This window comes from Eschscholzia californica, unplaced genomic scaffold (genome assembly GCF_041429995.1).
Source record: "Eschscholzia californica isolate CP2 unplaced genomic scaffold, dmEscCali1.0.p SCAF_2, whole genome shotgun sequence".
NCBI lineage: Eukaryota > Viridiplantae > Streptophyta > Magnoliopsida > Ranunculales > Papaveraceae > Eschscholzia > Eschscholzia californica.
The window spans coordinates 38,835,404-38,907,492 of NW_028238309.1; the positions used below are offsets into that span (position 1 = coordinate 38,835,404).

At 35.4% G+C, this 72,089-nt stretch overlaps 6 protein-coding genes, 1 long non-coding RNA gene and 1 other non-coding gene across 8 annotated transcripts in view; 3 read left to right on the top strand and 5 right to left on the bottom strand.

Moving 5' to 3' along the window:
* Window positions 1-6,912: 6,912 nt before the first annotated feature.
* On the bottom strand, window positions 6,913-7,362 carry LOC147557773 (uncharacterized). The gene has a single exon (XM_086658934.1). The coding sequence runs from the start codon at window positions 7,360-7,362 to the stop codon at window positions 6,913-6,915; it is 450 nt and encodes a 149-aa protein (XP_086515060.1).
* A 6,392-nt stretch (window positions 7,363-13,754) lies between these two features.
* On the bottom strand, window positions 13,755-16,443 carry LOC147557774 (amino acid transporter AVT6C-like). The gene is made up of 5 exons (XM_086659367.1): window positions 15,868-16,443; window positions 15,612-15,782; window positions 14,754-14,957; window positions 14,046-14,511; window positions 13,755-13,949 (listed from the first exon to the last, which is right to left on the bottom strand). The coding sequence occupies exons 1-5, from the start codon at window positions 16,253-16,255 to the stop codon at window positions 13,835-13,837; spliced, it is 1,344 nt and encodes a 447-aa protein (XP_086515493.1). The 5' UTR covers window positions 16,256-16,443; the 3' UTR covers window positions 13,755-13,834.
* A 2,713-nt stretch (window positions 16,444-19,156) lies between these two features.
* LOC147557775 (uncharacterized) lies at window positions 19,157-19,861 on the bottom strand. The gene has a single exon (XM_086658935.1). It carries the CDS (start codon window positions 19,859-19,861, stop codon window positions 19,157-19,159), a length of 705 nt encoding a protein of 234 aa, XP_086515061.1.
* Window positions 19,862-31,082: 11,221 nt separating this feature from the next.
* On the top strand, window positions 31,083-34,391 carry ALPHA-SNAP2 (alpha-soluble NSF attachment protein 2). The gene is made up of 9 exons (XM_086659368.1): window positions 31,083-31,422; window positions 31,964-32,013; window positions 32,086-32,158; window positions 32,684-32,763; window positions 32,862-33,013; window positions 33,264-33,423; window positions 33,507-33,554; window positions 33,791-33,871; window positions 34,043-34,391. The coding sequence occupies exons 1-9, from the start codon at window positions 31,278-31,280 to the stop codon at window positions 34,121-34,123; spliced, it is 870 nt and encodes a 289-aa protein (XP_086515494.1). The 5' UTR covers window positions 31,083-31,277; the 3' UTR covers window positions 34,124-34,391.
* A 1,621-nt stretch (window positions 34,392-36,012) lies between these two features.
* Window positions 36,013-39,933, top strand: LOC147557777 (uncharacterized). The gene is made up of 3 exons (XM_086658936.1): window positions 36,013-37,367; window positions 38,235-38,591; window positions 39,426-39,933. The coding sequence occupies exons 1-3, from the start codon at window positions 36,013-36,015 to the stop codon at window positions 39,931-39,933; spliced, it is 2,220 nt and encodes a 739-aa protein (XP_086515062.1).
* Window positions 39,934-56,025: 16,092 nt separating this feature from the next.
* TRNAA-AGC (transfer RNA alanine (anticodon AGC)) lies at window positions 56,026-56,098 on the top strand. The gene has a single exon. It is a non-coding gene; the product is annotated as a tRNA-Ala (tRNA).
* A 630-nt stretch (window positions 56,099-56,728) lies between these two features.
* On the bottom strand, window positions 56,729-57,575 carry LOC147557779 (uncharacterized). Its single transcript, XM_086659369.1, has one exon. It carries the CDS (start codon window positions 57,447-57,449, stop codon window positions 56,850-56,852), a length of 600 nt encoding a protein of 199 aa, XP_086515495.1. The 5' UTR covers window positions 57,450-57,575; the 3' UTR covers window positions 56,729-56,849.
* A 13,375-nt stretch (window positions 57,576-70,950) lies between these two features.
* The window catches only part of LOC147557780 (uncharacterized), a 1,516-nt gene continuing 377 nt past the window's right edge, over window positions 70,951-72,089 (bottom strand). Inside the window, exons 1-2 of the long non-coding RNA XR_015235355.1 lie at window positions 71,513-72,089; window positions 70,951-71,432 (exon numbers count right to left, since the gene is read on the bottom strand). The exon at window positions 71,513-72,089 is cut by the window's right edge and continues 377 nt beyond it. This is a non-coding gene — a long non-coding RNA (uncharacterized LOC147557780). The remainder of the gene's footprint in view (window positions 71,433-71,512) is intronic.

The following is a 72,089-nucleotide window of genomic DNA, read 5'->3' on the forward strand; positions in this document are numbered from 1 at the left end:
CAAAGAATCCAACAAGGAAAAATCAACTAGAAAGCTGATGACATAAATCAATTTCAACAGGAATGACAAACAAGCAAATCAAAAACAAAAGAGCAGAGAGAATGAAGAAAACCTACACCAAACAATTTCCATTAGAGATAAAGGAGAGGACAATCACAGATACAAGGTGAATAAGAAACTCCATTAGTATCATCACCCAACCTAAATCCGTTCTTAAACCTCCAATATAAAGCTGACCCAGATACGTAAAGTACTGAAGCAACATCTAATATTATCAAACAACATCTCAAACATGCTCCTGGCCGCCTAGAACCATTTGAAATCAAGAGAGAGAAACATTAAGAGATAGAGAGAAAAACAATGAGAGTTAGAGAGAGATTGAGAGAATGTCAAATTTTTTTTTTGAAAAGTAAAAAAAAATAATAGATTTAAATCGTAAAATCAGAGAAAGAATAACAACTAACTCTTCAAAATAGATACTTTTCAAATCTAGTAGAAACGATACAAAAGATTGCAAATCAAAACTTCAATAAAAAATTTAATTCTTCACTTTAGAAAGATTAACATAGAAAGCGAAAATAAAGTAGATCGATAGAGAAAGAGATACATGTAGAGAGAATGAAATTTACCATACAACAATTGTATTTACAATTAAATATTTCAGTAAACGTATGGAAAATACACAATATTAATAAAAGATCTATATATACTGAATTTTATGTATTAATCATACATTACTAATTACATATTAACAAAATTAAGAAAAGCTAAGGTTGTGTTTGATATCAGGGAAATAATTCCATAAAAATAAAAGAGTTCCATGGAAAGTCTTCCACGGAAATTATTCCATGGAAATGAGAGTTCTTTCGTTTGATAGTCATTTATTATTCCGTGGAATTACGAACTATGTTATTTGGTTGACAACTAACTTCTCTGAATATAATATTCAATGAAGAGTTTTTATTTACTCCTTATGTAGTCAAAATGATTTTTTTTCTTTTATGTTACCAAAATGACATTTTCGTCCTTATGTTGTCTAAATTACATTTTTACCCTTATGTAACTTTGATTTATACAAGGGTAAAAATGTCATTTTGACAACATAAGGGTAAAATATCAATTTGATATTATAAAATGGTAAAAATGTAATTTTAGTTATATAAAGTCAAAATGTCATTAACAACTTTGTAAACATGTCATTTAGTAAGAAGGGTAAAAATGTCATTTGCTCAATGTATAAGTAAAAGTTTATTTTGCTAAATTTTATGGGTAAAATGTCATTTAGAACATATATGGAGATAAATATTAGGTTTCAAGTATTCAAATATATTAAAATATTTTTATTTAGATTTTTGACTTTCCATGGAAACTAATTCCTAGGGTGGAGCAAGGAATTAAAAGTGGTCTATTTCATGGAAATAGATTCCCTAGGGAATTAAAGCCATGGAATTATACTTCGTATCAAACGGTAGAAATACCTAATTCCATGGAAATTCTTTTATTTCCATGGAAATAGGAGATATTAAACACACCCTAATACTAAATCAACTAAGAAAAACTAATGTTGAACCATCGACAAAAATTTCTTCCACTAACAGATGAGAAATTTAGTAAGAAAGAGGGAGATAGAAGTGTAAGAAAGAAAGGTTGTAGAAGGAAAGTATATATCGAGAAAGGATTGGGAGATAAAATTCATTAATCTTCTTCATTTATAACCGAAAGACAATTATTTTTTGGAAAATTATGGAGATAGAGAGGTTATGAGGGAGATATCAAAGGTTAAGATATAAGGAGATTTTAGGGATTAAGATCTAAAGGTTATGTTTTCATAACCTAACACACAATTAAAATGGAAAAAGTTATGAAAATAATAAATTGTGAAAATGGTCATTAGTATAAAATTAATCTGTCATTAATTTTATGATGGTGGTTATAATTTGAGATAAGAATTAAGAGTTGAGATTTAACTGTGGAAATTGAACGGTTAAAATTTATCATGGGTTTGTATAATAGATTTAGCGAGTGGGTGAACGAATTGTGTTTGTTTTAGATAGGTAAGAGATCTAATGGCTAATATCTGAGAAAAAACACAACAAACGGTTCTTGAAAAAGTTATGGAGATAATAAATTGTGAAAATGGTCATTAGTATAAAATTAATCTGTCATTAATTTCATGATGGTGGTTATAATTTGAGATAAGAACTAAGGTTTAAGGTTTAACTGTGAAAATTGAACGGTCAAAATTTATCATGGGTTTGTATAATAGATTTAACGAGTGGGTGAACGAATTGTGTTTCTTTTAGGTAGGTAAGAGATCTAATGGCTAATATCTGAGAAAAAACACAACAGGCGGTTATTGAAAAAGTTATGGAGAATTGTGAAAATGGTCATTAGTATAAAATTAATCTGTCATTAATTTTATGATGGTGGTTATAATTTGAGATAAGAATTAAGGGTTGAGATTTAACTGTGAAAATTGAACGGTCAAAATTTATCATGGGTTTGTATAATATATTTAGCGAGTGGGTAAACGAATTGTGTTTTTTTAGGTAGGTAAGAGATCTAGTGGCTAATATCTGAGGAAAAACACAACAGACGGTTAGATTTATCTTTTGATTTGTCCCAGTCAGCAAAAAACATTGCCTTTTATATAATAGATTTATCATGGATTTGTATAATAGATTTAGCGAGTGGGTGAACGAATTGTGTTTTTTTTAAGTAGGTAAGAGATCTAATGGCTAATATCTGAGAAAAAACACAACAGACGGTTAGATTTATCTTTTGATTTGTCTCAGTCAGCAAAAAACATTGCGTTTTATATAATAGATTATTTTATTATTATATACCTTCCATAAATAATCAAACCCTTCAATCATGTCAATATAGTTTTTCTTTAGTTTTGAAATTTAATAGTCTTCTTCAATGTACAAACTCTTACATGGCCATTACAAGAACATAAAACAACATTATTCGAATTTTAATTCAGTGTATTTGAATTTTGGTGGGACATTAGATTTTTTTTCTCTTTTTTCTAATTTAATGTTCTGCTTAGCATTTAAAGTGGGTTCTTGGACAAAATTGGTTGTGAAAGTTTAACTGATGATTTCGCTTACAAAAATGCAAAGAGAAATTTTTTCAAATTAGTATTATCATTTTGGGAGAATTTGACATACACCCCCACTATTATATGAATATTAGGACTACACCCCCACTTTTTGAAAACTTTTGATATACACCCCCACCTGAACGGAAACCGTCAACTCAGAGTTAGGTTGGGTGTGTGTGAAACACACGCGCCAACCATGATGATTTTACCCTTTTGTAGATGTTGAAATATTTTGAGCGATTTTGACATACACCCCCACTATTATATGAATTTTTGGACTACACCTCCATTTTTTGAAAAAACAAAATTTTTCAATTTGCCCTCCAACGATCATCTTTTACCTTTTTTCTTATAAACTTATTTATCTTAGACAAGCTAAAAGATCAAAGCGAAAGAAGTTATTTATCTTATATGTCAAATAAGATAAATAAGTTCCTCCCATATAAGATAAATAAGTTCTTTCGCTTGATATCCCAAATAGTTCCTCCCATCTTTTCTATAGTTTGATATCTCAAATAGTTCTTTCGCTTTGACCTTTTCGCTTGTCTAAAATAAATAAATTTATAAGACAAAAGGTAAAAGATGATCGTTGGAGGGCAAATTGAAAAATTTTGTTTTTTTCGAAAAATGGGGGTGTAGTCCAAAAATTCATATAATAGTGGGGGTGTATGTCAAAATCGCTCAAAATATTTCAACAACTACAAAAGTGTAAAATCGTCATGGTTGGCGCGTGTGTTTCGCACACACCCAACTTAACTCTGAGTTGACGGTTTCCGTCCAAGTGGGGGTGTATATCAAAAGTTTTGAAAAAGTGGGGGTGTAGTCCTAATATTCATATAATAGTGGGGGTGTATGTCAAATTCTCCCTATCATTTTTAATGATTTTAAAAATAACATTGTTATTTGATTAATAAATGATTTATTATTTTTTTATGGTTAAATTATTTTGAATTTATTTGTTATTTTGTTTTTAAAATACATTTTTTTACGTTGATTACACAAGGAGTCCAACAAAAATTTGGCACCGGACCCCCAAATTTGCAGCCACGACCCTGGGTAGGACGTGAAGAAAGAATACTAGGAGATGAAGATGAGAATGGGGTGTAGTTGTTTCGAATTAAGGTACAAAATGACTCATATTCTGGAGGGAGACCTCGAAGAATACTCACTATTATCTTGCTATTTGTGGTTGGACTTCCAACAGCTGCTAGGAAATCACTAATTTGTTTTATGTTGGCTAGAAATTCTGGAATCGTGGAGGTTCCTTTCTTGCACTCTCTAAGCTTCTCTTTTAGTGGAATAACATGGGTTGTCGATCCTTGCTTTTCTTCAATGATATTCCAAAGTTTATTTAAGAATGTGTTCCAACAACATAAGGAATCACAGTCTGATAAATGATGAGTTGATCCATATTAAGAGTGTTTGGTCTTCTTCAACCCATTCAATGTATGTTAGGTTATAATCCTTGACTGTTGTTTTTCATAATCTAAGTACTTAGGTGGACATGGTCAAGAATTATCAGCAAGATCTGTTCCTCGATATTTTCTAGGCTAGGCAAGGCTGGTCGTGGGCCTAGGCGACCCAGGTAGCCCGCCTAGGGCCCCCAAATTTAAGGGGCACCCGATATATATGAGTAATATTTATATTTAGATAGTATTATTATACGTATTCTTTATGCCCATGTATATTAGGTTTATTTGGTAGTAGAGTTGGTAAAGTAAATCCTTCGAGAACCTAAGTTTTAGGGTTCAACTCCTTTGAAACACATTATTTTTAAAATACTTTTTTCTTTTTAAAAGAGGCACTAAAAGAACAAATGTCTCAAACCGTCACAATATGTGGTTTAGTGAAACCAATTAAAATTAAAGCGATAAACACACCCTAATTAATAAAAAGACAAAGGCTAATATGTGGTATAGGGAGCTCCAATCGATACGTTCGCCTATGACCCCTCAAAATTCAAGGACGGTACTGAACCTAGGTAGTTGTTGCTTTAAAGTTTTGATTGGGAAGACATTCCCCGTGGAGGTGGTTAAAATGGAAGTAATTTTAGGCGTGTTATCCATTTTTTGCTGTTTAAGAGTAATTAGAAGAGGATGCAAGAAAACAAGGAGCGGAGATTGAAGATCTGTTTGAAGAGATTAAGGAGAAGACCACACATTGAGATGGGTTTGAAGAAATTGAGGAAGAAGATGCTTTGGTTATCATGGTTTGGTTATCCTAGAGTTGGTGGCAACTTGGAAACCAAAGCTCTGATACTATACTGGTTTTCATTGATAACAATAAAACCCTAGATTACGCTAGTTATATAGTTGACGTACATCTCAATTAATTACTAAATGAGCTTTATTAAGGGGCGTAACTACTAAGAGACCAGACCGGGCAGCTGCGCGGCCTGGATTTTGTAGAATTCTCACCTACCTAGGGGTAATTTTGTAGTTTTGATACATAATCTAATTTTTTCTAGGGAGATTTTTTAGGAAATTAGGCCATTTGAAGAAGAGACAAGAGGAAAAATCGGAGGAAACCCTAGCTAATAACACAACAACTCGATTTCTTCATGTGTACTTCAGTAATCTAAATCCAACTTAAGTTTAGTAACTTTATCTTACATGAAATCTTATTTTCCTTGATTCAAATCATGAAATCATACTTTGAAGTTAATCTTTGTTTTGGGGTTTTTGGTTTTTTTATTTGAAATTGTCAGCGGGTTAGGGTCCGACCCTTACAAAGAATTAGAATTAACAAATAAAAAAACTATCAACGAAATGGTCCATGAAATGAAAAGCAAATAGACTAGACAGTACGAACTCTAAGTATACCGAATTCTAATTACACCTCGTTTGTCTTCCCTCACAATTTTGAGTAAGTCCTCTGGAAAATCTACCGGTATCATTTCAGATGTACCCATATGTTGTTGCATCTTTGAAAGGTAGTCCGCAGCTTGGTTCGTCTCACGATACACATGCATAATGTTGCAATTTTCGAACTGTGCCCATAAATCTTTAATTTCACGAACCAATCGTAAAGCTTGCCACGGGGGTTGGTTGCCTATAGTAGTCAGAATACCGACTGTAAGAGAGGAGTCGGTTGCTACCATTACACGGCGTCGTCCATACTTAATTGCTAGTTGGAGACCGAGTTTTACTCCTTGTAGCTCATGGGTGAGGACCGACACCCGGTCTACCATGGCTGCTGCTGCGACAATTGGCTCTCCAGATGAGTCTCGAAGAATCGCTCCAAAGCCCCCTTTAGTAGTATCAAATGCGCCGCCAGTGTTAATAAGTACTTGGTCTATGGCTAGGTTTTGCCACTTGCAGGTTTTGGGTACCCTCAATATGAGTGGGATATCCAAGTTCCATCTAGCTAAGATCTGTCGAGCCTCTCCTGACGAGATAGGTTTTTGTTTCCACGTTGTAACTTTTATCTTGATCTCACTAACCACCTCCCGTAAGACTACCTGTGTAGAGCGTTGTTCTCCTCGAAAAACTCGATTATTTCGTTCGGCCCAAACATGATAGATGTATGCTGAGAATACCAACACACCCATTCTGCTAGCAACGTAGATCCATGGAAATTTTGAACACACCAATCAATTTCTTCATGCCAAACTCCAGTGTGATTTCGCTGAATTCCAAACATGTCCAGCAGGTCGGGCCAGACCTTTAAAGAGTAGTTACATTGAAATAGTAGGTGCTCATCAGTTTGCGGAGCCGTTTGACAGAGAGGACATACCTCGTCCACCTCGAGACCCCACGTTCGTAGTTTGACTTTGGTTTTCAACCCTCTTCTGAGTGCAATCCAAACTATGAAAGAGTGCTTTGGATGCCTTCTATACCCCACACTAAACGTGCCCATGTAACTCGATGTCCTTTCCGGTGAATATGGTTATAAGTATCTTTTACCGTGTAAACTCCTGAGGTTGTGATTTTCCATACCACCGAGTCTCTATCTAGTCCACCTACTTCAACCATTTCCAATGTATTGAACACTTCGCCGAGAGCATGGCGTTCATGTCGGTTGACCACCCATCGACCGTTAATTAAGAAATCAGACACCAAAGCTTCCTCCCTCAAATTAGTTGCAACTCGCTCAGGGATTGCAAAATACTCGGCCAATGACCCAAAAGGATGCCACACATCCCGCCAGAAATAAGTATTACACCCATCATGTATAATATATTTAACCATATCCTTAGCCAACCTACAACCCAAAATTCGTCGCCAGCACCAAGAGCCGGAAGTCTGAATCTTCATGGTCCTAATGAGATATTTCTTCACCCATCGGACCCATAATGTGTTCTTATTACTAACAATATCCCAGACATGTCTCAGGTTGAGTGTTAAATTCATCGTCTCGATATCCCTGAGTCCGAGGCCCCCTTCACTCTTCGGTAGACATACATCTTGCGAACAAACTGCTGGCTTATTACTTCCTTCTCCGAGACCCTTCCAGAGAAACCGGTTGATAATCTGATTTATAGTTCTGAAAACACGCTTCGGTAAGACGAGTACCGATGACCAGAAAATAAGCATGCTGCCCAATTATGTTTTCATAAGTACGAGTCTACCTGCATAAGTGAGAGTCCTGACTTTCCATGATTGAACTCTTGCATGAATCAGACTGATAAGCGGAATGCAGTCCTACTTCATTCCGCTTATCAGTCAGATTCAGGCAAGAGTTCAATCAGGGGGTTTTGGTTTTGTTAGTTTGATGAAAATCTTATTCTTTTTTACCAAGAAAGCTAATTTTGTTCATGGGTTTTGTTGTAGAATTGGAAGAAGCATATCTTATGAATTTTACTAATCATTAAAGTACAGAATAGATTATGCTTTAAATTTTATTTACCAATTTCGTGAAAATCATATGTGATGATGCACAAAATGTTCAGACGTTGACTAACTTCTGAAGAGTCAAGATCAGACTTGAAGTCTCTTGGATCGATTCGGCTTAAGACAGCAGGACAACTAGATACCCAACGATCCACCACATTTTCCCCTAATTGGGAGGTCGGTCGGAAGAAACCAGCTCTGCATGAAAAGCCTTTGACATGGATAGATCAGCCCTGGAGTCTCAAAAGGAAAAAGGGGGTCTCCACAGGTTCGGCCCATATCTTACGCCCAGAACTGGGGAGATATCAGCGTTGCGCGACCTAAAGACTTAATCCCGAACTTTCTAGAAAGATCTCAGTCGGCCGCATATCTTGAAGTGTTTAAGCCCGATTGAACTCCACGTATCTAAAGGAGGAAACTTCTCCTTTAGAGTCTATCACTCCGGCAAGATACATACAAAGTATCCTTGAACTTAGGAACTTTCGCTTATCAAAGATCCGGGATAGACTCAAAGAGAAACCCTAGATACGCTAAAGAGGAAACTTCCCTTATTGTTTGACGGCAACCGCCTCACCACCGCCACTAATTATAGTTGGCCTAACTTCGCCTATAAAAGGCCCCCCATATCGTCCTTCACAGGACACGATCTCTTCAACCCGAAAAGATCACCCAATACTCAGAGTTCCGATAACTTGCCCCCCAAAAGGATCGATCAATATTCATTCTTTTACTGCAAAGAGCACCCTGACTGTTTTGAGCGTCGGAGCGGTTTTCGAACCCTTTGCAGGTTTTCCCCCCTCGGGAACAGGCGAACAAGAAGCAAGGAGCAAGGAGCGAGGAACTGGAGCAAAGAGTGAGGAGCTGGACCAGAAAAGCAGAGCAGGAAATCAGGGCTGAACAGAGGAATCTCTCCTCTCACAACAGAATATACCATCATAACGGAGGCTGTCATGCATCAACTCCCTTTTTCATGCTGATTTAACGGGAGGTCAATTTTCGACATCAGCAGTATGAATTTTTATTAGCCTTAATGTGGGTTTGTGTAGCTCAAACTTATCCTACTTCATCTGCTTTACTTTATGATATTGATTTGTTGATGTTATCATGTTTAATCTAATCTTAAGGTGGGGTTCATCTATTCTTAGATTGAAACTTTAGTATAAGAGGATATCTGATGGAGGAAAAAAACTATATTTCATTCTCATCAGGTATTACTTTCTTGATTTTATTTGTGGAACTACTTTAGTACTTCAATATGGCTTTAGATTGTCATTTGGTGAGTAGAAAATAAGTCTTTAAGTAGAAGATAGAATTTGTATAACTTCTTTGCATTTTCTTTTACCAATTTAAGTTATATGTTTGCCCTCCCGGACCTAAAATCCTGGTTCCGCCCCTGTTTATTATCATTGATAAACCACGATTAACTGTTACATGGACTTCTCAAACAAAAAATACTATTAATCCCAAGGGTGAAAACTCATCACGGTTCATCCCACCAAATCTCATTTTTTATTCTTATTTTTAAAATAAAATAAAATTAAACATTACAACAATTAATTTATTAAAATACTAAGGTGTTGTTTGTTTTTTTATATTTTTACATCTGAAATCTGAATTGGGACCCAATTCAAATTTGAGCTATTTGTTTCATCTATTTTTTTTGGATTTCCATGCCAAGGTCAAGAAAGATATTTTGAATGATTTGAATCAGAGACGTTTATCAATGATTTCCCTTGTATTAAGAGTGATCAATTTCTTTATCTTTGTTCCTGAAGTATAAAACGTTCCATCTGCTCCTGAATGGCTTCTTTCAAAAGAACTTCTGCTTCCTTGGTGAATGTCTTGGTAGAAGATATGATTTCTTGCAATTGAGGTTTATTCGTTTTTAAGTAAGTCCTTAATTGAACGAGGAATTTCTTTACCTGCCCAATTCCTAACGAATCGAGATATCCATTCTTTCCGGTATAAATAGTCACTATCTGTTCTTCCACCGTGAGAGGGGCTGATTGGGATTGTTTGAGCAATTCACTTAATCGTTGACCTATCGCCAATTGATTCTGAGTAGCTTTATCCAAATCAGAAGCAAATTGTGCAAAGGCTTCTAACTTTGCGAATTGAGCCAGTTCCAATTTTGATTTGCATATTTGTCTAATTTGGCTGAATGAATGGCCACTCATTTCAGACTTTAAAACAAGTCTGAAATAGAAGCCTAGCATCTGAAAATGTCCTAAAGACAAATATACCCCTGTCAAATCTCAGAAATTACTTCTCCATAATCTTGTCTTTCACTTAACAACTTACCACGACCACCACCAAAACCACCGCCGACCACACCACCACTCACCGACCACCACCAACCACACCACCACTCACCGCCACCACCAACCACAAACTTCTCTCCCTCTCATACTCTATTGATGTCTATCTCTCTAGATCCCTTTAAAGTCCTAGAGTTCAAACCCTAAACCCAAAAATAGTAGAGATCAAGTGAGATCCATTCAAAACCCTAGAATTAAAATCCTAAAACAAACACAGTAGAGATAAGTTAGATCCATCAAACCCTAAAAAGAAAAGCTTGAACAAAAAATGTTCATTCAAAACTCTACACCAAAAGCTGAAAATCCATTCAAAACCCTGAAACCCCAAAAGATCCATTTCTTCTTCTTTCGATTTTTTTTTTTTTTGACTTATGGTTCAAGAGAGCATGAGGGAAGGAGAAAGAGAGCAAGAGAGAGATGAGTTCTTATGGCAACAAGCAAATGGAGAAAGAGAGAGAGAGAGAGAGAGAGAGAGAGAGATGAGTTCCTACGACACTCAGTATTGGGGGAGAAAGAACGCGGGAAGAGAGAGATTTATTTAAAAAGGGTTGTTTTAGGGTTTGTTTTCTATTAAAGAGAGAGGGTATAAATGTCAAATGTTTAATTGAGACATAATTATTCAAATTAGAAAACAAACATCTAACTTTTAAAGTATTGAGATTCAACCAATTTAGATTCAGACATAAAAAAAGCAAAAAAAAAAAAAGAAACAGCACCTAAGTGAAACTACTTCACTTATTTTAATACTACAAACCGGAACTACTATACTTATTAAACTACTTATCGAAACTAATACAATTAAATACTACTAACGCAACCTACTGCATTTATAAAATACTAATGGAAGGGTGCTTCTAAAGGCACCGTGCCAAAAGGCTGTTAGCATCCATCTCTATTAGCACCAGGCCCAACTGCTCCTTTCTCTGTTAGCACCCGATAACTATGTAGGCACCGGTCAAAGCCAACTTAACCCTAACCTCTCCATCCATCTCTCACAAAATCTAAACAAAATTGGGAAATTTCAAACTTTCTGTATACTTAGACCATTCATTCAATCAGAATTCTCTCTCTCTCTCTCTCTCTCCCCGACATCTACAAGCACATGAATCATTCAATCAGAATTCTCTCTCTCCATCCATCCATTCTTAGGTTCCCAATACTCCTGGTTCTGTCCCCATAATTTAACAATGTTCAATTTGGTAAGTATCCCCTGAATAAATCCCTTGTTTTTCTACTAGTAGGCTTTATTTATTTTTATCTCTCACTTGTATTCTTCTCTGACTCCTTCGTCAAGTATTCTAGGCATCTCTACTGGCCAAAAAAACAGACATTACTTCAGTTTCTTGTGAGAAATTTAAGTCTTTGCACTACCTCCTCTCTGCTCATGTCTCCCTCTCTCTTCATATTAGCAGCTGCATAAAGACCACTTGCATAAACATACCATTTTTATCTCTCTCTCTCTCTTCATGGACTACTACCATCTCAGTGAATGGAGAAACCAGAATCATCAGTCCAATCACTCACCATCTTCTACAAAGATACCAAAGCTACATAAACTACCACAACAACAAGAAGCATGTGAATCTTCTCCTCTTCCCTTGTTTGTACCTGAACCCCCCATCAATAGCAGAACCACCACCAACTTTTAGGTGGGTCGGATGAGAGTTTGCATAAAAATTTTGAGGTCTTATAATAAAAATTCTTCATCTTCTAGAGCTATTGGTAGTAGTAGTTCCCAATTTGAACAACAGAAGAAGGAAAAAGAGCTAACGAAGGTGGACATCACCCATATTAAAAATCTGGTGCTTATAGAAAACTCGAGTCAATGACTATCAACCCGAGTCACTAAAATTTCCGGATGCTAACAGCCTTTTGGCCAGGTGCCTTTAGAAGCACCCCTAATGGAAACACAATACAACAACTAATTACAATACTAATGCACAATTTGAACTACATTAATTAGTACACTACATTATGGAAACAAAATACAACAATTAACAAAAGCTACAAATCGAAACTAATACATAAATTTAATTTACACATAGGACTTAAAACTACACTTGTATAAACTTGGAAGGACCTAACTCTAAACTTAATTTACATAAAAGACCAAAACATAATAAAAATGGGTGGGTCTCCGACACATTTCAGTGTTGTGAGTAGTGGAGTGTTGTGAGTTGATCCTAAGAGCATGTGCAGGTCCAACCTGCGTCGGCTGAACCCCAGTTAGTTGGGGCTGACTCACAACCGATCTCTTCACCCGACCCAGGGTTTAGGGTCGGTTGAAGTCCCCAACATGACTGTTGGGACATCACAACGGTTATGTTGGGGGATCACCCTTAGTCGTTGGAGCAAATCCAACGGCTAGAAATGGGTTCCTATAAGTAGGGGTTGAATCCATTCATTCATCTCATCCCACTCTTTATTTTCATCTCTTTAATCTCTTCCAATCTTTTCTATCTTTCCCATTCAATCTCTAATTTCGATTTTCCTATAATGGATTCCCGAGATGTTGGCGAAATGTCCGGCCAAAGTTTTATGGAAATATTGTCTCCTCCTTTCCCGTCGGTTGAATTAAGAGATAATGATGACGACGAAACATCTCCACACGTTCTTTCGATATTAGCTTAAACTTTTGATGATTTATGGACAAGAAGACACAATTTCAACCAAGATTACTAAACGAAACCGTATAAACCAGATGAAGATATTTTACTTACAAATTCTTTTTGAAAATCACATTTGATGCGGTTGTCGGAAATTGTCAGAAATATAAAGTACTTTGGCAAAAAATTGAAGCAGAATATAATGAGCATGCAAAGCATCAACATACGCACATGAGTTTTTGATCAGTTATTAGTTATAATCAATGTTGTTTAATCGAACTTATTAACTAAATTAAGAAATTAAAATTTTAAATTTTAGGCCACAAGAGAGTCTGAGATTGGAGCTGAATTTTTGAGGTTAAGCTAGGACTGAAAATTTTGGGTGAAAAAATAGTTTTTTTGGCCTACAACAGACTGGTTGCTCCAACACCATAAATTTGGTAGGTAGGATGGAGAATGCTTGGAATCGGGGAGGAGGAGGGGGGTAGATCTCTTGCGGGCGCTCTTACTATGTAGCCCTTACTCCCTAAAGAGTAGGTAATTATATAGGCGCCTTCCATTTTGTTTACTGGCAAAACAGGTCTACTGGCATCCCAAAGTTGACTCCCATTTTGTGTATAGCCAATTTTTTTTTATTAGAGTTCAGATCATCAAACTGACGTGGTTTTTGTAATTGATTGATTCTGTCATGATGGATAGAAAATGATGGATCTACATAACTAATGAGTTGGTGGGATTTGATTCTTTTATTATCTTATTAGTTGTTTAATTTGCAGAGAGGAGACCCTTTGGTAATTATTTATGCTACTAATCCGGCGATTATCTCGCTGAGATTCGATTGTGTTGTTTTTATATTCATCTATTCTTTTCTGAGTATGTACACACATGGAAATGCATGATACAAATCAATAGCTTCTTCTGGTTAAAAAAAAACAATTTTACAATAACAAATAGACTATAGTTACATCAATGCTAACTTAACTTTGTTATATTTGATGTAATGGCAATAGAACTTGCTATAACAGCCAAGCCTATCATTACAGTTGCCAAAATCTTGTCTCTTCTAGTTGCTATTCCATGAGCATCCCTGCATTAACAAAAACAAAACCAATTAGGTCATGCTCATTGTAGTATATAATCAACGTTGGGGGATAACGGTATATGTAAAGAGAGGGAAATTTACCGAAGAGCAATGGCACCGGGGAAGATGAAGGCAACACATAGGGCACTTGTGGAACCAATGAACTGAAAGAAGTACCATATATTTGGAATAATAATGGCAGCTATGTAGATGAACACAAGAAGGAAGAAGGTAAGCGGCAAGAAGCGTGCGTTGTGAGAAGCCAAAAGAGGCCACTTGGGGAAGAATAGTCCATCGATATTCACCCTCAATGAGAAATTGAGAAGAGGGAACACCAATATTAGATGAAGCGCATAGCTTAAACGAACTGTGTCATTAAGCAGTGATCCCACTGTTGAACTAAAATTCTGATCGAAATTTGCTAATATATCAGCCATTGTTGATTCTCCAAATAGTAAATACCCAAAGAACCCAACAGCACAGTATATTATAGCGCACAGAACCAGTGATATTCGCACGGCCAGTACCATATCAGAAGGTTTATTCAATTCTGCTCCTATCGGATGAACTGAATTTAACTTGAAAAATTAGAATTCTGGATTTTAATGAGATTAAATAAATTAGAACATATATGCTATTTGTTCCGAAAATGGGGGCCGACCACAGCGCGGAAGCTGATGTGGCCGGATTAGTGCGGGCATGTGGAGAGAAAAACGCCTGAACCAATGGGAGCCCAGGACATCAGCTTTCGGGCTGTGACCGGCCCCCATTTGCGGGCCAAATAGCATTTCTCTTTGTAGAATGGTTTACCGTTGAAATGGAAGGTGAAGGCTGTGACAATGACGGGCACGGCAGTGAAAAGCTCGAAAAATGAGGATTGGTTAGTGACGTGAGGTAGCAGCTTAGGGCTCCTTGTTTTGCCTTGCAAGAGGGCAGAGATAGCCATCCCAGTGCTAACCGCAACAAACAACACAGCCAAGAAAACTGATATTGCGGAAGTGTAGCTCAACGACTCTGCAATTATAATCAAATACTCGTACGAATGAGAATACGTGATGTTGTATTTATGTCTTCCTACTCTCTCTACGTTCCCAATTTACAAATTTTAAGTGATTGTATCATATAAGTTTATGATTATTTTTTAATTTTGGTGTTAGATACTAGATCAGTAAAGATAAGATAAAGTTACAACCTAACGATACATTAGGAAATCTCACAATTGAGAATTGTCATTATCTCAATCGATGGGTCATTAATGTGTGACCTGAGGTGAATTGATGTCACGATCTCTAATTAGGCAAAGCTCGAAGTCTATTGATAGTGGGGGATTTGTGATCACTCATTACCCTTTTCTAATAATAGACTTTCGTGTCACAAGATACTAAGCTAGTTCTATCTCTCTCTACGTATATATAGTTTAGAGTTGTATGTGGGATTTGGGGCCCTCTATTTTACTCTTGAGTCACCCTCTCTTCGCACTTGACTCTTTGGGCAGCCCAAGAGTACTCAGACTGTGTCTGATTAGTGTTGGGCTTGAATAACACAGACTGTGTTTGATTTGTGTTGGACTTGAATATCACGAATTGATGTCGGTAAATTCTCAGACTGTGCGAATCCGTGGTCCTCGGACTACTCAGTTTGAGGATGACAAATATGTAACTTACTTACCAACACGTTTTAGGAGGACAAGTGGGAGCATGACAAATATGACTATCAATAGAATAGCAACAGCTCTTGTATTCCACCAATGACTCCCAAACCATTCTTGTAATATTCCCAAGTGTTCTACCGTACTCCCATCCACTGATTCAGTGCTCCCACTCCCACACAGTACATCACCTACAAACTCATATCCACCCTTAATTAATTAAAGAAAAAATCATACACGATTAGTATTTAGAAGAAGCATAGGATCAGTAGTTACCAATAATAATCAGGTAGATTATGAGACTCCCAAGATTAGTTGACATAACGAAGATCTGTAACAAAACCGACCCGACCCGACCGAATGACTCACCCATTACACCTGCGTACGTAGCTGACTTGCCGGAATTTGTAAACCGAAGAAGGAAGTCGACGGAGATGTCAGACAATACAGCTATAATCACGATAAGAATCATCGCCGGAATTACACCCAATACCTTAAGTGTCGCCGGTATTGACATAATTCCGGCACCAATGATGCTCGTTGACACATTGAACACTGCGCCTGAAACAGATGCGCCGTTTGATGAGGAATTCCTCTCTATGGCCGAACTGTTTATCTCCGGTAGTAAAGGTGCCAATGTTCCGGCATCTTTCGCCGGCTTCATCTTCTTGGTTTGGAGTTGGGAAAGAAAAAACTACAAGAAACAGAATCATCCCTGTTTTTGTTATATAGAAAATGAGGTGGAAATGGGTGTCTGGCTAATTACCACCATATCCATTTTAATGATGAAAGCTTAAGAGGAAATTTAAGGGTAAATTTGGTATTAGATATACAAGAGGAATTGATGGCAACAAAATGATGGATGAATGTAGACGGAATAGTAAGATTAGTACGTTTTCTACAACCAGCTGGGCCATGGAAATGTTGTTCAAAATTATTTTATTCATGATTCATGAATGATGTTCTTTTAATGGTCATAAGAAATTTATTTAATACCAAGGTAAAAACTCTCTCAAATTTCGAACAAAAAAAGTCTCTCTAAAACAGATTTAGACTAGTTCTTTCTTCCCTAGATATAAAGGTTAGTGCAACTCACGAATAAAGCGATTGACATTTATGTAACAAATGACATGATTTTTTGTGTCATTTTATAACTTACATCAATAGATCTCAAATTGTTTAATTCTCATCCGTAAATCTTAATTTCTAATAAAACCACATCCTTCTCCAATTGCTATGCATATTTTTATTTCCATGTTTATATAGTTAGTGTTCTCTCATTTGATTTGTTTGCGCTAGGATTATTGTGATTATTACGAATAAATTAAGAATCTTTCACAAGTTTGTAGGACTTACTCTGTTGTGAAATTATTGTAGGCTGCCGAATTGAGTACAAATTGGGAGAAGTGCCTAAGCATTTTAGCCTATCTACTCCAAATCCGGACTTGGGCCAAGATATCTTGATGATAAGAGAAAAAGGTAGGTCTACGTGTTGATGTGAAAGGGTTCCTATCCGTGAAAGAGATATTTCATTAAAAAAGTAGGGTTAATTTCATTTTGGCTCCCTAAAGATGACCAACTGACCAAAATGGCCCCTTAAAGATGACCAGCTTCCAATATGATCACTTTTTTTGTTTTTCCGTCTCTTCCACTGTCAGGCGTTAGTAAGCTGGCATTTTCTTACCAAATTTACCCCTGTCCGCATATCTTTACAAATCTTTAAAGTCAGACCAAAATATTTATTGTTCACATCTTGGTGGTGGAGCTGCATATTGATATTGAGGTGGTGCCATGACAGGGGGCCCCTGATAATAACCTAGATAGAAAACCCACCATTAATAACCAATTTTTTATCCTCACTAATAAGAGAAGAAAGAAGAAACTTTACACCCTCAAGATGAACACATGAAAAGGGTAACTGAATCATGAAGTAAAATATAAGATTATCACACCTTGAGTTGGGTATGAGTAAGCATACTTTGGCTCACTCATCTTAGAAAACAATTACTCCCAATTGAAGAAACTGAAATCAAATCCAAGCTGGTAGTGAGGAATTTCTTTCTCTTCCTCTTTATAGAAGTGGCAAACTTGTTTCGGTGGTGATGAAGTATTGGGGAAGAAGGTTCAAGAACGAGCCTGACCTCAGATGAGCTTGTTCTTTCTTTAATAGTGTACTTGTTGCCCCAAAAAGAGATACACTCTCTCCCCTTTAAAATATGTATCTAGTGATGAATAATAAATTCACACAATGTTAGAGAAACAACAAGACTTGTGAAGAACATGGAGAAAAATATGTATTGCTCAAGCTTAAAAAAACCAATTCCATTTCACTTATTTGGAAATTTCTAAGATTATTATCCAATAACCATAACATTCTTTCACTTAAACAACAACAACAAGAAGGGTAACAGAAAAGAACAAGCAAATTCAAACTAAAAGACGGAAACATTCTTTCATTTATCTATATTATATGCACAATCTAGTATAGCTAAGGAAACATTTCAAAATCATGTCTAACCTGATTATTATCTGAGATGTTATTATTATTGGCTCTCTGGGTCTTCATTCTCTCGTAATCAGGATCATCTGTCGGTAATTCATATCGACAAACAGGATACGTATTTCGGATCCTCAACCATGGCAAAATACAGCCTCCATGGTAGATATGAGTACACAGAAGCTTCTTTACCGACTCTTTAATGGCTATATCATCTTTACAAACTGCACAAACAGCATTCTCGTAACAGATTTTGCAGCTGGTGGAGAATATATAAGAGAGCTTTCATGCTCTGTGAATTCTCCGAATAGCAATTCGTATTCAGTTGGATAAATATAACCATCTTGATCTGGATCTTGTTCTAATTCAGTTGGATAAATATAACCATATAAGAGATAAAAGATTACCTCAACCCATGGATTCGTTGAGTGTTGAAGGAATTGGCCCCAAACGATGATGACCCAAAGCAGGTTTCATGGAGAAAATAAAGTAGGGTACGAAGGATTTTGTTCCTTGATTTTAATGGATGTGTTTGTGGGTATTTATGGTGAGTAGTTGAAGGGTTATTGATGGTTAGTAAAGTTGATTTGAATTGATTGGACAACCTAGGAATAATAAATATTTTGGTCTGACCTTAAAGATTTGTAAAGATATGCGGGCAGGGGTAAATTTGGTAAGAAAAGGCCAGCTCACTAACGCCTAACGGTGGAAAAGACGGAAAAACGAAAAAGGGGGCCATATTAGAAGTTGGTCATCTTTAGGGGGGCATTTTGGTCAGTTGGTCATCTTTAGGGGGCCAAAATGGAATCTACCCAAAAAAGTACTGTAATTGTATATAGTCATATTTGTAGGTGGTATCAGGTCACGTTTTGTTGTTTAGCTATTAGACTAGGAGCATTTGACTGTAGTATGTAGGGATGTTAGCTTATGTGATAGGATCCCATACGTTTTAGTTTTCCTCATATTGTATGTCTACCCCAGTAACAGTGATCACAAACTCTCGTCATTTCATCTCAGGGCAAGATTTCAAATACTTTTTTTTTTATAGGAAGCTAGAATATCATTGGATTAAAAAGAAGGGTATACAAAAGTATTGTCCTTATAAAAGGAACTCAAAAAACTTGGAACAGACCTCCAAGTAGCATAAAGTTCATTTGCTCGGGCTGTACGAGCTAAAACATCAACCACCCTATTTGAGTTTCCAGCTATCCAGACGAAAGTAACCTGTACAAATAAACTTTTGAACTCCAACATCTCAGAAATAGTAGCTCGCGTCATGCAGTTGCATGAGTTATGATTCGAATTGACTGCGTCAATCACGTCCTTGGAATCGGCTTCAATAATAACCTTTGAGAGCTGGAGCTGAAGTGCCCATTCTAGGGCAAGCAAAAGTGCTCGGCATTCTCCTTCTTCACTTGATCTGCAGAGGATTGATTCTGTTTTGGCAAGAAAAAACGTAGCAGATTGATCATGAATCACTAATCCTATAGCAGCAGGCTGTCCCACTTTGATAAAGGAAATATCCACATTTATTTTAACATAATCTGAAGGTGGTGGTTGCCATAGGTTGCGTGAAGGTTCGGAGTGTCTTGGTGGGAGTTCTTTAGTAGGGAAAAGATAGAGACCTGTCAAGTAAATGGTTTGTTGTATATTTGTAATTGTGGTTTGAGGCGAGGCAAGGATTCCCTCAAACACGTAAGTACACCTGTGCTTCCATATATGCCATAATATTGTAGAGAAAAGAGTAGTATTTACTTGGACTGAAGAATGCATGCTAGAGAACCAAGATGCAGTCCATTGTTTCGTATTAACAACATGAATTCGATCAGTTATGATGCCGAAGTAAAACCAAATGCTTCTAGCATATTCACAGTGCAGAAAAAGATGTAAATATGTTTCAATATCTTTATGACATAAAGGGCAAAGATTGGAGCATTTAATAAGATAACACATACGATCATTAAGAGGTAACGCTTGAACACAACATTTCCAAATAAAAAGAATGACACGCGGCAAAGCCTCAATGTGCCAAAGATGGTTCCAAAAGATAGAATCTACTTGAGGGAGTGGGTGAGGTACGCTAAGAGCTTTGTATAAAGAAGAAACCGTGAATTCCCCATTTTTCGTTAAGCTCCATCTTCTAGTATCTTTTAGTTTGTGGTTTAATTTAATAGAAGTAATGTGGTTGACTAAATGAGGCTCAAAAGTATTTTGAAGCGTGGGTATATGGCAAGTATTATTGCTAATTAGTTGAGAAACTGTAGATAAAGTCGAACCATAAGTATTTGGTACGGGAAAAACGGTGTCAGGAATCTAATTTTTCATCCAAATATCTATATCTATACCCGTATGGACCTCTCAGATAGTATAAGTGTTAATAATCTTAAACATATTATGAAGAGACTTCCAGAACCAAGAGTGAGAAGACTTTGTAATACCAGGAAAAGCTTGTGTCGAAAAATATTTGTTTTTGAGGAAATGACACCAAGGTTTAGTAGGATGAGCCGATAAAGTCCAAGCTAGTTTAGCTAACATCGCTATATTGTCATTTTCTATTTTATGAATACCTAAACCTCCCATTTCAACAAAAAAAAAAAGAATACCTAAACCTCCCTGAGATTTTGGTTTAATAATATTATGCCAAGGAATAGTGTATGATTTTTTTCCCCACCAAAATGCTCGTTGGGCTTGTTCTATTTTAGTACAAATTGTTTTAGGTAGCTTAAAACATTGCATTTGGTATTTAGGGACTGCAACCACTATAGTATTCACCACTATAGTTTTTGCGGCTGGAGACAAGAAGCTATTCTTCCAGGAAGATAGCTTAAGTTGAATTCTATCTAGGATAGATCTAAAAGTATCAATCTTTCTAGAGTTTATAAAAAGTTGTGTGCCTAAATATTTATCTTTAGGGTCAAGTAATTTAACATGCAAAGATCCCCTAATTATCTTTTTGAACTTATTTGGTTTGTTAGCACTAAAAAAATACTAGACTTATCATAATTTATTTTTTGCCCCGAGGCAAAACCAAAATCATGCAAAATAGATTTTAAAGTGTCGATAACAGTGAGGTCATTTTTATCAAAGAGAACGCAATCATCCGCAAAAAGTAATTGTGTGATATCCAAAGGGGAGTGGGGTATCTGATATCCAGCTTGACATCTCCAACCTCTTGAATGGCTATTTGCATACTCTGATCTGTTGGGAGAACCAGTATGATGAACCGGTGAAGAAATCTCAATAGCATGACAAACCGATTCAGTATGATCCAAAATACGACAAAAAACACACAGATTCTTTGGAAATACTTGATAAAAGTAAGTTATTTCCTTTGGTATCCCATCTAGTTCTACTTCTGCTCCTTTAATCAAAGGGGCCTTAACATTCAAATTGATCCAAACTTTGACCACTGTATAAGTGGTAAACCTAAAACTGCTAGGAATAGTTCTTGATGATACTGCCCATACTACCAACAAGCTGACCTATATCCTCAAGATTTTGTAAGCAGTGGGGTATACCTTTCAAATAGATTTCATAAGGTTCTTGATTTAAAGGCTCCACATCATCTACAAAAGGAAAATCAATTTCCTTCATAATAGTAAAGAAATCAGCTACCACCCATGGTCTTTTTTTGTCTATCGCCTTACATATGAGCTCATTTTTTAGGTGTAGAAAAACTGAGTTGATTCGATCCGGCACCCCAACAATCTCCACACGATGAAATAGTGGATCTGTATTTCTGAAACTAATACGAAGACTCCATATCGGTATTGGATATGGACAACAAACTCGTGCAATAAACCCCTTAGAGTATTTCTGTAACTCCTCTGGTTTTAGTTTTTTGTTGAAGACAAATTTTGGTTGTAAAGTTGAAGGGATCTGAAGTTGGTTGTCCATTCTATTGGTTAAATCTAAGATTTCTATTAGTTAAAGTGGAAGGGATCTGAATTTCAAATACTTTTTTTTTTTGTTGAAATAATTTCAAATACTTAACAAAATTAATGTGATTTAATAAAAAAAACAAAATTAATGTGACTTTTTTTATGTCTCCTCCTTCATGTGAGGCAAATTTAGGAACAAAAATTGGTAGACCATATCTTTTTTTGGGGATTTTTTTATTCAAAAACTCAAAAAACGAGTTCAAATACAAAACCAGGCCCACTATGTATTAATAATTCACAGAAAACCCATTTTTTAAAAATAAATAAAGATCAACCCCAAATACGGATCTCAATGTGCATTTTCTCATCTCTAGGCATCCCAAATTTTCTCTAATACCTCAAATACCCTTCCATATATATCAAACACATTTTCTTCACTTTATTTTCTCTCTCTACCATGAGGAGACCAAAATTTTTATTAACTAGACAATTTCCTTCAGTTTATTCCCCTTCACTTTATTTTCTCTTTCTTCCCTTATTTCTCTCTCCACCATAACTGGATTTAGGAGACCAAATCCGAAAGTTGCTTCGCCGTAAATTAGGACTACAAATATGATTTCATCTTCATCTTGTTTAATGTATCATCTCCATCATTTTCAACATTTCATCTTCCTAAATGTAAGTATTTCCAGTCTCCATCTTGTTTTGTCTTCATCTTCTTTAGATCTTCATCTTTTTTCTTGATCTTTATCTTTCATCTTCATTTTTTATTTCATCTTTCTATCTTCATCTTTTGTTGCAACAAATGTATTGTGCATCATCCATCTTTTCTATTTTTCTCTTTTCAATCTATCTTCTTCAAATTTCTATATTATTCATTTTTTTTTTGCATTCAAAATCATTTTTCAAAGTATCTTTAAACTTTCTACAAACTATCTACATCTTTAGTTTTTTGTATAATTTTTTTCAACATAGAGAAAAAGATCCACACATTTTTTTTTCTAAGAAAACAAATGTACACTTTTAGATCTATTTTTCAGTTTCTCTCTCTAAAAATTACGTTTTTAGCAGATGTTGATTTTTAACAGACAAATTGACTTTTGTTTTAAGCATTTTTAAATATGTCGCCAATACGTTGTTATTACAGTGAGCAAACTCAAAAATATTTACTTATTTTTATAGATGTTACGACAAAAACTCAGATTTTGTGTCTTACAGAGATTGATATGTGTTTTAAGCATTTTAAATTTGTTGAGAAACCATTTTGATGGAACGAGCAAACTTGAAAGTGTTGTTAGTACGTTGTTGATACAACGAACATACTCAAATTTTTATTTATTTATTTATAAATGTTACCAACAAAACCCAAATTTTGTGCTTACTTACAATAATGATAGGTGTTTTAAGCATTTTAAATTTATTGTAAAAACGATGTTTATGCAATGAGTAAAATCACTCTTATCAGAGCATTTTGTTACATGTTTTCATCAAAATTACCATGAAACGAGTATATTCTCAACGTTACCATAAAATGTTTCTATCCGAACACTTCGGTGTGTGTATGTTTTATAAGTTTTGAACATACTTTATATGTTCTAAAAGTTTTGTGACATTTTGTTGCAACAAAATTCTTTCGTACTTCTTTGTTGCAACAATATTGGTCTTGACATGCATATTGGTCTTAACATGCATAAATATGTTTAGTAAATTTTTCGTACTTCCCTGTGCATATTATGATTTGTTCTCGAAACAATTTTCTTGTTTGTTACTGATATTCTTTTTTGGTACTGATTTTTAACCAGCAATAGTGAAAGCTTTTTGGAGGCTCTTAGGCTATATTTTCGGAGTTTTGGGGTCCCGTGTTTACTCACACTGGAAAAATATTTTCGAGTGGAACGAAAGCCTTCTGAGATACTCTTGGAAGATATTAAGTCGACATTCAATTTAGTTTAGTCTCGACATTTATTTTTTGTTTGGAGACATTTTACTTTTTGTAAGTGGCACAAAACTTTTGGGATTAATAGTTGAATTTATGTTATTTACTCAACTCATATATGGTTTCAACACTATCAAAGTTGTACAAATCATTAAATGAGATGATACGAGGAATCCATCAAAGTTGTACAAAACATTAAATGTTTACAACAACTCACTTGCAAAATTAGACTGTAACATTTCTTAAAATGTTCACAAAGAACATAATTTACTAAAACCAATGCAACCGAATATGCCTCAATGTTGTGAAAAGTTATCAACATTAAGAGCCACCATGATTTACTAAAACATTTTTTACTAAAACATTTTTAAATATGTTTACAACAAATGTAAAAAGATAATACCAACCAAAAAAATGTATGTAACCAGGTTAGTCTAGAACATTTACAAAAAAGTTCACAACAACTCACTTGCAAAACTAGACTATAACATTTCTTAAAATGTTCACAATAAAACATAATTTACTGAAACCAATGCAAAATATGTAAACGAATATGCCTCGACGATGTGAACAATTTTCAACATTAAGACCCACCATGAAATACTAAAACATTTTTTAATGGGTTAATTCCGTTTTGGCCCCCGATTTGTGACCAACTGGCCATTTTGGCCCCCATAAGTGTCCGGCAGTTCGTTTTGGCCCCAAAAAATTCCTAAATGGCCCCAAATTTTTTCAACCTCCCAATTTTACCCCCATGGCATTTCTGTAATTATCTTTTTTTTCTTTTTCTTTGTCCACCTCATCTAACAATCACCACATCACCTGTCCACCTCACCCTTCTTCTCCGGCGAAAGGTTGCCGGCCGGAATAAAAAATTCCGGCCGGCCACCTTTACCCAAAAAAAAAAAAAAAAAAAATTTTTTTCTTCATCTTCTTCATTTCTCTCTCTTCTTCATCTCCTTCTTTCTCTCTCTTCTTCATCTCCTTCTTTCTCTCTCTTCTTCTTCTTTATCTCTCTTCTTCTTCTTTATCTCTCTTCTTCTTCTTTATCTCTCTTCTTCTTCTTTCTCTCTTCTTCCTCTTTCTCTCTAACCCCTCTCTCTTCTCTCTCTATAACTCCGGCGAAGGGGTGGAGCCCCTTCGCCGGAGAACCAGACCTTGAAGGTCTGGTTTCCAACCAGACCGAGATCTGGTTTCTACAACCAGTCCCGGTCTGGTTGGAAACCAGATCGGGATCTGGTTTAAAACCAGATCCCGATCTGGTTTCCAACCAGATCCCGATCTGGTTTCCAACCAGATCCCGATCTGGTTTCCAACCAGATCCCGATCTGGTTTCCAACCAGATCCCGATCTGGTTTCCAACCAGATCCCGATCTGGTTTCCAACCAGACCGAGTCTGGTTCTACAACCAGACCTTGAAGGTCTGGTTTCTACAACCAGACCTTCAAGGTCTGGTTCTCCGGCGAAGGGGCGGAGCCCCTTCGCCGGAGTTATAGAGAGAGAAGAGAGAGGGGTTAGAGAGAAAGAGGAAGAAGAGAGAAAGAAGAAGAAGAGAGAAAGAAGAAGAAGAGAGAGAAAGAAGGAGATGAAGAAGAGAGAGAAAGAAGGAGATGAAGAAGAGAGAGAAATAAAGAAGATGAAGAAAAAAAAAATTTTTTTTTTTTTTTTTTGGGTAAAGGTGGCCGGCCGGAATTTTTTATTCCGGCCGGCAACCTTTCGCCGGAGAAGAAGGGTGAGGTGGACAGGTGATGTGGTGATTGTTAGATGAGGTGGACAAAGAAAAAGAAAAAAAAGATAATTACAGAAATGCCATGGGGGTAAAATTGGGAGGTTGAAAAAATTTGGGGCCATTTAGGAATTTTTTGGGGCCAAAACGAACTGCCGGACACTTATGGGGGCCAAAACGGCCAGTTGGTCACAAATCGGGGGCCAAAACGGAATTAACCCTTTTTTAATATGTTCACAACAAATGTAAAAAGACCAATACCAACCCAAGAAATGCATCCAACCACGTTAGTATAAAACATATTATGTTTTGTAACTGACAAAACGCTTTTGGTAATAACACTACTATTTATGTTGTTTGCTCATCTATTTTTTGTTATCAAGACTCTCAAATTAGGGCTAACACACTAAATTAAATGGTTCGAGCAAATAAGTTTAGGTTTTTGTCACTATAGAAGTTGTCTAGAACATTAAATAAGATGTTATGCGTAAATATGTGTAGAAGTTGTACATAACATTCCACAAATTTATATTTCATCTGAAAGTTATTTTCAAAATACATGTTCATCATATACAACCCATATTGAATCAATTTCGATAAATATTTAATTGTTCTAAGCAAATTATAAATTATTCTCTTGTGTCAGTTTGTGGTTAACCAAATAAACCCTTTCTCAGAACAATTTTATATTTGCTGAAAAAACCATCCAACATCTTTTTACATTGTGCATACAACAATGTAATCTTAACAAAATAACTATAACATAATTACTTTTGTTCACGAAAAAATCACAACTTCCACAAACTACCTAGCCAACCTCCATTGAATCACATTATCTTCCAGGACCTCAATCTCCTTATCATGGGACTTTATTTTGCCCTTGTTCACAGCAGAAGTACCCTGGCGCAGAACATCTAACAATATGTCAGAACCACAATTATATTTTTCCTCGACAGTGTAATAGTTTTACAAAACAAATATTATATACTGAAAGCAATGCGAAATATGCAACCCAAAATTGACTTTTGTCAGAAAACACGTAAAATTCTAAACAAATAAAAAAAATATTCAGAATAAACAGCGTACATTTTTAAATATGCAAACGAAATATGATATGTGTTGAAAAAAATTATTCCACCAAACAACTCATCATGCAAGGATGTAACATTATTTTAAATGTTTTCAACAAAAAAAAATTTATTCAGACCAATCATAAATATGCAAACAATTAAGACTCAGTGTTGTGAAAAATTAACAATCTTAAGTCAACCATTTCATTCTGAAACATATGAAAATATTCACAATCCATCGAAATTTTACGACAACCATTCAAAATATGCAAACATACTTTTATCAGTGCTTAAAAATGCTTTCCACTTTAAACTCATCATGCAAAACTAGACTACAACATGTTATAAAATGTTCAAAATAGTTCATAATCTAGTGAAAACAACAAAAGGTATGCAACCTAATAAACATGGATGCTGTGAAAAGTTTCTATAATTATGAAATACTATTTTTTTTTTACAAATGTTCAAAACAAATATAAAAGAACTATTACTAACGAAATACTAAGACATTTTTACAAATGTTCAAAACCAATCATGAAATACTAAAATATTTTTTACAATTTTTTTACAAATACTACTTACTGAAAAATTAACAACCATAAGTTCAACCATTAATTTAATTCTAGAACATATCGAAAAATGTTCGCAACACATCGAAACATACTATAATCGAACATATCAAGCATATCTAGAACATATCGAAAAATGTCCAATATAACTATTGACAATCAAAGGCTCAATAAAAAAACAAGCATATAAACATCGAAATTGAAGATCAGGACATGTTTATATCCATCTCCAGCTTTCAAACATTCAAGAAACAAATATCTCAAATTAGAAACCAAATATGTGTAAAATATCAAACATATCATCAAAATCAAGGTTTCCCCCACAAAACACTAAATTTCTTTAACAAATTCACCTTTAAACGAAAAACCCTAATTGGTATCATTTTACCTAAATTTCTCAAGAGCCACCACGTTTAGTGTTTTTCCGGTGATAATTTTCTATGAACCAAAACTCCTTTAAAGATGTCGTTTTACCTTTAGATTTTGTTTTAACACCCTTAACTGAAGCTATAAAATATTTGGAGATGGAGATGAAAAGTTGAGAAATCTAGAGAGAGAAGTTGAAGATGATGTAGAGAGAAGAAGAGATGGTTTCCAGGTAAGAAAGAAAGTGAATGAAGAAAGAGAAAGTTTTGGGTTATTTAACACCATGTCTGACTTGAGGGGAGTGGACCGGTTTGGACGGTAATCTTAACTGGGATAGGTTGGACTGTTTTTGTTTAAGGAGGGTTATTAGTGTATTTTCTCAAAGTGGGTTTTTTTCAATTAATTTTTAAGATTGGGCCCATTTCCTATTTCCAGCCCAATTTTGGGCTTTATAATTACCGGCCTTTTTTTGGAGGGACTGTACTAGAAAGAAGCCTCACAACAAAGTAATGGTAATTGCAACAAAAATAAGTAATGGTGATTTTGTTGGTCTCAGTATACACCTTTCGAAAGATACAGAGGTGTCTATCGAAAATTCTATGACGAATATTTTATAGAGAATTTCTATTGGAGCCTCTAATTCTTGCTAATAGTGCCTCCCCCACCTTTTCGACTTCCGTCACAGGATGACCTCTTTCTATTAGTACCTTTTTTTTTTACAAATTTCTATTGGCACCTCCATGGCTCGTCGAGTTTTTCCATACAAACTAAAAATTAAAATTCTTAAATGTCGTAAATATCTACAACGACTTCAAAATTATATCATTCGGTTACTTCTACTAACGTTCCTTACCGCATTATTCATTTTTGAAGATGTTAGTAACCTTTCTTTGGAGAAAAATGGTGGTTCATGAACGTTACAATAGACTAGTCGTACTCCGAAATTTAGATAAAACCGTGTGTTCGAATTGATTTTTATACCAAACCTCGGATTGTCAGGTTGTCCTGTCTAAAAGATGAGACAACTAATGCCTTACCTGTATCGGTTTGACTCAACTATTTTTTATAAAATTAATTACGCCCTCCACCTCAAATTAATAGTCAACTATTCTATCTCAAATTAAGAGTCGCATTCCTAATATATCATATAAAATCCCTTACTTTTTCATGAATACATTTTCTTTTATGTTTAACGTATGGTGCAGTAATTAAGCTAATTAAGACATTTGACACTTTTCAATACAAAAATTGGTTTTTCCAATAAACAAATTCATTCTTTTGGATTAATTTAATTACTCTAAATTATTAATGACCAATTTGATTGACTCGCCAACTAAAAGTTTAGTTGCAATCAAGCGAGAAATTAAATTAGCAATAAGCACTTACATGTGTTTCTAGAAAGAAAATTGTAACCCTTGAATTACTTCGCTAAAAGTTATCAAACAAATGACGGTAAACGTGGAAGAAGAAAATACATGAAAATAAGTTGGATTACCTATATAGGAATTTTTATTTGGGACGGATGAGTAGATTGATTTGTCTAAACTAAGTGACGGACAACAAAATAATCTTTTTATTAATCAAACTGATGTCCTTACAATACGATAATGGTCAGGATCAAAACTTAAAACAACACCTTAAACACTGCTAGTCAGCAAAATTGAAAAAAACTCACCAAATCACACTCGTTTAAGGAACTAGGGTACCAACTGTGTTGAAAAGAAAGATAAGAAAGAAGGGTTACGATGTAGGGTTATAAGCGATAACTTATCGGATTGCATATAGGCATATCCAAATCCGATAAGCTGTCTGATATCCAATAAATATTCGACGGATATTATATATTAATATCCGACTCCAATAACATTAACGGGAGAATATGAGCAGAACTAACACAAATCTTGAATGAGCAACCACTACCAAATGCACCCTTAGTCAGGGAGAAGATGACCCTTCTAGGAGGAAGAATGACACAAAGGCACCTCCTCGAAACGCAATGCGAAAGCCCAATCCGGAGAGGGGAAGAAAGTAGTTTTTCATATAGTTTATCTATGTTTTCACTTTTTTTTTGATGAAATACCTATGTTTTCACTTTTGACATTTATTCTTACTTTATCAATGTTTACTTTTAGTTATTTTCAGTGCACCACTACCGATATTCCTTTAGGGAAACGGTTCGAGCATGCCGATTTCAACTACCTATGTTATTGGAGTTATTTTTTATATGCTTGAACCGAAATTTAACTAGGAAACTTGGTATGAGCATATTGATTCCATCTAATGCTTTTACACTCGGTTGTTTTTCGAGTTAAATTCAGTCCGGTCTAATCAAAATCTACATTACAATTCGGGTGAACCAGACCAATTTATCCTTAGCGCTCTAAATTTTTTCTTCGTGTAACCAACAAATAAATCATCAAACATGTATAGTGTGTGAGGGAATGTTCATATACCTCTTTAGAGACCGGATCATGCTCGAAAATTGAGTTTTTAGAGTCCTTTGCTATTTGTCCAAATTTTTTGAACTTGCTTCATCCATGATAATTTGCAACAATGAAGATACCTCATCGTTTTAGAGTTTGGGGAGCAAGAACTATGTTAGATGGTATCTGAATTCGCTGATATGAGCTCGTTTTCTAATGCTCAGTGACAGTGGATCACCATGATTTCGGTGAGAAGAAAAAGAGTGCTTAGAGCATCTCCAATGCAACACTCAATCTTAGAATCTCTGAGTGCCACATATGATTTTTTAGTGTTTTTTCTTACAAACTCTCCCAGTGCAACACTCTATTTGGATCTCTAACATGACGTGTCGAGGGCGGAATAGATATATCTTAAAGGGACACTCTATTTATAGAGTGTCCTCTTAAGATATCTCTAATTGTCCAAGTCATCAATATTTGATTTTCAACCAATAGAAATCGAGTCTTCTATATTTTCTAAAATAACTAATTATTTATTTATAAAAAATGATTATGCCACATATGTAAATAAGATAAGTTTAGAGTTGCATTAGAGACACAGAAAATTTGAGGATCTTTATTTTCGCTACCTAAGAGTGAAAATCTCAATTGAAGCTTGACACATAGGGTGAATCGAGATTTTTTCGAATTTTGCATTGGAGATGCTCTTAAGGTATAGTTAAATAGCCTGCTGATGTGGGTGATAAAAATCTTCAAATAGGGTTTTTTATACCCTTGGCAAAAAAAAAAAAATCTTCAAATAGAGTTTTTTATACCGTCATGTAAGGTATTTTTTTGTTCAAGTCAAAAGAAGATGCGAGTGTGGCAGGTAAAAATAATAACTTGCAAAAACAAAGTAGAAATAATAAGTGTTTATAATTTCCAAAAAAAGAAGAAGAATAGGTATATACCCCAACACAATTAGGAGGCGCCTATAGAAATTCCCATATTGTATAACCTGCGGCGATCCAGGCCATTCCAGCCAGGCCCATCGACTATTGAGCTTGAACCCAGCACGAGGCGCGAACGACTCATTCGACACGTCTACGCTATCTCTGATCTCTCTTTCTTCCCCGACTCGCCTTCCCCCCATCGTAATTTCACCTACCCTCACGGCCTCACCTCTCTCTCTCTCTCTCTCTCTCTCTGTAACTCTGTGTAGTTCTTGAAGAATCGGTGATGGCGGACCTAATTGCGAAAGGAGATGATTTCGAGAAAAAAGCCGAGAAAAAGATCAATGGATGGGGTTTGTTTGGCTCCAAATACGAAGATGCTGCTGATTTATTCGAAAAAGCTGCTAATTCCTTCAAACTTGCCAAATCTTGTATGTAATTCTTCCCCTCTCTCATTCTTTACATCATTCTTTGGCTCATTCTCGTTTCTTTTTCGTCGACGATTGTTAAAAAAATTAGGTATTTTCTTTATCTCGTCGAATCCTTGATTTATTTGTAAGTTTTTTGTGATCGATTTTATCAGATCAAATGAAAGAAATTACAAATTTAGGTATTTGCTTCAATCTATTTGTAGATAGGCGGACTTTAGATGTAATAATTGTGGTTGAAATTGGTAAAACGATGAGCATTTGAATTATCAGCTAATAATAAACCCTAATTTCCTATGTTTTCTCCCTTACATGTGATCTTTCATTTCTTATGTTTGATCCTAATTTCATGGTTTACTATGATCATGTAGTAGGTGGCGGATCAATTAAAGCAGTGAATTAATAAAGTTGGTTCATTTCTTTATGTTTGATCTCATTGATCCTAATTTCATGGTTTACCTACATATTCTGAAGTCATTGTTGAATAGCTTCAGCTTCTTATCCCATTTAAAGCTAACCCTCTAATTAATTCGTCGTTTTTCAGGGGATAAAGCTGCCTCTGTGTACATTAAGCTAGCTGGATGCCACTTGAAGGTTTGAGTTTTGCGGAATACATCATTTAATGTACTTCTTTGATGACACTTAGTCACTTACTTCGTGTTACAGATGGATAGTAAGCATGAAGCTGCTTCGGCTTATGTAGATGCTGCAAATTGCTACAAAAAAGTATCTGCTAAAGGTGCATATTTTTTTCAAAACACAAATAACGAGTTTCAAATGTTAAAGCGGACACAGTAAAATTGGAAGTTTTCATTGTTCTATCTACTTTAAAATTATGAAAACATGTATGGGAGTCTGTTACCAAATTATAAGTTGTGTGTTTATTAGGTGTTGTTTGTTGAAAGGTCTGAAATCCGAGTCAAGTTTGTGTGTAAATTTCTTTTGCATGCTTTTGTCTTTTAGGTGTTTTCTACTATGAAAACAAGTTTGAATTTGAGAAGAAGACTTGTTTCAAGGTCTGAGTTTAATAGACAAGTAAATGCATACAAGAACTAAAATATAACAACTAAATTGCACATGTGTAATTCATATTCAGACCTCCAAAAAGAACGGCACCTTAATCAGTGTCAAAGAACACCTAATGAGCTCCTGAATCAGAAATATGTGCTGTATGAATATTGAGTTAAGCAGTTTTGTTTACAAAGACACGTTAATTACTCTACTATTGTTCAAATGTCCTGAAAAAATGTGAGGTGATTTGCAGAGGCCATTTCATGCTTAGATCAGGCAGTGAATCAATTCATGGAAATTGGCAGGTTTAACATGGCTGCAAGATATTGCAAGGTAAAAGATGTCACATAATTTACTTTAGTTCACGTTGACTTTGTGCTGAAAACAATGGTCAATGTTGGCAAAAATTATGAATTTTGATTCATTTGTAGGATATTGGAGAGCTGTATGAGGTTGAACAAAACTTTGAGCAGGCAATTGTTTACTTTGAAAGATCTGCTGATCTTTTTCAAAGTGAGGAAGTGACCACATCGGCAAACCAGTGCAAGCAGAAAGTTGCACAATTCTCTGCTCAACTGGAACAGTGAGTCATTATCTTGGATGTGCTTTTTTTTTGTGCTGCACAAAATATTTTTCTTTTGATTGGGGACTTTATATCGACTCTATGTTACACTGATATTCTGAAACCTGGAGAAATTGGCTATCCTTTTGGTTTATCATGCGCGCAGTATCTTTTCGGCATTCTCCTTAGTGTTAAAAATCCCAATCACAAATTTCTCAGTACTGTAGCTTATGCTTGAACAAGAAAAAAATCTTTATTTTTTGTTTTACAGGTATCCCAGGGCAATCGAGATTTATGAAGAGATAGCAAAACAGTCGCTCAACAATAACCTTCTAAAGTACAGTGTTAAAGGATATCTTCTCAATGCTGGTCTTTGTCAACTATGTAAAGGCGATGTTGTTGCTATAACGAATGCATTGGAGCGCTATCAGGTCTAATATGCCTCTGTTTCTGCATCTTAAGTTTTACTGTTAACTTACCCAACTCTTCAAGTTTATTATGCCTTCTTGTGCAGGAGTTGGATCCAACTTTCTCAGGAACACGCGAGTACAAGTTTTTAGCTGTGAGTAACTTGTGACATCTATGATACATTTTCCTTTTTCGGGTTTTGGATTGTAATATGTTTCTATCCTTAGATGGTAAAAAAAGATGAATTAGCTTAATGGATTAAGATGAATTTGTATCTTAAAGCTTTTAAGTGATCTGTATCACTATATGGTACCTCCTATACTGTTAACACGTATATTTAGTCTGGAAGTTTAATGCACCAGGCTTTGTGATATATTTATTATATGGCAGGACTTGGCTTCTTCGCTTGATGAGGAAGATGTTGCTAAGTTCACTGATGTTGTCAAGGAATTTGATAGCATGACACGCTTGGTAAGTTTCTGTCCACATGTAAATCTAACTCCTTAAAAGCTATTATCCCGATTCTTGTGAGACGGGATTTGGAATTTTTAGCAAGTTAATGTGACCTGCGTTCAGAACACTTTAGATAATGTATAACTTCATTGGGTTCTCTTAGTTGTTAACTTATATTATGGCACACAGGATGCTTGGAAGACCACACTTCTGTTGAGAGTGAAAGAGAAACTGAAGGCCAAAGAACTAGAAGAAGATGATCTTACTTAACTTCTCTTTATATGCTATCATTTTGTACTTTAAGAATTTGAGTGTTACTTGTGATATTTCTGCTCTGCGGTGATTGGGCCTTCTTTGCTTCGAGTTTGATTTGGTTGGATTTATAGTACTAATTAATTACAACACCGACGGATTTGTATTACTCTTCGTATTTTACTCTTTTTCCTGTGTTGCTTGTATTGATTTCTTCCCATGAGTGTGATCCATTGTGTTGGCTATTCATCTAGATAAAGATTATTGTAATGGTTTAGTTTGAAAACTCTTATTCTTAAATTTGGAATTTCTTTGCACGTCATAATCTGATGTTTACTACTTTCACTATGGTTGTAGTGGTAGTCAGAAATGTGGTTGGCTGTACACTAGTGCAATGAACCAGGATGGGCTGCCGTATCTTTAGACTGGACTAAGTGCACAAAATGTGACCCGAAAGAGTGGTAGAATCAAGTGACACTGAAGGGTCCCTTATGGTAGTTGAGGATAAGCAGTAGTAGCTCAGGCCTTCAGCTTAGATTTGGAAACCATTGAACAGCCAATTTGTTTGCTCGTTTTACCAAACTTTCCTCTTCGTTGGTAGAACTAGAGGAGGTTCTCAGGTGTTGCATTCCTCTGCCACAGCTTTGCGAAAAAAAGAAAAATTATGGGGTAGAAAATTTGAAGTAGATTTTGTCTTTAGTTTGTTACTCTTTTGTTTCCCAAGCAGACATTTAATATTTTTATCCAGAATTTCTTTCCATCTCATCGGACCATTGCCTATGACTGCCATTACCACCACATCCGACACCACCTTCAATTACTGCCACCGCATTCTCTTCTCTCTCGTTCATTTTCCTTTTTTTTCCTTTCCTCCCACCACCCTCTATTTATCTTTCCTCTCTGTTTCTTTTCCTCCCTCTCTACCTGTTTTGCCATTCTGGCCATAACATATAGATAGAGAAAGGGAGGAAGGAGGAGAGAGAAGGGAAGAGAGAGAAACTAAGTTGGTGAGAATTGATGGTGGTGGGCAGAGTTGGTGGGTCGAAGATGAGGAAGAATAAAGGTCGTTGTCCCAGGAAATTTGATAAACCCCACAATTTGTTAGTAGTGGGGTTTTGAATAAAATCTAATAACTACTTCTATTGATCTAAAGTGACTTTCACACACAAATTACTTTAGTCCCACATCTGTCAAAGAGAAAAACTAGCTTGTGTTTATAAGGATAAAGTTGGGTGTAAAGGGGTGTGGCCCTTGGGGTTACAATAGTGCTCTCCGGAGGAAAGACCCATCACTTTTTAGAGGCACCCTTACCTTAGGCACACTTAGATTTATACCTTTCACACCCTCGCGGGTCGGGTGACCGACCCGGAACCCGGACTCAGTCTAGGTCTAGGTCTTATGATCTGGTTAGTGGAAAGAGTCCACTGCCTTAATTTTCTCAGACCTCTTCTTCCACTACTGGCTATTTTTTTCTCCACCGTTGGATCAAAACAACCCAAGGTCTTATGATCTGGTTTCGTACTCTATAAATAGGGATAAACTCCCTGAAGGAAAAGAGACAAAAAAATAGTTGAATCCTAGGGGACTACGTTCACATACTGCAAAGCAATACCTAATTCTACGGTAGCAGGGGCGTTTAAAGTCTTCAGGAAAGCGAGTTAAACTTGTGCCTCTGTTCCACCACTATTATACCAGTCTATTTGCAGGTTCATTCTTTCTGGTTGGTTCGATTAATACTTGATTTCAGCTCTGCAAAAAGATAAGTGACTTATTTAATTTACTGTTTATTGCTCATTGAAATTTTCCTTTTACTATTCGGTTTTTTAATACTATTTTAATAACAATCTGAAGACTTTAAAACATTCCCTTTTCAAAATCGACCAAAACAATTTACTGTTTTACTGAAAATGGAATTTAAGATGAGCAATGAAAAACCAGAGAAATTCGATGGTCAAAATTTCAAAAGATGGCAACAAAAAATGTTATTTTTTCTAACCACTTTGAATATAAACTATGTTTTAACCGAACCAGCTACCACTGTTGTGGGGGAAAATGAACCTGGTAGATCTGGAGCAGTAGAGGCCTGGAATAACGCTGACTATCTATGGAGAAACTATATTCTGAACTGCTTAGATAACATCTTATATGATATTTACTGTCATACTAAGACTGCCAAAGAATTATGGGACTCTCTACAAGAGAAATATATATCTGAAGATGCAGGTATTAAGAAGTTCGTAGTAAGACGATTTCTGGATTACAAAATGGAAGATGAAAAATCTGTAGTAAGCCAATTTCAGGAACTAAGGCTCATTCTAAATGAAATCAAAACTGAGGGAATGGTTATAGATGAGGCTTTCCTGGTTGCTGCAGTTATTGAAAAGCTACCACCCAGCTGGAATGAGTACAAGAAGAAACTCAGACACAAAAGGAAGGACATTGACATGCAATACTTGATTCTTCAAATCAGGGTTGAAGAAGAACATCTGAAACAGGAGAAAAATGAGGTGGCTGCTTCACTTGTATCTAAAGCTCACATCGTGGAAGAGGTAAAGAAGAAAAAGCTTACCAATTACAAACCTTCTAACCAGCGGAAGAAAGGTAATTCTAAATTCAAAAGGGCTGGTTTCAAGCCTAACCAAGGTAACTCTAAACCTTGTTATGTATGTGGTAAGTCTGGTCACCTAGCCAAGAACTGCAGACACAGGAAAGCAAACCCTAACCCTAACCCCCCGACCAAACATCCAAGACCCAATCTTGCTCACGTAGTCGAAACAGAGAACTTTTGTGCAATGGTAACTGAAACCAACTTGGTGACGAACACTAGAGATTGGTGGTTCGATACAGGAGCCACTAAACACATCTGTTCAGAAAAGTCACAATTTTCTTCATATAACCAAGTAAAAACAGGAGAACAACTGTATATGGGTAACAACTCTTCGTCCACAATTGTAGGAAAAGGGAAGATTGTTCTAAATATGACTTCTGGAAAAACCATGACTCTGAATGATGTGCTTCACGTTCCTGAAATTAGGAAAAACTTAATCTCTGTTTCGGTACTAAACAAGAAAGGGTTTAAGATTGTGATTGAAAGTGACGAGGTCATTCTGTCCAAAGGGGGGGTCTATGTGGGGAAAGGGTATTGTACTGAGAGCTTATTTAAGTTAAATGTTGTTTCTGATTCTGAATTAAATAAAGTATTTTCTTCTGCTTACTCGATTGTGCATAATCCTACTAGTACTTCAAATGTTTGGCATGGTAGGTTAGGACACCTTAGTGTCTCCACTCTAGAACGACTTATGAAACAAGGATACGTTCCTACAACTAAACAAGAAAAAGAAGACAAATGTGAAATTTGTGTAGAGACAAAACTTAAAAAGAAACCATTTAAAACCGTAGAAAGAACAACTAATGAACCGCTAGAATTAGTTCACTCTGATCTAGGAGACCTAAAAGCAACTCCTTCGAGAGGAGGCAAACGCTTCTACATAACTTTTATTGACGATCACTCTAGATTTTGTAACATCTACCTTCTAAATAGCAAAGATGAAGCCTTAGAAAGTTTTAAAACCTACAAACTAGAAGTAGAAAATCAACTAAATAAAAAGATAAAAATCCTTAGATCAGATAGAGGGGGAGAATACGTAGGAGATCTCTTCACTCAATTCTGTAGGAATCACGACATAAAACATCAAACAACTGCTCCTTACTCACCTCAATCCAATGGGGTAGCAGAAAGGAAAAATAGAACACTAAAAGAAATGATGAACTCTATGCTAGTAAGCTGAGGGTTACCTTTTAACTTGTGGGGAAAGGCTATTCTGTCTGCCTGTTATGTGCTTAACAGAGTACCCTCTAAAACATAAGATAAAACTCCATATGAACTATGGAAGGGTAGAAAGCCTAGCTTTAAACACTTAAAAGTGTGGGGGTGTCTGGCTAAGGTTGCAATACCTTTACCTAAAAGATCTAAGATAGGATCTAAAACTATAGATTGTGTATTCAAAGGGTATGCACAGAACAGTAGTGCCTCTCGCTTTCTAGTGATAAATTCTTCCGTTGACAGCATAAACTCAAACACGATTCTAGAATCAAGAGATGCTGAGTTTTTTTAAAACACTTTCCCTAGAAAGAGTGAGACTCTAAAAAGGAAAGACCCTGAGTCTAGTCGACCTTCCACTAGCTCAGAAACTCCACTCTCAGATGATGAACCTAGAAGGAGTAAGAGAGCTAGGACAGAACACAGTTTCGGTCCTGACTTCCTCACTTACCTGACTGAAGATGAACCCCAAACATACAGTCAGGCAATGACTTCTCCAGATGCACCATTCTGGAAAGAAGCGGTAGTAAGTGAGATGGACTCCATAATACAAAACAACACTTGGAAACTCGTTAATTTACCTCCAGGTGCTAAAACCATAGGAATTAAATGGACCTTTAAGAGGAAACGAAAACCAGATGGCACAGTAGAAAAGTACAAAGCTAGGTTAGTAGCCAAAGGGTTCAGACAGAAAGAAGGACTTGACTTTTTTGACACTTATTCGCCTGTCACAAGGATCACTTCGGTTAGAATTCTAATAGCAATCGCAGCAATCTACAACCTAGAGATACATCAAATGGATGTAAAAACTGTCTTTCTAAATGGTGAATTAGAAGAAGAAATCTACATGGACCAACCAGAGGGGTTTGTGGTCAAGGGGCTAGAGAACAAAGTCTGCAAACTCATTAAATCCCTATATGGTCTTAAACAAGCACCGAAACAATGACATGAAAAATTTGATCAAATTGTATTAGAGAATGGGTTCAAGATTAATGAGTCAGATAAATGTGTGTACACTAAATGTGTAAATGGGTGTTATGTGATTATATGTCTACATGTAGATGACATGTTAATCCTAGGCACTTCCTTAGAGATAATAAACCAAACTAAGGAACTTCTGATTTAAAACTTTGAAATGAAAGACCTAGGACAAGCAGATGTAATTCTAGGGATAAAAGTAATAAGAAAACCTGAAGGGATTATCTTGAGTCAAACACACTATATCGAGTCTGTACTAAGGAAGTTTAATCAATTTGACTCCTCACCTGCAAGAGTACCCTTTGACCATTCCTTAGTCTTAAAGAAGAACAAGGGTGAGGCAGTATCCCAACTAGAGTACTTTAGGGTGATAGGAAGTCTTATGTACATAATGAACTACACCAGACCAGACATTGCTTACGCGGTTTGCAGACTGAGCAGGTACACATGTAATCCTGGACAGACCCACTGGGATGCACTACTTAAGGTACTAAGATACCTTAAATACACATTATCACACAGTTTACATTACTCACGGTATCCTGCGGTTCTAGAAGGATACACAGATGCAAACTGGATTTCAGACTCTGAAGAATCCAAATCCACGAGTGGGTTTGTTTTTACTTTAGCAAGAGCTGCTGTTGCTTGGAAATCATCCAAGCAAACCTGCATAACAAGGTCAACTATGGAATCAGAATTCATCGCACTTGATAAAGCCGTTGAAGAAGCTGAATGGATACGAAGCTTCTTGGATGATATTCCACTTTGGCCTAAACCAATGCCTTCAATTCTGATTTACTGTGACTCCACGGCTGCAATAGCTAAAGCTAAAAACAACATCTACAATGGAAAGTCTAGACATATTCGCCGTAGGCATAACTCGATTAAGCAATTATTGGCTAATGGAGTAATTTCCATAGATTTTGTGAGATCTAAGGAAAACTTGGCAGATTCTTTGACGAAAGGATTATCAAGAGATGTTGTAAATTTAACGTCGAGGGGGATGGGGCTAAAGCCCATATCAGAGTAAATCATCTATGACGGATACCCAACCTTGGAATTGGAGATCCCATGACCTTGGTTCAATGGGACAACTAAGTTGTAGATGAGAGCTTGTAAACACTGAAGGGAGAAATCTCCTACCCATTTCTATGACAAAGCGAGTGTACCTGTTCAATGTGGGGGATGAGATCTATAGCTTGGGTATACCAAGTGGGGTGGAACAGGACACCCTTGATGGACTCACTTATATGAGTGTGGAAGTGGGGCCGCTTCCTATGAGAATTAGGCTATTCTTTAGAGCGCTCATGAATACTAGGATATGCTCATGGCCGATAACGAGCACAACCGAATGATCTTGACAGAAATCAGAGGACTTGTGTGTGAGGTTTTTTGACCGAGTCTACAAAACAGAAGTTCAGTTCCAGAACATTATGTTCACTGAACGACTGGTAGTCCCAACGAACCATCACAAAGCAAAGGTTAAAGCCATAACGACACCTTCTCTGATACACAAAGCCTCGCACTCTTATCTTCTAATCAGCTCTTCTAATTTTATTCATGTGGGGGATTGTTAGTAGTAGGGTTTTGAATAAAATCTAATAACTACTTCTATTGAGCTAAAGAGACTTTTACACACAAATTACTTTAGTCCCACATCTCTCAAAGAGAAAAACTAGCTTGTGTTTATAAGGATAAAGTTGGGTGTAAAGGGGTGTGGCCCTTGGGGTTACAATAGTGCTCTCCGGAGGAGAGACCCATCACTTTTTAGAGGCACCCTTACCTTAGGCACACTTAGATTTATACCTTTCACACCCTCGCGGGTCGGGTCACCGACCCGACCCGGGACTCGAAACCGGACCCGGACCCAGACCCGGACTCGGACTCGGTCTCAGTCTCGGTCTCGGTCTTGGTCTACCAGAGAAATGCCCTAATTTTTCTCTGACCTTTTCCTCCCCTACTGGCTAGTGGAAAGAGTCCACTGCCTTAAGATTCTCAGACTTTTTCTTCCACTACTGGCTAGTGGAAAGAGTCCACTGCCTTAATTTTCTCAGACCTCTTCTTCCACTACTGGCTATTTTTTTCTCCACCGTTGGATCAAAACAACCCAAGGTCTTATGATCTGGTTTCGTATTCTATAAATAGGGATTAACTCCCAGAAGGAAAAGACACAAAAAAAATATTTCGTCTTCTATCTCTCTCTCTCTCTCTCAGTTCTCTGTTTACTTCTCTCTGCCTCTAAATTCTGTCAAGATCAGGAGATCAAAACTGAAGTTTGTTTCTTCAATTTTGATAAGGAATAGTTGAATCCTAGGGGACTACGTTGACATACTGCAAAGCAATACCTAATTCTACGGTAGCAGGGGCGTTTAAAGTCTTCAGGAAAGCGAGTTAAACTTGTGCCTCTGTTCCACCATAATTATACCAGTCTATTTCCAGGTTCATTCTTTTTGGTTGGTTCGTTTAATACTTGATTTCAGCTCTGCAAAAAGATAAGTGACTTATTTAATTTACTGTTTATTGCTCATTGAAATTTTCCTTTTACTATTCGGTTTTTTAATACTATTTTAATAACACAATTTGCCTCTAAAAAATTGTGCTAGGAAAATATTCTTATTCGACTATCTATATAATAAAATAGGTGGATGTGTGCTGACTGGGACAAACTCCTGGAAAAATCCAGCCGTCCGTCCCAAATCAGCATTAGTATAGATCGTTAGATCAAGCAAAATCTATTAAGTGGGCACCCGGCCACCTATAGCCTTCGTTACTCCCTCCTCTTCCTTCTCCACGTTGATTTCCTGTTTGCTGACCGGCGCATCTTCTCCGTTCACCAACACATCTCCTCCCCCTCACTCAAAGCCACTCTGAAATCATATTTCTCTCATAGACAGTTTAAAATTTTGATCTTTGTTCAGGCCATGCCAAGAAAGGTTAGTGTTTACTCATTGATAAATTAGTCTTAATCTCTGTGATGTTTGTTTGAGTAGAAGGTTAGTGTTTTCTCATAGATAAATTATGCATCAGAGCCGTCAAATGTTTCTTTGAGAAGGTTAGTGTTTTCTAATTTGATGCATTAAAATAGCTTCTGGATACTTCAATATTTGTAATGGTCTCACTGTCCTACTGATACTATTTGCTCCTTTGTTTCTCAGCCTTCATAAATTCTGTGGATAATGCAATTTTTGATGGTTATTATGATTGAGTAGAAGGTTATTTTGATTTTGATTGTTATTATGATTGAGTAGAAGGTTATTTTGATTTTGATTGTTATTATGATTGAGTAGAAATGTGTTTGATGCTGCCATATATGTGTTTGATGAAATGCCTAATAGAAAGAATGCACCTTCATCATACACTCAATAAACAAATGTTTCCCAGCGGTTCAGACTTATCTTTTTCGACCACCAATATAGTCTGGACCGGGTTGGATCCTTTCATGACTTAATTGGATGATTGATCAACAACCATAACAATCTCTTCCAAGGCGAAATAAACATGAGTTGCACGTCCGTCCTAGACCTTACAAATTAGAGAAAATGGAGGGAGGTCGCACATGTCTAGGTTTTGGAAGATTTTTCTGCTGCAATACACATGAATATTATATAAGCGTAGTACAAGGCAACTAAGCGCCTGGTATCAATTCGACACTGTACTATAACAGCGATTAGAGTCATGTAACTACTTTATAGCTGCAAAATAAGGCATTATAGAAATAGGTTGATAGATAGAAGCAACCTTATCTTTATTATAGATAAGGGATTATAGACATAGTTTGATAGATAGAAGCAAGCACCATTGCAGACAGATCTCCTCCCACTGACTGAAAGCCAGTCTGAAATCCAGGTATATTCATCAACATTCTTCCTCCTTCTCATTTAGTTACTCAAATCATTAATTCAGATCTACCACTCTCTACAAAACTACTTCCTTTCTCTTTGCTAATATCTCTCTCATTAGTTTCATTTTCTACCTTTAGGGTTTTACTAATTTTTGGCTCATTTGTGGTTAAAACGATTCCACCATGATTGTAGGATATTGATATTGTACTACGAGTTGCTCGACCTAGAAATACGTGTAATACCTATTGTAGGTTCAACAGTGAAGTCCGGAATACCCGTCTTGGTTTACAGGTATTTTTCATCTTCTTCATTTCATTTTATTCTTCTGGGTTTACTGATCTTAGGCTCATTTGAATTCATTGTTTTTACTTTATTTTCTTCCTTTGCCTCATTTAAATTCAGATTTAATCCTAAAATTTCACAAGCGATTCTCGAATTTTAGGCTCAAGTAAATGGAAACAGGGTCAAATGATATCGATGCCTACCAAGTTACATGCTTTTCTCTACATATATTATATGGTACCTGCAAATGTTTCCTTAAAAAAAATGCAAGAAATTTTGCCTTTCTAACATTGAATCAAGTACAATGTTAAAGTTCTATACGAATAGGTCGGTGACAACAACCCTTCTGTATTACTTCCGAATAAATTTTGATAGGTTGTATAGAGGAAAACTGTTAACCCTTTGTAAATAGGGCGAAGGTCAAGTTCTAAATATGAGTGTAGATAGATCCATTAACACAAAATGAGCAAAAAGATGATGTATACATTATATGAGTATTTTTTATTTTGAATAAAATACACTCTATGGGTATAACATATAAGATATTCCAAAGTTCGTATCTAAATTCAACATTTCACATTCACATAATTGATATTACTTTATACAGATCAAAAGTACAGGAAGTATGAGCAATAGCAAGAATTTAAATCAGTAAAAGGATACTCACTTCGAGATAAGGAATTATGAACTGCATCTTCTTACTGTTATGATAGTTTGATCGCCCAGCTTGGATGTGTCAATTATTGAAATCTCAATCTGTTCGATGAAGAAATCCCGTATACCAACTTGTGAATTACTGTTTTATCCGTCTAGCAATTAAATTATATAACTACCAAATTTCAGAAAAATTTCTGTTCTTTCTTACATGCTTATTGCCTTATTGGTACTCTTATATGTTTTCTCTGGTTTCAGATCTTAATGATATTATATATTCTGTATTGAAGTGATTAAGTACATAAAACAGTTTCATTTCCCTACATTTATATGTCAGCAAGGCATATACTATGGTTATAGTTGGTGTTGTTGACGCTTGCCATTCTTTTCTTTAGGTTTTATGCATCGAGATTTGAAACCCCGAGAGTTTTCTTTTCGTTACTCGAAGTGAGGATTCGCAATTTAATACGATCGATTTTGGGATGTTTGTGTTTTTCTTGCCAGTTACAATTCTCAAATTCTATTTCATTTTTCGTCTATTTGTGTATGGTTTAGATAATAGTGTTCATATTGATAATCATGGTGGAGAGTCCAATGTGAAGTTCTAATAAAGTTGAGTTAAAATGATTGTTGAGTATGTTGAAGATTTTTTTTTTTGTTTCGACTTAAATGCAGTATTAATGCCATTATAGTTTGTTACTAATATATGTTAAGATGGTGAAACCATATTGAAGTTGGTGAAACTATAATAGCTTGGGTAGTGCGAGTTAAAAAAAAATTCCTGGTTTATTTGGTAATACATCAGCAGTTCAATACCGTTTGATGTGTGTCTATATGAGTTATGAATATGTGATATAGTTCTCTTATTGTTTGTAGCATCTTTATATATGTTATCACGAATGTGTTTAGCGGAAATCTTTGTCCACATCAACTACCATTATGCAATTTACTCAGAATCTGAGATTCTTATACCTTTATACATTATCATGTCAAAAAAGAGATCAAATTTATTGGTGATATGGTACATTTTTCTTTTGTGATGATAGTCTGGTATTTTGTCTCAATTGATGGTGTCCTATAATTCCTTTGAAATTGCTACCCGTACTTGCAGAAGTACATTGATTCTCTTTCAGTCTTCCTCATTTAAACTGTTATTTTTAATTTGCGTTTTCAGGGAAAACTCCTACTGATGTGGTTGGTGTTCATTATGTTGCCTCAGTTGTGTTACGTTTTTTTTCTTGTTGAACTACCTCAGTTGTGTTACGTGGGTATAAAAAGAATGAGATGCTTGGAGCACTGGGGGTTGTCATATACACATTACTTTTGGGATGGTGAGAATGTGGTCCTTCAGTTCATCGGCTTCAATATGCTTCACACAAATCTGACTATAAGTCGCTCCAATCATTTAGGTATTAGGGAGTATTTGAACAAGTTTCAAGATGATAAGATTATCCGTAACTTTATGTTGTGGTAACTTTTAGTGTAGTTTTCTTTTGACAAAATAGATGTTGCTATCTGTAACTTTAATGGTACCTATAAATATTAATTCCAATGTAACTTTTTCATGGAATGGATACGTTATTTTGTTTGACGAACTTAGTGGTGTAAAATTTCCCAAACAAAAATCTGATATGTAAATGCATCTTTATGGACCTCATTTTGATCCTACTCGAGACATCAACAACTCTGACCCACTCAATCAAGTTCTGTTTACACACACTCAAACAACATTAAGATTTATATCCTTATATAGTTCCCACTAGACATGTTTCTTGAGGCTCTTTTGTAGGTGAAACCAATTGATAATGCTACATTGAAGGATAACTAGGATAAATATAATGATATATTGAAGGATGATTAACCTTTTTAGGCAAAACCAAAAAGAAATAAAATAAAACTAGAGTAGAATGGGTTGGGTGCTTAAGTAGTTAATAAGTTTGGTCGTGCCGGAGGCACGGGCTATACCCTAGTCTATATATAATACAAGTTGTAACAAATAGATAAGTGAGATCTCAGAGAAGAGATCTCACTGTTTACAAAAGATTTGGTAACTATCAAAACAACTCAATGACCATCTAGAACAAACTAATTAATCCTTATCAAATAGTATCTTTGATAAAAGTTTTACTCATGAGATCCGGGTCTTTATCCTCAACATTGGCAATGTCCATCTTGTCAACAACGTAGTTTATATTAACAATATATGCAAACCATTTTAAACACAAGATAAGCAGAATGATAATTATATTATATAAATAGTTTAAAATTATCCTATAACTATATATATATATATATACTTATACTTATAAGTATAATATATTGTTAACATATATATATAATTATATAATATATATTTTGACATATATATAAATATAAATGTGTACCTTATAAAAATATATTAAATATTATGCATATATTTATAACATTTAAATATATAACTTGTTTTTCAATATGTAATATACAAATATAATAAATATTTATGATATTTATTTATTATTCTTATAATTATACTCCGTATTATAATATATATAAGTATAACATATATAAGTATATATTATAAATATATTATATAAGTGATATACATATATTCTAGAAAAATATGTAAATGGTAGTTTATAATATATATTTATAGGTTTATAATACAATATACTTATATTATGATATTTATATAAATGGTAGTTTATAATATGTATATTATATATTTATATATCACTTGTTTATACTCCGTATATATTTATAAATATTCATATTATATATATTATAATATAAGTATATTGTAATACTCTTTATGATAAGATTAAGTATTTGTTTATATTATATTATAAACTATATATTAACATAATTATATAGTTTATAGAAATATAATTAACATTCTATATCTCTATGATGATATTATACAGATAGATGGTCATTTTTTCAACAAAAAAAAAGAAAAAGAAATAAGTAGGTGGTCATTACACAAAATGGAAAAGAAGTTATGGTCCATTTAGGAGGCATTTGCACCCTCATGCATGTGCTACTACTAATACATTGTAGATGTAATTGGTTACAACTGGAGACGACTAAATAAGAATTGAGAGGGAAGTTTTATAGAGTCTTGAGGAAAACACTTAAAAGGTGCCATTAAAAACATCTCTACGATTTACACTTTTTTTTGTTCAACCTCCTGCAGAACTAGCTATATGAGTTATCATCATCCATGCTATTATTATTATTATTACTCCCTCCATCTCAAATTAAGAGACCCATACATAAAATCCTTCAAAATTTTCACGTATTTTTTCTTTCACTTATACCCTCATTTAATGTTCAGATTTGTGTGATTCTTTTTTTAGACTAAATCTAAAATGAATTTCTTTACCGAAAATGGGTGGAGGAAACTTGGATTTCAAATTTAATGGTCAAATTATTTTTGGTAACAATATAAATTGTTCCTAATATTAGATGGTATTTTTTCTTTAAATTGGATGGTATTTTTTCTTCAAAGTTAGATTGTTACCAATAATCAAGCAAATACAAATAGACTTCTATAGAATTCCTCCATCGACACAAATATTTTCACAAAAAAATTGTTGAAACTTGAAATTTTTTTGGAGGTAAAACTTGGTTGAAACTTAAATTTTGTTTTTGAGAGTAAAATTAGATATAATCAACCAAAAAGTATGCTGTCAAAACTTGATTTAGACAAAGAATACAAAAATGCATGCAGAATCAAGTTTTAAACAATAGTCTGACAAAGTTTTTACTTCCACGTATTTGTTAGTCAATTTTTAAACAATTGATGTCATTGTCTTTTAATTTGATTTGTTTGTTTCTTTTTTAGTTCGTGTATGTATTAATCGTATAAAATTAAAGAACAAAATATTCGTAGTAAAAAAAAATTAAATAAGTATTCTTAGTTAAGTAATTTTGATTTAGTTACCTTTTTGGTTGTTCGCCAATATATATTTGAGCACAAATGTGTAATATAGAGATAAAGGGTAATGTTGGAAATTTAATGAATTTTATATGATAAAAAGGGAAATGCGTCCCTTATTTTGAGACAAACCAAAAGGGAAATTGGGTCTCTTAATTTGAGACGGAGGGAGTATTATTATTATTAGAATTTTTGGGTTTATAGCCCAAAAAATGGACCCTAATAAGACATTTAGTCCTCTCTAATTCTATAAAGGGTTTCAAAACCAAAAAAATAATACAAATGGATATCTAGTCCATTTGGTGTCATCTGGAGAGAAAACACAAATCCCTATAATACATATTAATTTATAATACCTATACTAACCTTCTTGATATATAAAATCTGATTTACATTCTAAAATCCAAAATATCTTTTTCCATTTTTATCTCCCGCCTTTCTCTCTCCAATCACGTTTTTAAACAAAGTAACCGTGATCTTCATTATCTTTAGTAACTGAAACTTGCTTATTTTCTCTCTCTCTAAACAAAGTAACTGTTTGATAATCATCCATTAATCTCAGAAATCTTGTTTCTTCTTTATTAGACCAACTGAAATCATCTTCTTCATCGTTTATCAGGTAAAACACATTGCAAAAGTCATTTTTCATTCCATTGAAACAGATTCTGTATCAGATTTAATATTGCTTTTCAGGTAATGTTAAAGGTTTTAGTTTCTTCTTTTCTGTTTAATGTTTTTCATCTTCATCTTTAACTTTGTTCATGAATTTCATTATAATCAAATTTCTCTTTATATCATCTTATCAAATCTTTATCATTATTTAGTATTTTCTCTCTCTAAGATTCATAACCGATTTTATGATGTTAATGTTAAATCCGTCTTTACAATTCATTTTATTCGATTATAAAATGTTTGTCTTTATGTATTTTGTTACTTTTTAGTAGTTTTAGGTTACAGATTTTGATTTTTAGATCATTTTTTTCAAATCTTTATCAAGGTTTCCTTACAATTTTTGATGCAGTGAAGATATCGAACGATTTGTTATAACTGAATGCAAACGATATATAATTTAAAATAAATTACGGATCGTTTACAATAAATTACATATCATTTTTTATCCTGGGAAGATCTAGTACGATTTGGTTGTAACAGAATGTAAACGATATATAATTTACACGACATTACTTAATGTTACTGAACATAACACATACATAACGCAAACATCTTCTGTACGATGTTTTTATAACAGAATGTAAAATATATGTATTTTGTTACAAATTATACATATTTCATAAATAATATCAAAAACATCTTATAAATCTGCATAAATTATATATAATTTATTCAACATTGCGCGTACTTTTTCCTCAAAATAGTTGTTTACAGTACAATAAATGTTCCAAAAATTATATTTAATTGATTGCACATTATACATATTTTTTCACATAACAATGACCTTGTGATTCAAACTAAAGTTATGTTTGTCTCCTAACACATTATGAAGTTTAACAAACAGTATGCATAATTTATTCCATTATACATGTCATTTCTAGTAAATTATATGTTTTGTTGACAAATGTATATGTTTTCTTTTTGTAGTTTTGCTGTTACTTATGGAATTTCCTACTGAAGTTGGTCATTTGTTTCTTGGTGGTGCAAAAACATTTGGATATGCTCTTCGACAATATAGTGTAAATGTTGTTTGTCCTGCTCAAGACTACATATGCTCTACGACAATATAGTGTTACGATTTTTTTGTAACAGAATGTAAACGATGTGTAATGTAAAAGAAATTATGTGTAATTTATTGAACATGACACACGTACAGTTGATAAATTACGTTGTATATATGACAAAGTTGGTTTCCTCGTCATAAATAACAAATAATTTACGTATTTGTTTCATAATTTGTATTCTATGTGTATTTATGTATGAGTAAAAACAAAAACAAATGTTGTTGTAATGTTTCCAGAAAAATATACTATTTCCAAATCTGAAAATTAAGTGAGAGAAAGTGATATATACGTTTTGTATATTAACCCCCAAATCACGCTAAATTGATCTCAGAAAATATACTCTTTCCAAATCTGAAAGTTTAGAGAGAGAAAATAAATTTAATTTACAAATCTGTTTAGAGGAGAGAGAAATTATGATTTGTTTCTATCCGTTTTTTGCTAATAAATTCCACAAATCACTCCCAAATTTGATTTCCTTCTTTTCAGCGTTTGATTAGTTTCTGGTAATGGCGTTTCGAAGATTTAGGTTAGGATTTTTGGAAACGTTTCGTTTTGGGAAAGTTTCGATTTTGTTTCATACAATTTATCCCAAATTCACGGTTAATTAAGTTGTTGGAATTTTCAGTCCGGCGCACAATTTAAAATCCCGTGAAAATGGTTTTGGACACGAATGGAATTGTTTTATAGATAGTATGGGTTTTTAGACCCAAGAGCAAAAGGACTAAAAATTCATTTTTTGACAAGATTTGACCCTAAACCCTTTTTGAACATTATTTTGGTCTATATACCCACGGACTCTTATTATTATTAGTTTTTTGTCTACATATGTAGTCTTATACGGAGTTATCAGAGGGAGTGTATCGTCCTCAAATGAACTATCCACCGGGTGAATATAGCGGAGTGCATGGTTATGCTACTACAACTACTCAATTGATGGCTGAAAATTTGCAGACGGGTCGAAATTGGAGGATCATAAACCCGATTTGTCCAACTACACCCCCTGTAAATGCTACTATTGCTAATGGCTCCTTAGTCGTACTTTTTCTCTTCACTCGGTTGTTACATACAGATTGGAGGAAGAAGCACATAAAGAAAGAAATGAAAGATATATATAGACAGTCACACAGCACATTAATGGAGATTTATGAGATTTTACCGATTTAGTATATGGTGGTATTACTCTATCTGCAGTTTCAGATATCTTTAAAACAAGGCGGTGATCATTTTTTTCTTCTCATTGTCGAAATCTGACTCACTCGAGTCTGACTCTTCCGAAGCTGAGTTAAATATGTCTGACTTATTAGCTCAGGAGCACATTTCGAACTATTTCAGGCAATTTTAATAAAAACTAATCTTTTAGCGAACTCAATGATGCAGGGGCACCCGGCGTGGAGACTATTTCCATGACCGGACCCGGTCATGGACCAACCGGCCAGAGAGAGTAGATTTAGAAAGTCCTTATTTTAGTATGAGTATTAATTAATTTAGGTTTAGGAATTATGCTATTTTAATATTTCCAATAATTGGAAAGGTCCAGATTTGAGTCCAGTTATTTAGGCAGTTGCAGTATTTAATTATTTAGGAAGTCTAATTCAAGTCTATCTAGGAAAGTCCAGAATCCTATAAAAGGATATCTAGTTTGTCTATTATTTTCATGTTGAAGAGAAAACCCAATCAAATTTAATCAAGTTTACAGTTATTTGGAGTTATTTAATCGTAATTTTATCGTTCTTCGTATTAGTTTATTTTATTCTTAAATTCCGCTGCGTTTCTACATCATGTGGTATTCAGAGCCACCAAAATTTTGGGTGAATGATTCTGAAATTTTTTTTCCAGACCAGTTACATCAGTATCGATCGTATTCTATCCCGAAAGAAGATTATAATCAACCAGATTATACTCATCAAGAGATAACGAATCGATGTTCATGTTCATCATGTTTTTATGCGAATAACGACTCGTACAATTATCATTGGAATCCGGGAGAAATCTTACGAGAAAACCCTCCACAACCACCTCAATCGTCTTATTATTCTACACATCCATATTACTCCTATATAACACCTCCGTCCTCATATACACCACCCCCGTACTCTTATACACCACCTCCGTCCTCGTATACACCACCACCGTACTCACAACCATATTCACCATATTCATCGTCCTCGTATTCACCATCACCTCCATCTTCTTATACACCACCATCATATTCACAACCTCTTATACCATCTTCGACACCGCTGATGGAACAACAACAACAACAACAACAATACGTTCTTCAACCGTATTCATCACCTATTTTATCATTCCATCAGGAAAAAGAAAAAGAAGAGTATGAAGAAGTTGAAGAAGATGTTCACGAAGAAGTTGACGAAGAAGATGAATCTTTCTTAGAAGAAGAAGAAGAAGAAGAAGCGTACGGCGAAGTTGAAGCTGAAGGTAATTACACAATTACTTCATCAGTACCTAACAAAGGTGAATTCTTTTTGGCTGATGTTAACACTCAGTTGAAAAACAAAGACATCACTACCAAGGACAAAGTTGATACAATCTCTAGGGTCTTCACCACTACTACAATTGATGTACCTGCGCCTGGTCTCAAGACAATTTTGAACTTTGTCGATTCGGATCAAAAGTCTGGCAACCTCACCGAACTCATGGCTGGAGTGAACTTCTCCCATGCTGATCTCTTTGCTTCTGTACCTCTGAACGACAACGGTGACAACATCAATCACTTCTTAAATCCTCTTACTTATAATAAATCCTATCATAGAACTACTCTTAAACCACTTCTTAATTGTTCTCATGAATTGAAGAGTAGTACTAACGATAGTGAAATTTGGAGAATTGAAGAAACTCCTGCCTCTTCTTCACGAGGTTCTTCTTTTGTTGTTAGATGTGAAGCTGGACGAATTACTCAACAAGAATTCATGGAGATGGCTTGGCAAACAATTGTTTCTTCGCCCGAAGCGGCAAAAGAGAAGAAGCAACAGATCGTAGAGTCGGAACATCTGATGAAGGCTCTTCAGGAGCAGAAGTATGGGCTAGCTCGTCTTAACTTTGCTACAACGGGAATTGATAACACACGTCTTCTAGAAGCTGCTGAGAAGCTCATTCAATGGCACCGGAAGGCGTTGGGTGAATCAACTGGTTCAATGTTGGGGACTGATTTGGAAGATTTGATACAACGCGCTAGGGACTACAAAAGGAAATTCAATGATTCTTTTGTGTTGATTGGGCATTCGGTGCTTGATTTTGTACAAGATCAAAGATCTGGTGAAACTGGCAAGGTTGAGGCAGTCATGAGAATAATAGAACTGTTGAATATTGAGAAAACTAACTTGACCCAACCACATAATACCAAGCCATTGCTTACACACGAGAAGATGATGGCCTTGTGTGTGATATGTGGGGATTTCTTTAATGTGTCCAAGGAAGATAAACGAGTTGATTACCCCCGAAACCACTCGAGTGGTGTTGAGATACCTAGTTTGGAAGATTTTGTAACAAGACTGAAAGAAGACCAAAAGGGGATTTCTTTAGCAAAGGATATCTGGCGAGGGATTATTAACGACGAATCACACTTCGATAGTAGAATCATACTTTGGTTACGACGAATTCTTAGTGAATACAAAATCGACCCTAAGCTTCCATACACGGATTTATCAACTTTAGCTCGTCGACAACATGATATGTTAACTCGGGGATTTCATAAGTTGCCATATTATGATAGAATTATATTCTATAAACTTCATGAAGATGAACGTGGGAAAGTATATTTTGGGTTTCATATCAATACTACACGTTTCCACCTCGAAATCATAATTGAAGTTCGTTACTTTTATATTTTGGATCTTACGGACAAATTTTGGGAAGATGGCGAGATGAATGTTCTTGAATTTCTAATGTTAATATTGCGAGAATCAGTGGCATATGAGATTGGGAACGAAGTTGGCGATTTCTTGCAATTTAGTATTCTTCACATTCTTTGTAAAATTCGTTCGAAGTGGGAGTTACGAATCGCCTTGGTGGTATTCATCGTATGCGGGTCCATCAAATTAATTTCTTCGTCGAAACGGTTCGGGACGAACCTCGTGGGAGAAGGGGAAGCTGATGCAGGGGCACCCGGCGTGGAGACTATTTCCATGACCGGACCCGGTCATGGACCAACCGGCCAGAGAGAGTAGATTTAGAAAGTCCTTATTTTAGTATGAGTATTAATTAATTTAGGTTTAGGAATTATGCTATTTTAATATTTCCAATAATTGGAAAGGTCCAGATTTGAGTCCAGTTATTTAGGCAGTTGCAGTATTTAATTATTTAGGAAGTCTAATTCAAGTCTATCTAGGAAAGTCCAGAATCCTATAAAAGGATATCTAGTTTGTCTATTATTTTCATGTTGAAGAGAAAACCCAATCAAATTTAATCAAGTTTACAGTTATTTGGAGTTATTTAATCGTAATTTTATCGTTCTTCGTATTAGTTTATTTTATTCTTAAATTCCGCTGCGTTTCTACATCACTCAAGAACCAAAAAAACATCCGACTGTCCAAGTTGGCCATTCAAACAAGTCACAAGCGCAAGTAGGAAACCAAATAACGTTCCAAGCCTGACTCGTGTCAATTCATATCTCGAGTCAGATTCCATACCAAAATTTGGCAAAAGGAAATGCATGAAACGAAGTGTTAGCAGATCTCATGTTACTTGTTATATTTTAGTAGCTAGAAGTTCTGATCTGATAATAAGACATGTTACTAAGTAAACCTAAACTTCTAGTGCTTACACTTCCATCACCATATTAGACTGAACCAGATCTACCATCTGACTCAGTTTACTAGTCTGATATACTGACTTTCTTATATCTAACTTAACTTTCCTACTTAAACTCTGCATCGAGCTAATGCGAGTTTTTACTATTGACATCCCGTAGTTACCTCGAATAGGCACGTGTGAGTTCTGCCCTTTCAAGCACAATCAACTTTGAGCCCATTTAGCGAATTGGACATACCATTCTTATCCTCAAGCTTGTGGAATTCCGATTCTATGGTCTCAGCAATCTGAGTTTTTTCTACATGTGGCTCTGGAAAAGATACGTGGAACGATCCTTGTTTCTGAGGAACCATGGGTTCCAGGTGCACGGATTGTTGTTTCGTGTAGTTGTAGAGGTCTTGATGAAATGAGTGATCCAACGAAAAACAATCATTATCTCCACTTTTTGAGTATTTCGAGGAACTAGAGCCTTCTCTTCTGCAGAAATGTGGTAGAGAAGCGTAGTCCATTACCTGCATATAATCAAAGCAATCAACAATAGCTCGACCTTGGTTACTGGAACAATAGAAGAAATAATGTTTCAAGTTATGGTAGGGAAGTGGGTGGAAGGCTCATGCGTTTTCACTTAGTTCCACTATTTTAATAACACAATTTGCCTCTAAAAAATTATGCTAGAAAAATATTCTTATTCGACTATTCCTTGTACAAATCACCTTTCTTGTTTCTTTTTTACTCTTTTCAGTAGGTGATTTTATTTTATTTCTTTTTTTTGTTAAAATTTTATTTAGATTTCTAATTTTTTCTCTTGGGGATTTTAAATACACACTAAAGGTGTTATGCACACGAACACTTTTCACTTGACTTAGGTCGATTAACTATAACCGAGTCAAGTGTTAGTCAAGTGTTATGCATACGCACGCCTCTCCCCGAACTCGACGGAAACCAATCATCGCCATAACCGAAGCTCGACAGTATTGCACCATCACCACCATTATTCGAGGTCTACCTCTCCCTATTGTAACCCTCGATCGGAGGGTTTTGTTTAGTCGAACTCTCGATTGAGGATTATGACTCTATCCCTCAAATATAAAGAGAGAGAGAGAGAGAAGAAGGGAGAAAGAACGTGGTGATGGTGATGGTGGTGGTAGTGCGATTTTAGCGAACTTTAACCGTGGTCAAAATTGGGGAAGGTGTGTGTGTGTGTGTTTGTATAAAGTTGGTCAAAATTTGATTCCGATACCGTTTTTGTCAATAATATTTTCATGTGTATAAAATTTCCTCACTTTTCAATACGATTTGAATATTTTTGGGATTTTATTTTTGTTTGGAGATGGTACTGGGCTGCTATATTTGAACTTGCACCACTGGCTTCTCGAATCACGACCTCAACCGAGCTGGTCATACCTCATGTTTGTAGACAAATTACCAGCTACTAGTAGTATTTTCTAGGAATCTAGGGTGGTCTAAATTGTTATATTCTCGCTCGCCTCATGGTAGATCCGCCCCTTTTTTCTTTTGATGAGATATATAGATTAAAGCGAACCAACAAAGTCATACAAAGTCACGACTAATTTACAGCGGATACGAAGAAGGCACTACATTCCATACTCTTTTATGACCGTTAATTCTACCCCATTTAGCGAGGGCGTCTGCTTTGGAGTTGCAGGATCTAGGAGCATGAGTGAAAATAATATCTGTGAACTGGTTCTTGAAGTCTAGAGACTGATCGATGATCTTTTTGGATTGCCAGTGTAGACCTTCCTTTTGTTCGTTGATGGTAGATCCGCCCCTAGTTAAAACTTCTCTAGTGTGGATTATACATAGCACCGACAAAATCACAAAATGAAGTATGCCCTTCGAATGAAAACTATAGGTTTTGTAATAACAATCTTGTAAATAAATCTCTTGTGACTAACCAAAAAGGGGATGTAGCTCAGATGGTAGAGCGCTCGCTTAGCATGCGAGAGGTACGGGGATCGATACCCCGCATCTCCATTTTTCTTGTTTGTTCGTTTATCTCTATATTCCTCTCTAATCTAATTTCTGTAAAAAGAGGAGACAAATCTACCATAAAATTGATAAAAGCAACTAGTAGGATCCTAATAATCCCTAAAAGACTAACTTAAGCTCTCTTTTTTTCTACTCTCTCTTCTTCCCTCAGTTGAGAGAGTACCTCCCTTAAGATCTTCATCTAATTCCTAATTTTGAATACTTGGTGGTTTGTTGTCAAACTGAAAGAGAAAGTGAAAAGAGAAAAAATAATAGTTGAGAGGAATTGAGGAAAGAGGTGAGTAGAGGTCTGAGGTCCAGTTTTCTCTTTGTTGGTTGTATTCCTATGTGCTATGCTCTCTTATTGCATGATTGATAATATATTACACTTCCATACAAAAAGTCGGATTGGCAATATTCGTTTCTGGTCTTATACAATGCAACCATTGAAGGTACAAATTTTGCTTTCTTATCATGTTCAAGTATATAGGGTTCATTCATTATAAGGTCCAAGGCCTCCGGGCAGTGATTATGAGAATTTTTTTTGCCATTAGCGGGGTCGGGCAGGAGAGTATTCCGTCCCCACATGGAATATTGTTTTACTTGTTAATTTTGTTTGAAATCAATTATAAGTACTTTAGCGCATGAAACCCACACTTAATATAAGAAGATTAATGAACAATTTTATACATTTTTTTGACGATTAATTGCAGTCTCTTGCGAGATATGCGGAGGGGATCAATCTAACTTGTACAAATTAGATGACGAGTACAAGACCTGGCAAAGACCGAATCATTAGGTGTTTCAAAGGTAATTCACTCTCCCAAATTGAAATACTTGGACTCATCATCGTCTGCTGCTGCTGCTGTTGTTTAGAGTTTTTGTGTTTATTCCAGCTGATCAGCGAATTAGACCTATTATTCCTCCCAGTGGTGGCGGTGGCGGTGGTGGTAATGGTGGTGGTGACATCTCTAACAGTGAGCCATGTATTGAAATACTCTCTGAACTGAGTTATCATTCCATTATTCTTCTTATCGTCGACCGTCCAAACATGAACCCAATAAGCTTCCTCCCCCTCCCATCCTTCAACTATCACTCTTCCCTCCTCTATCTCTTTGAAATTGCGAGGTTCGAACTTAAACTCATCCTCCATCGTCGATTCCCCTGTCAACACTCTCATCATGTGTTGACAATTTGGAGGCCCATGGAACCACCACTCAATATCATTCACCATTAGTCTTCCTACTGTTTCTCTATCCCCCTCTTTCAATGCCTTGTACAGCTTTTCGATTTTCGATATTCTCTTGTTTACATGGGTTTCCTTCTTTGTTTCAACATCTAGAATTAAGATTCCCATTATTTAATTAATGAAGAACAAGAGAGAAAGAAGTAGCTAGAGAGATTCACAAATACTGTGTTTGATATTAAATTGTAAAAATATAGTACTAGTACTTATAGGGCTAATTGTGAGGTTTTCACTTCCTAGCACTAGCAGGATTCGGATGCTATTTATAGGGAGGTTTTTCTTGTTGATTTATTTTAATAGTTGATGCCCATCCGCGGTTGAGATTTACTGTTAGTTTGTTTTAAGTGACGTGGAAGAGATCTAATGGATAAGATTTTTTCTATAAAATCTATTTGAATTCAAATAATTAGTTTTAAGTAAAACACATATAATAATAGCAATTCTGTCTGGACTCTAGGGCAGAAAGGTTAATGAAGTTCATACCATAACTTGATCGAAACAGATACTCCAACTTTCTTGAGATTGACCAAATTGACCCTGCAACTTGCCAAACCCACCTTTGTGGATGCCTTTGTCAATATTGTCAGTACAATTCATCAATCAATAGAAAAAAATAAAAAAGTGTCCTACCCATCGAGTAATGAATGGTATAATGTGTGAAAATAGCCTCAAATGAAATATAGACAACATTGAAATAATGGGGCGACCCTTTTGAAAAAGAAGATAAAAAATTTAGGCTACAAAATTTAAAAAGAAGTTAATTTTATTAAAAATTTTCGATGCGACAATTTTTTTTTTTTTCATGTCTTCCAGCATCCACAACCTCAGGCCACCATTTCCCCCTTCTCTCTCTCATCTGTTTCTTCTTCCTCCTCTCAGCACCACTCACCACCATCTTTCTTTCCTATCTCTCTCGTGTTCCCTCCCTTTCCTCCTTCCTTCTTGACTCTCTCCTCCCTCTCTCTATTTGGTATGCCGAAAGAGAAGGTCTCCTTCGCCGGAATCAGACTAGATCGGTAAGGCCGAGAAGGTTTACATCCCAAAATCACTGCGGTTTATAGAAATCTCAAACCCAGTGCGGTTTGGGGAATCACCAAAACTAGTTTGTTAGTTTTGGGGATTCCCCGAACTAGTGTGGTTTGGAGAAATCCTCCAAAACCACAGCTTGGGTTTGGGCGATTTTCCTCAAACCACAACTGCGTCAGAACAATACGAAAGCGGGAGGGGAGATAAAAGGAAAAGGATATTGAGAAAGAGGGAGAGGGAGGATGAGAGAAACGAACGAGAGAAAAAACGATGGTCGTGAGAAGAGGGGGTGGGGGTGGGGAGAGGGAGAGGGGGAAAAGATAAGAAAATGTGAAAAAAAAACATATAGATCGTCGACGATGACAGTTTCCCCGAAACGGTCACCCGTGATTAGGGTTGGATAACGGTCTGGAAAACCACGCCGCGAAGGTGTCCTCCCGGACCGCAAAGGGCCCGCAGGCAGAAAAAGCCTGGTTCGTGCTTACCCCGAGATGCTAAAACGAAGTAAAGCAGTCGGAACTCGGGTAAGGCCTCCTTCCCGAGTCCCGACCTGTTTTACCCGACTGAGAACCAGCCCCTTTAGAACACCCGATTGCGAGTAATCTGTTAATGGGGTGCCCGATAATCTGCCCAAGAACCCACATATGTAAGGTGGGATCCAACGGCTGAGGTATCATGTCTCTTCAAGAGACACCCCAACCGTTAGATCAGAAGTTTAGAAACTTGGCTTCCTTCCAGTTTAACTAGGTCCGAGATAGAAAAAACACGATAAAACTTATGATTCTTCGTAAATTGCCTCTGCAACTTGTGGAGGAACCTTTCCTTGAACGTTACACCGCTGATTCTTTTCATCCTTGTTTTAAATCTTTCTCGAGAGGCACTGCTAGAAATGAAATTTTGAAATTTTTTTAAAGAGGATAAAGATGGTTTGAGAAATTCATTTTTGAATGCTCCTGGTGGGATTTTTCTCACATCTGATATTTGGTCTTCGAACCAGAAATTGAGCTACTTTTCCACTACTGCCCATTTCATTGATTAGAATTAGTGCATTCAAAAGACAATTATCTCCTACATTCTCTTAGACAAGTCACATACTGGTGAACACATAGTCAATGTGTTGTATGATAAGCTTACAAAGGATTAGATGATATCTGGAAAAAGTTTTTTTCCCTTTCAATGGATAATGCAAGTGCAAATATTGTTTTTCTTTCTAAATTAATTCACTTGATGCCTCATTTGCCTTTGAGGGGTGAACTACTTCAGGTTAGATGTTGTTGCTACATAATCTTGTCGTTGAAGATGCATCAAGGATTCCTCAATTCAAAGATATGCTTATATGTTTGAAAGGGAACTTGGAATATATTGCGGCCTCTGAAACTCGAAATGCTCAATTTTGAACCTATTGTGAGGCAAAGGGTTTTGTTCCTAAGAAATTGTAGTTAGATGTGAAACATTGATGGAATTCGACATATCTTATGTTGAAAAGTATGCTGATCGATCTAAAAGTATGATTGGCAAATGCTGATATATTGTGTAAGCTGTTGAAGTCTTTCTTTGATGCAACTAATTTCTTTTCTGGGTTGAATATGCTACTTAAAATTCTATTCTCAAGTATTTGGTTGATATTGGAATGGTTTTTCTTGATAACTGAAATACTCCGATTAACTCTGAAATTATTTCGTCAAAAGAGGCGTAGTTTATTAAGTATCGGGGAGAGACCCCTGTTTTATTCGGAGTTGCATGCATTCTTGATCCTCGGATTAAGATGAAAGTTGATATGGTACTATCATAACTTGAGAATTGGTTTGAAAAGATCTACTTATGCTATCAAATGTTCTTCATCTCAGTCTTTTACAATGGTAAGTACACTCCGCGAACTTTTTGCCGCGTACACTATCACTCTGAATGTTTCTACTCCTCAATCATCTCCTACGGTTGATGGTCCCTTTGAGACTTTCGAATCTTCAAATCGAGGTTCATTTTGGAGAAGTATCAAAAGGACACGAAGGGACCCTTTGGCTACTGCTTCTGAAGAGATATCTCGATATGATTTCGAGCCTGATCCTTATGTCGATCCTTCTGGTGACGTTTTGGGTTGGTAGAGTAAAAACGAGATAATGTATCCTATTTTATCTCTCATAGCCCGTAATTTCTTACTATCTCGGTTTCAACAGTTGCTTCTGAGTTTCCATTCTCTTCTTGTAAGAGAATTTTAGGTGATTATATTGGAGCAGACATACTCCGGAAATGTTGGAGTGTTGTGTTTGTCTTAAACATTGGTGGAAACACAAACTTAATGTTAGTATGATGCAATTCAACCCCTTAAGCGACGGATTTCCCGAGCCGGTTGATAGTTTTGACATAAACTCCAAAGTCGTGGAGGCATGAGGTTCGATTCCTAGAGGGGTTATGATCGATGGTTATTGAATTTGGGTTATTGAAGGTATAAATATTGTAATACGTTTGTCGGGGTTAGGTCTCTTTCATGTTGTTAGACTTTAGGCTTTTTTCATTATTAGTTTAACTTAGACGGTTATCGTGTTAATCACATCTTCATAATGTGTCAATGTTTCGTAACGACTAACGTCGATTTATTAAAAAAAAAGAAAAATTCCCAAACAATTGTCAACCACCCACTGAACATTGGATGACAACTAAGGGTCTGTTTGATAGGTAACTTTCTCGGAGAAAAGGGAAACTTTTTCCCAAACAATGATATTTTTAGGTGTTTGGTTGCCAGTTTAGAGAAAGTGTAAGATGCCCTCACGTGACCTTCTTTTTCTCATATTTCCCCAAAAACAGGGAATCTCTTGACCCATCTTTTATTAGAGAAAGATTTTCTCCTAACACGTCTCTTCTGCCAACAACCTACTATTAAACCCTTCTGCCATTTTCAACAAAAGAAATTAAAGAGAACAAAAGACAAATAATCTCTTCATGTAATCAGTCTATATTGATTAATTTTGGTGATATGAAATCAATCTTCATTGATAAATCGCCATGAATGAATCAATTGACATGAATGAATCAAATGTCGTGAATCAATTTCCATGAATGAATCAATTGCCATGAATCAATTCTAGATATATATAGAGTAGGAGCCTATGTAGAAAGTTGTCTGATGAAGTTGGTGATGGGAGTTCATATTTGTTTCACCAAAATAAGTTGAATGGGGCATTCTCTTCTCCTCCTCCCACTCTCTCTCTCCTTGTAAGTATTTATTTTGAGTATTGAATTCTTATGATTCTGTGTTACATCGGATATACAACTAGAATCATTTATAAAAATGGAAGTTTAAGGTGAATCTAAGTATTAATCTTTGATGATGCTATGTTTGATCTTGATCATTCCCCTCAAAATGATTATCATCAAAGATTAATAATAGTGGGAAAGCCTTCAGCTTTTGTTTATAGAGAAGATGATGAAAAAAGAAAAGAAGAAAGGTTCAATCGATTTCAAACAATTTGAGGTTCAATCATAAGTATTCAGAATTTGTGATGCCCATAAACCCATGTGCATATTGTTTTCCAAAATCTTACTAGGTTGAATTGATACTCTGTTTATCTGAACCATTTAGAGCTCCAAATCATCAATGGAGGTCATTACTGCTCAACCAATGAAGAAAAACAGATGAGGACCCAGGCTAAGACGTTCTCAATATTAAAGAGGTCTTAAATTTTATGGAAGAATAGGTTGTTAAGAGTCTGGCACACTTGGTCTCTCTTTGGATAAATGGGAGAACCCTTCCTATACTTTTGCATCACTTACATACATCTTACAAGCAAAATGGGAATAATTCTTTTGTGAACAAAACGGTAGAAATTGCAAAAATTAGAAAGTTGGAATTTCTTTTTACCTTAACGAACCAAACAGTAAAAAATTTGAAAATATTAATGGAGAAAATGATTCTCGAAGAAAATGTTTCTCGGAGTAAATATTTCCCTATTTTTTTTCTTTTCCACCCATTGCTATCAAACACAACCTAATAAGAGAAACGAGTTTAATTCGACCGGTAGCAAACTAAGCAGGAAGATACACTTAAAAAGACTAAGAAATGAGATTGATGTGTTTTGTTTGGCCTCTTTTTAGCTATTACCCACCGTTGATCCATCATCATGATGGTCAATTATTGAATATAGTAGGCCCATTGGTTTAACGAAAATCCAATGAAAACATCAATTTGATCTTGACTGAACCTGATATATAATTAATCCGGATGAGTCCAATTTACATCAAATAGATCACGACCATTGCCCTATTATCTTTTATTTTTGGGGTTAATTCCTCTTTACACCCAATTGTAGGTAACAATCTTTTTTCACTTCCAATTAGGTCAAACATTTGCCTTCACTCCCAAATTTTACTTTCTTTTTACTGTGGGCCTGGGGGACTATGTACCAAAAAAGAATTTGACTTAATTTCTGACTCATTTAGCAATTCTCTTTTACCAATTCTGCCGTTCTCATTCATTTTTTTTATTACTTCAATTTTCATCCGTTTGGATGGTTATCTATGATATTAGCTTTTATCTCAAAAAAAAAAATTACTTCAATTTTCATTATACATTCTTTTACTTTTATGTCAGAAAAATATGAAATGCTCAAAAAGAAAATATCGCCATATGAAATTTTCATAAATCATAGCTTCAAACCTGTCCTGTCTGATTCCAAACTTTGTTTCGTCAAACTGTTGAAGAAGCAGAGGAGTGCGACATTCGAAGCGAGAAAAAAATCATATGCCTTAGGAGGAGAGATAATGGATTTGTTGGTCTAGAATTTTTCAAGTCACGCTTATTCATTTGATCAGAAAACATGATGGATATTAAAATGGGCGCGACTTTAGGGCGTAGTGAACAATATCCGGAAATAAATTCTTTAGGAATCCATATTCTTTTGTACATTTTCAGGGACATATTATTTTTTAACCTTTAACTTGCTCAAACATTGCTCCCTAATCTCAATCTTCTCTATCACCTTCACCACCACAACTTCCCACTACCACTATTCCGACCACCATTGCCACCTCTTCTCTCTCATATCTCACTTACTGTTGCTCTATCTCTCGATCTCACCGTCTCTCTCTCACTATATTTCTCTATTGCTCTCAATATCTCTCTCTATTGCTCTTACTATCTATGTCTCTCGATCTCTCATTGTTTCTCTCTCAATGTCTCATTGTTTTTTGATCGATCACTCATTGTTTTCTCTTTCGCTCTCACATACACTGTTCCGGCGAAGGAAAGTGTTCCCTTCGTCGGAACCAGGCAAGAGGAGTGACACCCTTCGAGAATTTCGTGGCCCTGACCATTTTGTGACCACAAAACGTTTCGTGGGCACAAGCTTTATGATCTCCGCAGAGAGATCTATACAGACCGCAATAGAGAGAGAGAGAGAGAGAGAGATAGAGACTGCGAGAAAGAGAGATAGAGACTACGAGAGAGAGAAAAATATAAAGAGAAACTAATCTACAGAGAGATGTGTCTACAACGAGAGACATGACAGTAATCTACAATGAAAGAGGGAGAGATCTAGAGTGAAAACGACAGAGAGAAAAATATAAAGAGAAACTAATCTACAGAGAGATGTATCTACAACGAGAGAGATGACAGTAATCTACAATGAAAGAGGGAGAGATCTAGAGTGAAAACGACAGAGAGATAGTGAGTGAGAGCGAAAGATATAGTGAGAGAGACAAAACGAGAGAGAGAGAGATAATGTGAGACAGTGGGAGGGAGAGATAGTAGGTAAGAAAACGAGAGAGTGAGAGAGAGAGAGAGAGAGATGGAGAGAGAAGATGAAGATTAAGGGGCAATGTTTGATCAAGTCACTTTTTGGATTAAAAGAATAATATAGCTTCTTACTCAATGTTTATTGACTAACTCTTTATGCCTCGGAAATTTTTCTTTATTCCCGAAAACCGCGACCTTAAAAGTCTAAAAAAGGTATTATGGCAGTTTCACCGATGTCGCCCACTCATGGACTTGCCACCTATTTATTGTTTTGGATAAATTGCTTACAAGCATTTCGAGTTATTCCTGTATTTTTGGTCTATCCTCGTCACTAATTCAAAGCCACAGCTTCTTTCATGATTCGCCTTAAAAATTTGGAGTAATTTTAGACAAAACCTTTTGACTTCCCTCTCTGTACCACAGTTTTATAGACGGATATTATTGAAAAACTAGGGTATAGTTTGTGCCCGTAGGACATGGATTTTTCTAAAGCGAGTGAAAATGATAATCGAAATTAAATTAAATGTGAAATAATAATAACGGTGAGTTTATTGGGTTGTTTGAAGATAGAGAAAGAAAATTAGAGCACTAGATATATAAGCATTGAAATAAAATATGCATAGAATTTGGAGAAGATACGATGTTTATAGATGCAAAAGTGGATAAAAACTATCGTATGAGAGATTCTGAAGGAGAGTCTCAACATTCTAGATATTCTTTTGTCTATTGTGTTCGAAATGCGAATTGAGTAGCACAACTGTTAGCGCGGTCTATTTCCAATTTAGATGTAGAATCTACCGAGGAGATATTACATACTCTGGGTTGCATAGTAAGGCAAACAGCCATTGAAAGAGCCAGTAGTGCTGGTGAACTTGATTCTTAATAAAGCTAGGCAAAGGCATATTTCACCAAAAAAAAATGCAAAAGAATAGTTAGTTAACGGAGAAATTTAAAGAAGTGGGTAGTTGCTCAGACATCACAAATGTCAATGATATCCTTATTCTAACTCTTTTAAGCTTAACATGTTTGTTATTTTCAATGAAAATAAGGGTAAAAAATTAAAAGGTAGTTTGAGGTGGTGAAAGAAGTCAATGTCTCCAAAATTTTCTCTCCATTATTCTCTCCCACCGACGATTTTCTCCTATATATATATGGTGAGATGAATTAGATGCTTTTAAGACAACGTTTAAGATTTACATAAGAAAATTGAACAACAAAGATTTGTAAACGCAAGTTATGACATGAAAAAAAATCTATGTCATTTGTTATATAGATATAGATTTTTTGTTGATTATGTAATTAAATATTGGTGAATGTACGGACATATATGATCTGTATATGAGATAAGGTGTGGTCCTCCATCCGATAGATACATGCATGAACGCATGCACCATCATTGTCATTTTAATTGAAATGTCCATTGGACAAAGAAGAGGAGTTTGCCATACTCACTTGTATCCATTCTTCCATGCATTTCATCCGGGGTTTAGATTCTCCATAATTTACTGGTGCCCCACTCCACTGTCCTTTTTAGATGAATGATTGTGAACTTTATATAATATTGAAAGAAGAAAAAAAAAAGAGATTTTCTTTATGGATGGAATATATGTACTTCAATTTCTTAATCACTCACCAACTCTAATTATACGTTTTGTGAGACTCAATGTACATGAAGTTGACTTGCATTCGTAGAAAAGTTAGATCTATCGATAAATTTACTTATTTTTTCTGAAAATTATTGGCCGAATACTTCTTATTTGGTCGTCCATTAATAGTTTAGTATTACAAATTTTCTTCTTTGGGAGAAATCTACTAAAAAACTGTATATCCTCAACTACCTTTTTTTCTTTTTCTTTTTTTTTTTTTGTTGAAAGTCCTCAACACTACCTATTTCAAGCTTTCACAAATTAATTTTCTCAAGTGGGGGTGGAGTAATATTTGGTGTTTAATCGACCACTGAAAATTTTATAGATACATGATAGATAAAGAATAAAGAGTTAATTTCTATTTAGCCCCTACTTTGTGACCAACTTCATTCTTAGCCCTCTATTTCTTGTAAATTCAAATTTGGTCTCCTTTTTAAAGATAAATTCCTTAAATACCCCTCCTACAAATTATATGTTTCAAAATAAAAAGCCCTCCACATCACCTCACCCTCTCTCCACCTCACTTCTCTCTCTCTCTCTCCACCTATCTTTGTCTTCTCCGACCTACTTGGAAAGATTAAAAAAAGTCACTCTCTCTCTCTCTAAAAACTCCGACAAAGGGGTTTTCCTTCGCTGGAGTCGTGAACAGACCGATCAAGGTTTGTTCGTGAACAGATCGGTCTGTTCACGAACCGATCGACTCCGGCGAAGGTAAACTCGTTCGCCGGAGTTTTTAGCGAGAGAGAGATGACAAGTTTTTTCTTTTTTTAAGTGTTTAGGTCGTCGTCCAGAAAATTTTTCGGCAGCCGACCTTCGTCGGTGAAGATAAAGATCAGTTGGAGAGAGAGGTGTGAGTTGGAGAGAGAGAGGTGAGTTGGAGAGAGATATGTGAGGTGGAGAGAGATGTGAGGTGGAATTTCTTTTTTGGAAATAATTTTATTTTGAAAAAACATATATAAGAAGGGTACTTAAGACATTTACACCAAAAAAGGGAGTCATATTTGAATTTATGAAAAACAGGGGGTCATAATGGAAGCTGGTCACAAAATAGGGGGCCAAATATGAATTACCTTAAGAATAAATAGAGCGGCTTAATCGGGTAAGTGCATTTAAGGTTGCTAGCTGGATCGAATTGATTGATTAATGATGGATGATCTAACCAATGATTGGGTCTCGTGTGATGTATGCCTACTTTTTTTTTTGTTGAACTTGATGTATGCCTTTTTTTAAGGAATGTATGCCTACTTAGTACTACTGTATTGTTTTGCTTGTAGCCATTTTTCCTTTATTTGCTACACCCCCTGGCATCCCCCAAAATTTTTTATTTATAGTTTGTATATTTTTTTTTCTTTTCATGTATACCCATTAACCATAATTGTTTTTTACTTGGGAGAGATGGATGAGTGGACTGATGCTGCGGATTGCTAATCTGTTGTACGAGTTATTTGTAGCGAGGGTTCGAATCCCTCTTTTTTCGTTTCCTCTGATTACTTTCTATTTTTTTTTCGAATTCAAAAAAATACCGAGACCTTTTTATTTTCTCTGATTTTATCATAGTTAAATGTCTGGGATCATAAGAAAATGAAGAAATTAACAACCAAGACCCTTAGGTTTTCGGGGCATTAGATTCTCACCAATGTTTGTATTACTCAAGTCGACATTCACGCTTCCGCTTCGTCCACACCTGCTCGCGCGGGTACTTTGATATAAGGCGGAACGCTCCCCTACCGATGCATTTTTACACCCCACAGTTTTAGTTATAATTTTTTTTCTTTTAATTTATATTCATTAACCATAAATGTTTGTACTATCACCGCACTTAATATCCATTAACCGTCCACCACCATTTGGTATAACGATTGGACACCCCTCTTAAGCCCATGAGGTTGTGGGATCGAGTCTCGGTTGGAGCAGTTGCCATCAAGATTTATCTTATGTAATTTAGGCTATAAATAATGTAATAATTTGTCGACCTTTAGGACTCTTTCATTCTTGATTTAATTAGGTGGTTATCGTGCTTATTACATCTTCATGATGCATCAATGCCTTGTAACGAGTAACGTAGATCGTAGTCGAATTCTCAAAAAAAAATAATCCATTAACCATAAATTATCCGACAACTAAACCACTCAACCTGTATACTTCAATCCAGCTATCCAACCACACACTAGACAATTATTTTCGGGTTATAAAGTTCAAAATTGACACCAGAAGTTCCTGACTTGACTCCAACATTATTTTCGACTCCAACACCGTAACTTACTCCAACATTATTTTCGAGTCCATGAAATGTTTTTTTTCTTTTCGACAAAAGTGTGTTGATGCGTCTTGCGAGTTTTATCTGTCAAACTTTTTTAGTTTTGATACTATGATGCTTAGTTCTCAGCTTGATAACTACATTTACGATATGAAGCAGAATGATGCTTAGTTATCAGCTTGATGATTACATTTCGGTATCTTGTTAATTACTGTGTTTGCAAAAACAAATTACCCTTGGGTCGAAATTTTGGATCCGTCACCAGACTAAAGCGATCGTTTTGGGGCCCAAGTTCAAGGAAGGCCCAATATTTTTATGGTTTAATGCCAATAATGACCCAGAAGGTTAGATTTAGAGTGGCTTTGCTTTTGTTGGATGTCCAACGCAACCAGGGGCGGAACCAGGATTCTACGTTAGACAGGGCTAGCCTAAAGTTACTATAAAATAAATTTCAATTGAAAACTTTGGACAGACTTGTAAAATATAGTGTATAGGAATTTTGAAGTTCACGTGACATCTTTTTGTATTACGATTCTCATCTTTATCTTAACTTTTTGAGGCAACAAGGTAATAGAAGATTTTTTGGTGTAACTTTATAAGCTACAATATATTAGACAATCGTATGACAAGTTCTTTTTTGACAATTACTGTCTATCTAAAAAATAATGCTTTTAGAAATCATTGCCAAATTTTCCACAAAATCTGTATAGAATTGTTCAATAACACTTCAAATAAAAAACATACATACTAAAAAAACGTATCGAAGCGTAATAATGTGAGTCTTTTAAGTTTATGCCTGAAGGAAGTTTGAACCAAATAAAAAATTCAAAAATTAAGAGTGCGATTGAGCAAATAACAATGCTCTTTAGCAATTCTTCATAAAAGTGAAAGAAATTAAAAGCAAAAGATGCAACCTTACGATTTGAACACTGGTCGTCACAACATACAACAATAGCATCCACCACTAGGGCGAAACACGCGTTAAAGAAAGGTCACTCAGGGAATAAATATCAGGAAACCAGGCGGGGAAATAACACACTTGCGTTAAAGAAAGGTTACTCAAGGTATAAATATCAGGAAACCAGGTTGGGCCATTGTCCGGCCTGGTCTCCAAGTAGGTTCACCCCTGAACGCAACCTGAGTTCAAGTTCCTCCCACCACCCCTAAACTCTTATTTCTCCAACAACCATTTTTAAGGACGCCAATAATTTTTTGAAGGGGCGCCTTTAAAAATGCCATATTAATATTTAACCTTGAAGATAAGTTTGGCTGTATAATTTTAGCCACTGAAGAGCAAAAATGCTATTCCATGCGACAGTCTCCCACCTACGCCAGACCTAATGAATGAGGTAATGCCACGTCTCTCTGTCCGTGCAAAAGTGAGGGTTTTTCTAAAAGTTTGATTTCAGTCCGTAAAAGTGAATACATTAGCTTTACGTCCCTCTTCTATTAATGAATCTTGACCATTAAATTGATGAACGGTCTGGATGTTATAAGAAAAAAAGCCAAGCCCCCTTTCCTTCTCAAACTCAGTCAGACCTAATCAGTTAACTTGTTCTACCTCTCTCTCTCTCTAAAACGTCCAAAAAAGAGCAAGCATGATTTTGAGAAGAAAATTCAACTGATTTATCTTGAGAAGTGTTGTTAAAGCCATTTAACTTGAAGATTCAGTCGATTGGAAGCAAAAAGTCACCCGAAATTCGCAAGATAAAGTGAGGTAATAAGTTAGGGTTTTTGGTTTTTCATGTTTGAACAAAAAACTAAGTCTATTGCTTTAGGAATTTGTTAAATTAATTAGTCAATTAGTAATGAACAACTGAGGTGTGGTTTATGGGATTTTCTTCCATTACTTCTCTTTAACAGTCCAAAAAACTAGGCTTACTATTTTAGGGTTTGCGAGGTAATTAGGGGTCTTCATTTTTTTTCATTCTTGAGCAAAGAAAAGGTTACTTTTTAGGACTTTGCTAAATTAATTAGCCAACTTGTAAAGAAAAAACTGAGGTATGGTTTTATGGGATTTTTCCCACTATGTTGGTATTATTGGGATTTCATGTGTAATGTGGTGGTGGTTTTATGGTTAAATGGGATCTGAGTTGTGATTTTATGGGAATTTGTAAATTAACTTCTTGCATCAATTATCAATCTAATGTTGATTTCATGTGTAATGGTTGTTATGGATTCAATGGTATATGAATTTGTCGAATTCAATTGGTTTAGTTTATTCAGTTAAGCATATTGTTTTTTTTTGCAATTAGTCTCAAATTACAATGATATATGAATTTGTCGAATTCAATTGGTTTAGTTTATTCAGTTAAGCATATCGTTTTTCTTGCAGTATGTTTCAAATTACGTTTCCAGAGATTCCATGTCATTGTGGTGGTGGTAACATGGTTTTGAAACTATCGAGATCCACGAACAATCCAGGGCATTGGTATTACAAGTGCCCTTTGATGAGGAATGATCATCCATTTCACTTCATTTGGGCAGACTCAAGACTCTCGGCTTCTTCTTCTTCTTCTTCTTCTTCTTCGGCTTCAACATCCTCGCCAATGGTGAACGACGAAATTGGAACATCTACACCGCCGAAGATGAAGATGAAGATGAAGATGGATAGAGTTGAAGAATTATTAGCGAACATATCATTTATGCTAAACGTATTAGTCTTTCTTGTATTAGTGTATGTTTACTATTCGCGGTGAGGATGAGTAAATTCGTTAGTCAAATTTACTTATGAACGTCAATGTTTAAAATGTTTACTTATGAATGACAATCTTATAAATGTTGAAGTTACAAGTTTTATGTTGTTGGATTGTTTATTGTTAATGGAGAAAGGGAAATAACTCATGTTTTAAAATGTTTACTTATGAATGACAATCTCATAAATGTTGAAGTTACCAATTTCATGTTGTTGGATTGTTTATTGTTAATGGAGAATTGGATATAGAGAGTAAGAAATGTATAAACCTCATATATTATATTTGAGATTAAATTCAAACTACTTCTACATGAAAAAAATTACAGTAGGTTGAGTTTTATATGTATATAGTTATAAGTTGGTATATAACCTAAATTTACAAAACTTAATCTACTAGCCTCTGGTGAATTCCCATTTCCCACTTGAGTTACTTCAGATGTTTCATGAACTATAATAACAATATGGGACGGATCAATGTCCATATGAATCTGTTTTGTGGTTATATCCTGACCAATTGTCTGTTTTTCCGCCACTGTTGTAGGAGGACTAACATTCTTGAATTTTGCAGTTTTGGATAGTTCTTGAACAGAATCTGCGATTTGTAGGCGATGTACGCAAAGACAGAATATATACCTTTACTGTTCATTTGTATATGTTTGTAGTAGTCATATTCCGCATTGTATGTTCCTGAAGGGTCGTACATTTGTGGGCGATGTACGCCCATTAATAAGTCCATATGTGACTGCACGTGGTAAGATAGATATCAAAACATAAACTATATTTTCAAAATGAATCAAACAAGTATGAGAAATTATAAATTACCATATCTTGTCGAGGAGTTAAAATCATGTTTTCTTGTGTAACAATTCCACCTAGTCGACTCTCTTGTGTAGTTGTTAAATCACAAATCGGATCATGAACCGCATCACGAACAATATTACAACTCGGTTTTGATGTAGGCATTTTAGAAGTAGTGCATTAACAAATAAAATAACAAATTAGTTCAAATATAAACAAATAAGAAGGTATGATGAAAAAAATGAAGAATTTACTTGCACGTTTCTTTGACTTGTAGCTTTTCCTTTTGAATCTATTCTCTCGAGGGCGACCCTTCGCTTTACACGATACCGGATCTAGAATATCCTGTCGTGCATTTTCTGCACAATCAACGGTATAACCAGAACCACTAGTGACTTTATCTTCTAACTCTATTACTGGTTTAAAGTTTAGGATATGATCATTCAACTGATTGGTAATTCTTTCACTTTTAGCTGCAGTAGAAGCTACGTCGTTAAAGGTTTGAGACAATTTTTCATATCTTTTTTCTACCGGTGTTGTTTCCCATCTACCGTTATTGCGTGTCGACACAAAATACCCTTAAATTCAAACAACAAACAAT

Coding starts and splice junctions, on each gene's coding strand:
- LOC147557774 (XM_086659367.1), bottom strand. CDS start 16,255: ATGAAGCCGGCGAAAGATGCCGGAACATTGGCACCTTTACTACCGGAG. Junction 15,783..15,867: donor AATCTACCTGATTATTATTG/GTAACTACTGAT, acceptor ATGAGTTTGTAG/GTGATGTACTGTGTGGGAGT. Junction 14,512..14,753: donor CTTCACCTTCCATTTCAACG/GTAAACCATTCT, acceptor AGTTAAATTCAG/TTCATCCGATAGGAGCAGAA.
- ALPHA-SNAP2 (XM_086659368.1), top strand. CDS start 31,278: ATGGCGGACCTAATTGCGAAAGGAGATGATTTCGAGAAAAAAGCCGAG. Junction 31,423..31,963: donor CTTCAAACTTGCCAAATCTT/GTATGTAATTCT, acceptor GTCGTTTTTCAG/GGGATAAAGCTGCCTCTGTG. Junction 32,014..32,085: donor TAGCTGGATGCCACTTGAAG/GTTTGAGTTTTG, acceptor TTCGTGTTACAG/ATGGATAGTAAGCATGAAGC.
- LOC147557779 (XM_086659369.1), bottom strand. CDS start 57,449: ATGGGAATCTTAATTCTAGATGTTGAAACAAAGAAGGAAACCCATGTA.
- LOC147557775 (XM_086658935.1), bottom strand. CDS start 19,861: ATGCATTCTTCAGTCCAAGTAAATACTACTCTTTTCTCTACAATATTA.
- LOC147557773 (XM_086658934.1), bottom strand. CDS start 7,362: ATGAAGATTCAGACTTCCGGCTCTTGGTGCTGGCGACGAATTTTGGGT.
- LOC147557777 (XM_086658936.1), top strand. CDS start 36,013: ATGGAATTTAAGATGAGCAATGAAAAACCAGAGAAATTCGATGGTCAA. Junction 37,368..38,234: donor TCAAATGTTTGGCATGGTAG/GTTAGGACACCT, acceptor CACTTTCCCTAG/AAAGAGTGAGACTCTAAAAA. Junction 38,592..39,425: donor GTAGAAAAGTACAAAGCTAG/GTTAGTAGCCAA, acceptor ATTATCACACAG/TTTACATTACTCACGGTATC.